This window comes from Capsicum annuum, chromosome 2 (genome assembly GCF_002878395.1).
Source record: "Capsicum annuum cultivar UCD-10X-F1 chromosome 2, UCD10Xv1.1, whole genome shotgun sequence".
NCBI lineage: Eukaryota > Viridiplantae > Streptophyta > Magnoliopsida > Solanales > Solanaceae > Capsicum > Capsicum annuum.
The window spans coordinates 32,870,479-32,942,567 of record NC_061112.1 but is presented as its reverse complement, the minus strand read 5'-3'; positions in this window follow the sequence as shown (position 1 = coordinate 32,942,567).

The following is a 72,089-nucleotide window of genomic DNA, read 5'->3' as shown; positions in this document are numbered from 1 at the left end:
TTGATCCAATATGTCAACCAAGACCTTTTCATAAGACTGAGAATCTGAGATATCCAATCCTTCCAAAGGAACCACCGAAGAAATGTCACTAAAACACTTTCTCAACATAGAGATATGAAATACCAGATAAATGGGGATCAAATTAGAAGGCAACTCCAATTCATAAGCTACATTACCAACCCTCTGCAAAACTATGTAAGTACCAATATACTGGGGACTGAGCTTCCCCTTTTCACCGAACTGCTTCACTCCTTTCATGGGAGATACTTTTAGGAATACCTTATCCCCAACCTCAAACTCCAAGTCTATATACCTTATTTCCACATAGGACTTTTGGCAACTTTGGGCAGCCTTAAGCCTCTCCTTTATTACCTTAACCTTTTTTGTAGCCGGATAAATCAAATCTGGACCGACCATATCTTCCTTACCAAGTTCAAACCACCCAATAGGAGATCTACATCTTCTACCATACAATTCCTCAAAAAGGACCGTCCCAATTATAGAATGATAGCTATTGTTATAAGCAAACTCTACCAAAGATAGATGCTCAACTCAATTTCCCCAATAATTTATCACACACTCACGAAGCACATCCTTCAATGTTTGAATAGTCCTCTCTGCTTGCCCATCCATCTGAAGATGAAAAGCAGTACTCAAGATGACCTTGGTCCCCAACCCTTTCTTAAAATACTGCCAAAAAAGAGATTAAAATTGTGTACCAAGATCAGAGATAGTTAAAATAGGTAACCCATTCAGCTTTACAATATCATGAAAATACAATTGCGCATAGTCCTCAGCCAAAAAGTTAGTCCGCACTAGCAACAGGTGAGTGAGCAGACTTTGTCATCATATCCATGATGACCCAAATTGAGTCAAATTAGTTTTGAGACTAAGGAATACTGGTAAGAAAATCCATTATGATTACTTCCTATTTCTATTTAGGCAACTCAATTTCCAGATATAACCTCCCAGGCCTCATGTGCTCAATTTTGACTTATTGGAACACCATGCATTTGGCCACAAAATTAGCCACATCGCTTTTCATACCATTCAAATAATACATCTCCTTGAGATCATAATACATTTTTATCGAATCAATATAAAAAATATAGCGTTATTCATGTACCCCAGTAAAAACCCTTTGTTACAAACCATCGACGTCAGGAACACATAACCGCCTTTGGTACCTCAAGGTACCATCATTGCTGATCTCAAACACCATTTCCCTTTTCCCACCAATATCACCCTTGATTTTTATCAAGATAGGATCTAGAATTTACTTCTCCTTGATCTCCGCACCAAGAGACAACCTAACCTCTTTCTATACCATCACTCCACAAATATTAGGATCCAAGAGAGAAACTCCAAAATTATCCAAGTAGTAAATATCCTTTATCAATTCCTCTTTATCCTTATTGACATGAATTAAGCTCCCCATGGACAACCTTCTAAGAGCATCAGCAACTACGTTAACTTTACCTACGTGGTAGTGAATATTTGTATCAACGACATGAACTAAGATCCCTATGGACAAACTTCTAAGAGCATCAACAACTACATTAACTTTACCTGTGTGGTAGTGAATATTTGTATCATCGTCTTTGAGAAGCTCCAATCATCTACTCTACCTGAGATTTAGCTCTTTCTGAGTGAGCATATGCTGTAAAATCTTATGATTAGAAAACATGTCCACATTCACTCTATACTAATAATGCCACCAAAATTTTAAAGCAAAAACAACTGCTAATAGCTCTAAATCACGAGTAGGATAATTCTTCTCATGCACCTTTAACTTCCTAGAAGCATAGGCTTACACCTTCCCATGCTGCATCAAAATACAACCAAGTTCTACTCGAGACACATCATAATAAACCACACACCCCTCATCGCATCCATGCAATGTCAAAACCAGAGTCAAAGTTAGCTTAACTTCTTGAAACTCCTCTCTCAAGCATCCGACCAAGAAAACTTTGCTTTCTTTTGATTCATCTTAGTCAATAGGCAGCTATCAGCGAGAAGTCTTTCATGACCCGCCTATAATACCTGACATACCCCAAACTTTGTGCCATGTCGTATGGCAAACTTAAGCACATATGTATTAGAGGTCTCCCTATAACCCAACCTAAGCACCTCATCATATAATTAGAGTCGAAGGAACTCCTAAGAAAAAGTTATGATCGCAGAATAATATCATAAGTAAATATTCGATGCATAATAATAATAACTATGCCCAAGTTCATGGTTGTTCACAATACCTCTATACAATACCGAAGTCAATAAATGTATATGTACGAACAGGTCCCCAGATATAGCAAAACAAGGTCTTAAATATACTAAGTCTAAAGATAAGGACTAAGAGATAAAGTCCTTTCGAATGTAAGAAAGTTCACCATGCAAGTCAATGCATGAACTACTTGACCATCTAATCACTATGCAGGAAAATAAGAATATGCTCCAATGCCTACGTCACGTGGGGATGTAGAGTCCGGACACGGTTAGCGGTAAGAACGCTAGCATGTAACTAAAGGATAAGTTATAAGGTACATCATAAATCAATAACATTTCAATATAGCATATTTTATCAAATTTATACCCTTATCCATCCACATGCATAAACCATATACCAATCAAGATATCATGACTCATCAATATTCTTAAGCCTTCGTTCATTAGACATAAAGTGAAGGACTACCACTTTCCACCCTTATCGATCCACCATGCTTAGTACACCAAGGATATTAGCGACATTCACATTATTATTTAACCGGGGACTTCATCCATGTACACACATTCATTATGCTAAGGACTTTATCCATACACACCATCATTCAAATAAGGGACTTTACCCCTACACACAACTTCATCCAAACAAGAGACTTTATCCACAAACATTCATCTCCAATAGGGACTCCCACTTCATGCCCGATTATTGGACAAAGGACTCCAGCAGCATGCCATATGTGGACTTTTCCACAAGATTTTTCATAAGAAGAGGTACTTTAACCTCAAGAGCTCTTCTTAAGCAACAAACTTAACCTTGCATTCACATTAGGAGAGGGACTTTAACTCCAAGCCATATCATGGGATAAGGGACTTTAACCTAAAACCATTACATAAGCCAAGGGACTTTGTCCTCAAGACATCACAACCATCATTAGTTGAAATTTGGGGCTTTACCCTCTAGTTTATACATCAGCACACATTCAATACAATATTTAGGGACTTTATCCATTTAGCCAATTTAACACTATACTAGACCTCAGTGTCATCATGGGAGACTTCATTGCTTAACCATCTCAATAGTCCAAAGAATTCATTCAATTTATCACACCATTATTTTTATGGTAATCAAGACCCTCACAAGACATTCACATTTTAATAGCTTTCTTATACCACACCTTAGTTCAATACACTATTCAAGATCATCTTCTTATTAAGGGACTTTAACTCCTTATTGGTCCTTTGGCACCATATGGTTATCATGACACCTTACATGACTCACCATACTCATATTATAACATTCATCAAACATTCATACTCATTGGGCCATTTCCCTTGTTCAACATTTCATCAACAACTTACTAGACAATTCACTTAGATTATTTCATAAACACCTTTTTGGCATACTTATAACAAGGTCATTTTTATGGTAAATATCATAAAGACTAGGGTTACTCAAAACCCTTATGTTAAACAACATACAACAAGCATACACATAAGAAATCTACCATTAATAATATGTATCAATAGAAGTATAAACAAGAATCATCATTATTCATTGTTAGGTAGTAAAACCCTTTTTATTTATTTTAAAACCACTATGTACACATACTAATTCAAGTATGAAATATATGAGGTTAGATTTATTTAAAAAAGGGAAGAGATACATTCCTTAAACAACTTTAATCACCCACAAACATGACTCTTCCTTTACCACAAGATGAATACCTTAAAACTCTAGCCTCCAATCTTGCTTCCAAGAGCCTTTAGAGTGTTTAGGATATTTAAGTCTTGTAAAATGATGACTTAGGAGGCTACTATGACTTATCCCTTCACCAGAGATGACATGACCAAGAAAAGTTGCGCCTTTAAACCAAAACTCACACTTGTAGAACTTGGCATACAAACAATGATCCTTCAAAGTTTGTAACATAGCACGGAGGTGATCTACATGATCCACCTCACTCTTAGAGTGCACTAAGATATCATCAATGAATACAATGATAGATATGTCCAAGAACGGATGAAAGACCCTATTCATCAAATCCATGAATGTCGTCAGGGCATTGGTCAACTTAAAGGACATGACAAGAAACTCATAGTGACCATACCGGTTGTAAAAGGTGGTCTTAGGGATATCCACATCACTAATTTTTAAGTTGATGATAACCTGATCTAAGATCAATCTTCGAAAAAAACTTGCACCCTAAAGTTTATCAAATAAATCATCAATTCTAGGTAGAGGATATTTGTTCTTTGCGGTCACTTTGTTCAACTGACAAAAATCAATGCACATACGAAGGGAACCATCTTTCTTGCGCACAAATAACACGGGTGAACCCCAAAGAGACACACTAGGATGAATAAATACTTTATCTAAGATGTCCTTCAATTCCTCCTTAAGTTCTTTCAACTCTGCTAGAGCAATTCTATAAGGAGGAATAGAGATCGGACGAGTGTCTGGAATAATATCAATCCTAAAATAAATTTTCCTATCGGGAGGTACACCTGGGATATCCTCAGGTAATGCCATAGGAAACTCATTTACCACGGGAACAAACTCTAGAAAAGTCTCTTCCGAGTTAGAATCTTTAACTCAGACCAAGTGATACAAAAACCCTTTTGAAATCAATTTTTGAGCCTTGACATAAGAAATAAACCTTCCCTTAGTCACTAAAGGATCACCTTCCCATACAATGACCGCCTCATTAGGGAATTTAAGTATGACCCTAAAGTTTCAAAAATATAAGGATGCAAAGCAAGAGTGCAACCAATCTATTCCCAAAATGACGTCAAAATCGACCATGTCTAACTCTACAAGGTCAACAAAAGTATCTCTTTACCAATAGATATCACACACTCTCTATTGACCATTTTAATAATCATAGGGTCTCTAGTTAGGGTAGAAATAGAAAAAGGAATGGATAGACTCATGAGAACACAATCAAGGTACACAACCATGTACGAGGCCACATAAGAAAGAGTAGACTTAAGATTAAGTAAATAATACAAATCATGGGAGAAAAATCTCAACGTACCTGTGACAATATCGGGAGACGCCAGAAAATCCTAGCTAGTAGTAAGTTCATACAAGCGGTTCTAGACGACACCGGTGCTAGAAGCAGAAGAAAAAGCAGACATTGGACCCTTTTTGCGGGAGTGGATGGAGTAGCAATAAAGGCCCTATTGGCATTAGAAGTGTCCAGAATAAGACACTCATGCTGCATATGCCCAATTTAACCATAATGAAAAGATCTTTCTCTCCCTTTCTCACACTCACCATGGTGAATCTAACTAAAGAATCAACAAAAAAGGTGAGGTAGAGTCAGCTGAGTACCACTAGTCTAAAATTATGCACTTTGGGCCCAGGACCCGCCGCTAAACTACGATCGACGACCACCCAATAACTTCGACTAAGGAAAGTAAACACTAGCTGAGGAGAATGAACTCGAACTCCCCCCTTTTTTATGGCCCCTAGCCACTATTTCCACTATTACCCACGGAAGGCTTAAATATCCTTCCTTGCTTCTCACTAAGCTCAGCTTGCTTCTTTTTATCATCTTTCACTTGTTCCATATAGATAATCAATCTAGAGATATCCATGTTGAAAATTAAAAATGCCACCTTATTTTTAAGAAATAACACACTAGACAATCTCGAGACAAACATTCCCGTTCAAGCCCTCATTCTAGAAACCATCTCAGGAGCATACCTTGACAATTGATGGAATTTCAAGGCATAATCTTAGACGGATATCTTCCTTTGCTTTAAGTTCATGAACTCTTCCGCCTTAGTTACCCTCAACTTTTGAGGAAAGAAGCGGTCAAGGAAAGCCTTAGAGAAGTCCACCCAAGAAGCCAAACTAGAATCAATACCCCAAGACAACTCCCACCCTTTTACTGCTGGTAAGCTACATATTTTAATTGATAGAAAGCAAGCTCAACATCCTTAATTCAGAAGTATGAATGATTTGGAAGATTTTATCCATTTCATTAACGAAGCCTTGATAATATTTCTAAACCTTCATACCCAAGAAGATAGGAGGTCTCAAACTCATAAATTGGCTAATTCTTGTGGTCGCAAAATATTTGTAGCTTGGGCACTACGCTTCACTTGATAGGCTACAAATTGAGTCAGGAGGTTACATGAGTGACGAAACTGTGCATTAGTAGCATCCTTTTGAGGAGACCGAGGAGGAATGCCACTCTCATTAGTAGGGTTGGTGGGGGAACTCCACTAGGACGGTCAGATACCGCAGCCTTAGCTCATGTCTGAACTCCAGAAGTTGGATGTCCTTTGTCCATAGGACCCTCAGTGGTGTCGGCGTGAGTCTCAGATCTCTTGTGAGGCATGATCGTAAAGATAGCAAATGGAATCAGAGGAAATCCAAGACCTTAGGCTTAATAGTTTGAGATTGAATCATAAGAAAGGGAAACATTCCTAAAATGTCTCCTAGCCTTTCTTTTATAAGAGTGGCACACTTAACACATATTAAAAAGAAGGTCTACTTCACACGACATTGTGAACACCCAACTAACCATGGACCTAAGCTCTGATACCAACTTGGCATGCCCCAAACTTTGGGCCAAGTCATATGGGTACCTCAAGCACACATGTACCTGAGGTCTCCTAGTAACCCAACCTAAACACCTCATTATATCATAGGAGTCGAAGGAACTCCATTAAACAAGTTAAAATTGCGGAATAATATCATAGGTCAACAATAGATACATAATAATAATAACTATGCCCAAGTTTACAGTTGTTCACAATACCTCTATATAATACCAAAGTCAATAAATGTATATTCTTGCACAAGCCACCGACTATAGAAAAACCAACATTTAAAGTGACTAAGTGTAAAGATAAAGACTAACAGATGAAGGCTATATGTATGTAAGGAAACTCAGGCCTTCAAGTCAATGCACGAACCGCTTGATCATCTAATCACTGTGTAGGAAATAAGAAGATGCTCCGGCACATACGTCATATAGGGATGTAGCATCCAAAGATAGTTACCGATTGGAAATCTAGCATGTAACTCAAGGATAAGGGATATGGTGCATCATCAATAAAAAAATTAATTTAGCACATTTTATAACATTCATACACTTATTCATCCACACGCATAAACCATATACCAATCAAGATATAAATGTTCATCAACATTCTCAAGCATTCATTACTTAGAAGTAAAGTAGAGGACTACCACCTTCCATGCTTATTTATTCACCATGCTTGGTACACCATGAAATTTATCCACATTCAATTTCTCATTAGACCGGGGACTTTATCCATATACACACATTCATTATGCTAAGGACTTTAGCCATATACTTCATCATTAAAATAAGGGACTTTACCCACACACACCCTTTCAACCAAACAAGAGACTTTATCCATAAAATTCATATCGAAAAGGTACTCCAACATCATAGCCATTCAGTGGACAAGGGACTCTAGAAAAATGCCATATGTGTACTTTACCATGAGCCGCTTCATGAGGAGAGGTAATTTTACCTCAAGTTCTCTTCTTAAGCAATGGACTTAACCTTGCATTCAAATTGGACTAGAAACTTTAACTCCAAGACATATCATGAGGCAAAGGACTTTAACCTCAAGCCATCGCATAATCCAAGGGACTTTGACTTCAAGCCATCACAACCATCATTAGTTGACATTTAGGAATTTACCCTCTTGTCAATACATCAACACAAATTAAATACAATATTTAGGGTCTTTATCCATTTACCCAATTCAACACTATACTAGACCTTATGGTCATCATGGGAGACTTCATTGCTTAACTATCTCAATAGTCCAAAGTATTCATTCAATTCATCGCACCATTATTTTTATAGTCCTAAAGACCCTTACAAGACATTCACATTTTAATAGCATTCTTATACCACACCTTAGTTTAATGCACTATTCAAGATCATCTCCATATTAAGGGACTTCAACTCCCTATTGGTCCTTTTCCACCACATAATTATCATCACACCTTACATGACTCACCATACTCATATTATAATATTTATCAAATATTCATACTCATTGGGCATCGCCCTAGTTCAACATATCATCAACAACTGACTAAGCAATTAACTTAGATGATTTCACAAACACCTTTTGTGCATACTTATAACAAGGTCATTTTCATGGTAGATATCATAAAGACTAGGGTTATTCAAGACCCTCATGTTAAACAACACACAACAAGCATACAGATAAGCAATCTACCACCAATTACATGTATCAACACAAGTATAAACAAGAATCATCATTATTCATTGTTTCGTAATAAAACCCTTTTCATTTATTTCACAACCACCATGAACACATACTAATTCCAGTATGAAATACATGAGGTTAGAGTTATTTAAATATAGGATGAGATACGTACCTAAAACAACTTTAATCACCAATAAAAATGACTCTTCCTTTACCACAAAATGAATACCTTAATACCCTAGCCTCCAATCTTGTATCCAAGATCCTTTAGAGTGTTTAGGATGTTTAAGTCTTGTAAAATGAAGACTTAGGAGGCTACTATGAATTATATAGTAAGAAGTTTTAGGGTTTTATGCTTTGGAAATGACCAAAAGATCCTTGGATGATAGATGGAAAATCCATACTTGCAAAGGTACGACTCCCCTTTTTTGGATCACTTGGCAATCATAACCTAAGGTATGAGTGGTACCCTAAATTGTACCCTAGGTTCCTCCTAGGTCAACCATACTTTTTTGGGTACGAAACGGAACCATATAGTCATAACCAAAGGGTATGTCTCAACCCCTAACTCATAATCTTCATCCGTTACCAAAATAGTCCACTCTAAGATAGGTTTTCACTCCATATGGTTGAGTAGTATACTACTCGTAAGCATGGTTACAACCAAGGGATAGCATTCTTGTATGGAGGACAGCATATTACCCTAACATACTGTCTACAACTAAAGGGAAAGGAGAGAGGGGTGCGGCTTGTGACCTATGGTATGACTTAAGCACTCTAATCGTATCCACTTTAGAGACACAGAAAGGTTGTTGTTTTCCAAATGGTCCAATGTATCGGTGTTTCAATTCTCTTCCACTTTGATAGGTAAGTATAGTGACAAGTTAACACCTCAACATAAACCAAGTAAACCTTTACAAAATTTATAAATAACACACTTCAAGGATGCTACATAACAAAAATGTTTCTCAAGGCCACATTCTCGGGTGTTTCATTCTCCCCGACATAGGATCATTCATCCACGAATAAAGGGTAAGGAAATCATAAACACAAGTTGTCACATCAACATGCATCATACCAACCATTACATAAGTTAGAACAAGAACATAACAAGGATACAAAAAAATACATATCCTGACCATCATCAATCAACCATTTCATTTCATTGGTCTTTGGATTTCAACCATTACTTATCCAATACTTTCTCATTCCACAACTTAGGGACTTTGACCCATCAGTTAATCAAAGATATAGAACAACTCAAAGCATTAGGGACTTTCCCCCCTATTCTATTAAGGACATGGATCAATTCAAAACATTAGACACTTAAGCATATCACAACAACGTACAAATCATTTCATAGCATTAGTGACTTGAATCCCTTGTCTAGCAAGACACAATTCAACTCACATATTGGGAACTCTATTACATTGTCTAGAAAGAAATACATCAAATTAAGGAGATTAACACATACCTCAATCACAAGCTTTCAAGATGGGAAATAAATATGGGTACTTTGACTTCATATCTTCTTCCGCCTCCCAAGTAGCTTCCTCAGACTTTTGGTTCCTCCATAGAACCTTCACTAAAACCACTTCTTTTGTTCACAATTGGTGAAATTGCTGGTACAAGATCCTCACATGGACCACCTCATAGTAAAAAGAGTGTACGATACCAACATCTTCTAAGGGATCAACAAATAAAGGATCACCCACATATTTCCGCAACATAGACACATGGAAAATAAGGTGAACGAAGTTAATACTAGAAGGCAACTCCAATTCATATGCAACATTGCCAACCCTTTTCATAATAAAGTAGGGACCAACATAGCGGAGATGAAGCTTCCCCTTTTAATCGAACAACATCATTCTCTTCATGGGATATTTTTTCAAGAATATCCAATCGCTGACACTAAAATCTAAATCCCTATGCCTTACATCCACATAGGACTTCTGGCGTTATTGAGAGGTTTTCAACCTATCACGAATCACCTTCACCTTATCCAAGGCTTGGTGAACTAAATCGGGCCTAAGCAACTTACCTTCACAAATTTTGTACCACCCAATAAGAGATAAACACCTCTTACCATATAATGCTTTGAAAGGCTCCATGACAAAAATAGAGTGGCAACTATTATTATAGGCAAATTCAATCAAAGGATAGTGGTCATACCAACTACCACCATAATTAATTACACAAGCCCGCAACATATCCTCTAATGTTTGGATAGTTCTCTCTACTTGACCATCCATTTACGAGTGGAAAGTTGTACTAAGGCTCACTCTAGTACCATAACACTTTTGGAATGACTTCCTAAAGTGGGACAAAAATAGAGGACGACAATTCAAGATAATAGACATCGGAGCACCATGCAATTTCACGATCTCCATAAGAAACAACTTAGCATAATCTTCTGATGAGTAATTTTTCTTCACGGGTAAGAAATGAGAGGACTTGGTCATTCTATCAATAATAACCCAAATGGAATTACATTAGTTCAAAAATCTAGGAAGGACGGTTAACAAAATCCATATTAATCAACTCCTACTTCCACTTTAGCAACAAAATCTCTTGGAATAAGCCACCAGGCCTTAAGTGCTCAACCTTTACTTGTTGGCACATCATACACTTAGCCATATGATAGCACCATCATGCTTCATATTATTCCACCAATAGGACTCTCTAAGGTCATGATACATCTTGGTGTAACCAGGATGAATAGTATAACGAGGTGCATGAGCCATTGCCATGATTCTTTACCTTAATCCATCGATATCAGGAATACATAGCCTACCTTGGTACCTAAAGATACCATTACCACCTATCACAAAGTCCACGACCTTATCTTGACCTACATTACTCATGATCTTCATAAATTCAGGGACTAAGTCATGCTTTTTCTTTTTCTTAACATCAAGAGATGATTGAGATATCAGATGCACAAACACACCACCATCCTTAGATTCTATAAGTCAAACTCTAGGATTTGGAAAACAATAAATATCTCTTACCAATTCTCGCTTATCCTCATTAACATGGGCCAAAATCTCCATAGACAATCTACTAAGAGCATTGGCAACTACATTCGCCTTACTGGAATGGTAATAAAAACTCATATCATAGTCTTTCAATAGCTCAAGCCACCTTGTTTGCCAAAGATTCAACATTTCAGGTAAACACATATTGAAGGCTCGTAATGATCGAAAAATATTTCAACATGAACATCATAAAGATAATGCAACCAAATTTTTATACCAAAGACCACGATTAAACACTTTAAGTCATAGATGGGGTAGTTCTTTTCATGAATTTTTAATTGCCTAGAAGCATAGGACACCACCCTACTATGTTGCATCAACACACAACTAAGACCAACGAAAGAAGCATCACAATATACCACAAAAACCATCACTACTGTCGGGCAAGGTCAACACCGAAACTGAAGTCAATTTAACTTTCAACATATATAAACTACCCTCAAAAGCATCGGACCTATAAACTTGACCTTCTTTTGGGTCAAGTTGGTCCACAGGCAGCTATAGTTGAAAAACTCTCCAAAAACCTCCTATAATAACCAGCTAGACCCATGAAGCTATGAATATAATTTGGGATCAGGTCTAGGCCACTTCTTAACCACCATAATCTTTTGGGAATCCACCATTATTCCTTTAGCGGAGATGACATGACTAAGAAAAGCTACACCTTTTAACCAAAACTCAAACTTGTAGAACTTGGCATACAAACAATGATCCTTCAAAGTTTGTAACATAGTACGGAGGTGATCTACATGATCCACCTCAATCTTAGAGTACACTAAGATATCATCAATAAAGACAATGATAAATATGTCCAAGAATGAACGGAAGACCCTATTCATCAAATCCATGAATGCCGTTGGGCATTGGTCTACCCAAAGGACTTGACAAGAAACTCATACTAACCTTATCGGGTTCCTAAAAGAGGTCTTAGGGATATCCACATCCCTAATTTTAAGTTGATGATAACCCAATCTAAGATCAATCTTAGAGAAACACGTGCACACTAAAGTTAATCAAACAAATCATCAATTATAGGAAGAGGATATTAGTTTTTTATGGTCACTTTGTTCAACTAACGATAATCAATACTCATAAGAAGGGAACCATCCTTCATGTGGACAAACAACACAGGTGAACCCCAAGGAAACACACTAGGATAGATAAAACCTTTATCTAAGAGGTCTTTCAATTGCTCCTTACTTTCTTTCAACTCTGCTGGAGCAATTCTATAAGGAGGAATAAAGATCGGACGAGTGTCCGGAGTAAGATCAATCCCAAAATAAATTTCCCTATCGGGAGGTACACTGGGGAGATCCTCAGGTAATACCTTGGGAAACTCATTTACCATGGGAACAAACTTTAGAGAAGACTCTTCTAAGTTAGAATCTTTAACTTGAGCCAAGTGATACAAAAGCCCTTTTGAAATCAAATCTGGGCCTTGACATAAGAAATAAACCTTTCCATAGGCACTAAAGGACCACCTTCCCATACAATGGCCGCCTTATTAGGGAATTTAAAAATGACCCTACAGTTCCTATAATCTAAGAAAGCATAGCAAAAGCGCAACCAATCCATTCCCAAGATGACATAAAATCGACGATGTCTAACTCTATTAGGTTAACAAGAATATCTCTATCACCAATAGATATCAAACCACCCCTATGGACCCTTCTAATAATCATAGGGTCTCTAATTGGGGCAAAAACAGAAAAAAGAACTGATAGACTCATGGGACCATAATCAAGGTGCATAGATACATACAGGGTCACATAAGAAAGAGTAAACCCTGGATTAAGCAAACAATACATATCACGGAAGAAAATTCTCAATGTACCCATGACAACATCAGGAGATGCCTAAAATCCTGGCAAGTAGTAAGTGCATAAAAGCAGTTTTGGTCGACACCGGTGCTAGAAGCAGAAGCAAAAGTAGACATAGCACCCTTTTGCGAGTGAGTGGATAGAGTAGCAAGAGAGGCCCTGTTGGCCTAAGAAGTTGCCATAATAAGATATTCACACTGCATATGCCTAAGGTGACCATAATAAAAACATCTTTCTCTCTCTTTCTCACACCCACCATGATGACACTAACCAAAGAATTTGAAAGGAGGGTGGGTTGGAGACGGTTGAGCACCACTAGTCTTAAATTATACACCTTGGTCCCAAGACCCACTGCTAACCTACGAATGACGACCACCCAAGAACTTTGTATAAGGAGAGAAAACACTAGCTGAGGAGAATGAACTCGAACTCCCCCACTTTTTTTGTATCCCTTGCCACTATTTCCACCACTACCCATGGAAGGCTTAAACATCCTTCCTTGCTTCTCACTAAGCTCAGCTTGCTTTTTTTTTTTTATCATGTTTCACTTGTTCCATATACAAAATCAATCTATAGATATCTATGTTCAAAATCAATAACTCCACCTTGCTTTTAAGAAATAACTCACTGGACAATCTCAAGATAAACTTTTCCATTCTAGCCCTCATGCTAGAAACCATCTCGGGAGCATACTTTAACAATTGATGGAATTTCAAGGCATACTTTTGAACAGACATCCTCCCTTGCTTTAAGTTCATGAACTCTTCCACCTTAGTTATGCTCTACTCTTGAGGAGAGAAGCGGTCAAGGAAAGCCTCAGAGAAGTCTACCCAAGATACCAAACTAGCATCAATACCCCTAGACAACTCCCACCCTTATTACCGATAGTATGTTACATATTTCCATTAGTAGGAATAAAGCATGCATTATTAGGAAGATTTTCTCCATTTCATTAACAAAGCCTTAATGATCTTTCTCAACCTTTGTACCCGATAAGATAGCAGGGCTCTACCTCATAAATTGGATAATTCTTGTGGCCTCAGAAGAAATGGTAGCCGGGGCACCACACTCCGTTTGAGAGGCTACCAATTGAGTCAAAAGGTTACATGAGTGATGAAAATCTGCATTAGTAGCATCCCTTTGAGGAGATCAAGGTGGAATGCCACTCTCATGAGCAGGGTTGGTGGGGGGAACCTCACAAGGATGGTTAATGCCGCATCCCTAGCTTGAGTCTGAACTCTAGAATTTGGATATGCTTCATCCATAGAACCCTCAGTAGTGTCTACCTAATTCTCATATCACCTTTGAGGCATAATATAAAAGATAGAAAATGGAATCAGTGGAAATCCAAGACATTAGGCTTAATATCTTGAGATTGAATTACAAGAAAGGGAAACATTCCTAAAATGTCTCATAGCCTTTCATTTGTAAGAGTGGCACGCTTAACACCTATAAAGAAGCTCTACTTCACATGGTATTTTGAACACCCAACTGACCATGAACCTAAGCTTTGATACAAACTTGACATGCCTCGAACTTTAGGCCAAGTCATATGGGCACCTCAAGCACACATATATAGGAGGTCGCCTTATAACCTAACCTAAACACCTTACCTTATCCTATGAGTCAAAGGAACTCCATAACCAAATTATAATCGCGGAAAAATATCATAAGTCGATAATAGATACATATTAATAACTATGCCCAAGTTCACAGTTGTTCACAATACCTCTATATATTACTAAAGTGAATAAATGTATATGCCGACATAAGCCCCCGACTATAGCAAAACCATGTCTTAAAGTTACTAAGTCTAAAGATAAGGACTAAGAGATAAAGGCCTTATGGATATAAGGACGCTCACCCCTTCAAGTCAATGCACGAACCGCTTGATCATCTAATCACTGCACACAAAAAAATGAAGATACTCCGGCACCTACGTCATGTGGGGAAATTACGTTATAAGATGGTTAACGATTAGAGTGCTAGCATGTAATTCAAGGATAAGTGATAGGGTGCATCATCAATCAAAAAAATTTAATATAGCACATTTTATTACATTCATACACTTATCCATCTACATGCATAAACGATATACCAATCAAGATATAAACGCGTATCAACATTTTCAAGTATTCATTACATAGAAGTAAAGTGGGGGAATACCACCTTCTATGCTTATTGATTCACCAGTTTAGTACTCCATGGACATTATCCTTATTCACATTATCATTAGACTGGGAACTTCATCCATGTACACACAATCATTATTCTAAGGACTTTAGCCATACACTCCATCATTAAAATAAGGGACTTTACCCACACACACACCTTCATCCAAAAAAGAGACTTTATCCACAAACATTCATTTTAGAAAGGGACTGTAACTTCATAGCCGGTTGTTGGATAAGGGACTCTAGCCACATACCATATGTGGACTTTACAACAAGACGCTTCATGAGGAGAGGTACTTTGACCTCAAGAGATCTTCTTAAGAAATGGACTAAACCTTGCATTCACATTTGGCTAGGTACTTTAACTCCAAGCCATACCATGGGGCAAGGGACTTTGAACTAAAGCTATTGTATAAACCAAGGGACTTTGACCTTAAGCCATCACAACCATCATTAGTTTACATTTGGGACTTTACCCTCTTGTCAATACATCAACACTCATTCAATACAATATTTAGGGACTTTGTCCATTTTGCCAATTCAGCACAATACTTAGAACTCATGGTCATATGGGAGACTTTATTGCTTAACCATCTCAATATTCAAAATAATTTATTCAATTCATCACACCAGCATTTTTTTGGTTCTCAAGACCCTCATAAGACATTCATATTTTAATATCATTCTTATACCATACCTTAGTTCAATACACTATTCAAGATTATCTTAATATTAATGGACTTCAACTCCCTATTGGTCCCTTGGCACCATATGGTTATCATCACACCTAGCATGACTCACCATACTAATATCATAATATTAATTAAACGTTCATACTCATTGGGCTATTGCCCTCATTCAAAATATCATCAACAACTCACTAGACAATTTACTTAGATTATTTCACAAACGCCTTTTGTACATACTTATAACAAGGTCATTTTTATGGTAGGTATCATAAAGATTACTCTAGACCCTCATGTTAACAACATACAAGAAGTATACACATAAGCAATCTATAATTAATAACATGTATCAACACAAGTATAATTATTCATTGTTAGGTAGTAAAACCATTTTCATTTGTTTCAAAACCACCATGTACACATACTAATTTAAGTGTGAAATATATGGGTTTAGAGTTATTTAAAGATAGGAAGAGATACATACCTTAAACAAGTTGAATCACCAACAAACTTGACTTTTCCTTCTTACCACATGATGAATACCTTCAAACCCTAGCCTCTAATCTTGCTTCCCAAAGACTTTAGAGTGTTTAAGATGTTTAAGTCTTGTAAAATGAAGATTTAGGAGGCTACTATGCCTTATATAGTGAGAGGGTTTAGGTTTTCAGCCATGGGAAATGACAAATAGGTCCTTGGTTAAAAGATGAAAAATCCACAATTGTGGGGGTACGAGTCCCCCTTACGGATCACTTGGCAATCGTGATCTAGGGTACAAGTGGTACCCTAAGTCGTACCCTAGGCTCCTCCTAAGTAAACCACACTGTTGTAGGTACATAAGGTCACTTTTTAGTCGTAACCAAATGGTAAGACTCAACCCATAACTCATAATATCCATACGTGACATAAATAGTCCACTCTAGGTTAGGTTTTTAGTCCATACAACTAAGTAGTATATGACTCGTAAGCTTGGTTACAACTAAGGGATGGCCCTATCGTATGGAGGAAGTATATTACCCTGACATACTATCTAGGATTTGAAATGGAAGGGGTAGAGGGTTACGAGTCATAACCTAGGGTACAACTCAAGCACCCCCAATCATATCCACTCTAGGACACAAAAAGGTTGTTGTTTTCCAAATGGTCCAAGCCCTAGGTTTTTCTATTCTCTTCCACATTAAGAGGTAAGTATAGATACTAGTTAACATCTCAACATACACCAAGAAAACCTTTACACAAGTTAGAAACAATACACTACAAGGATGCAACATGTAACACCTATCATGATCACTACCAATACACCAATAATTTTGCAAGGCCATATTTTGGGTGTTTTAATACCCAACAAAACTCAAGAAGCTCCAAATATCAGTTGGAGTCGTGGGCCTAGGATACCTTTTAACCACAACCACCTTTTTCAAATCCACATGACACCTTCACTAGGAATAATATGACCAAGAAAAGCCACAACATTCAATCAAAACTCACAGTTGGAAAGTTTAGCATACAACTGCTGCTCTTTTAAGGTCTGCAACATCACACAGAGGTGTTTAGAAAGATCCATGTCGCTTTTAGAATACGCCAAGATGTCATAAATAAACACAAAAAGATTTGGAAACTATCAAAAAACCCTATTCATCAAATCCATAAATGTTGTTTGGGCATTAGTAAAACAGAATGATATAACCAGTAACACTAAGTGCCCATACCGAGTAAGAAAAGTTATCTTAGGGATATCCACCTCCCTAATATTAAGCTGATGATATCCAAACTAAAGATCTATCTTAGAAAAGAATTTTGCATCTTGCAACTGATCAAATAAATCATCTATCCTCGAAAGAGGATACTTGTTCTTAACCGTTACCTTATTCAATTGCTGATAGCCAATGCATATCCAAAATGAGCCATCCATCTCTCACACAAATAACACCGGTGCACCTTTTGAAGATACACTAGGATGGATGAAACCCTTATCTAAAAGATCCTTTAGTTGTTCCTTGAGTTCCTGTAACTCAGTCAAAGCCACTCTGTAAGGAGGAATAGATATTGGGCGAGTGTTCGCAATCAAATCAATACCAAACTCAATCTCCCCATCTAGAGGGACACTAGGAATATCATCTAGAAAGACCTTGGGAAACTCATTTACCACCAAAACTGAATGAAAATAAGGACCTTTCAAGTTAAAATCTTTAACCTAAATAAAATGATAGAGACAACCTTTAGAGATTAACCTCCAAGCTTTAAGATAAGAAATAAATCTCCCCTAGGATCTAGGGAACCACTCTCTCACTTAATAACGATTTCACCAGGGAACCTAAAGACAGCCATAAGGCTCCAATAATCTACAAACTCATAATAAAAGTGTAACCTATTTATCCTCAGAATAACATCAAAAGCCACCATATCAAGTTTAAACAAATCCACCAAAGTCTATCTACTACCAATAGCCTCCACACCCCCTATAGACTCTCTTAAAAACCACAGTGTCTCCTATAAGGGTAGAAATTAAAAAAAGGATAAAAAATAACCTTGGAGACAAAACCAAACTACACATCCATAAATAGGGTCACATAAGAAAGAGTTGACACCGAAACAAGCAAACAATACACATCATGAGAAAAGAGTTGTAACATACCAGTAAAAACATCAGGTGATGCATTAAAATAGATTCTTGTAGAGTAGCAAAAATGTATAACCTATTCCACATTAGTCACCTCATCCTTAGGAGGACTAGTAGAAACCGGTGTAACTCTAGAAATATCAAGGATGGGACCCCTAGACTGAGTATGGATCCCCTGAGTAGTACACGTCCCTTCAATATTGTCCACAATTAGGGTAGAGGAGTTTCCCTATATCTTAGATAATCGAGGAGTGATCTGAAAGGCAAACAAACAAGGATTAGAGAAGATTCTAGGAAATAGACACAATGCCTGAAAATAAAATACAAAGAAAGTGAAACATTCCTAAATACCTTGCAGCATGTCCCTTATGAGTGTGGAGAGTTACCCTTAAAAGAGACTTTACTCGACATGGCTTGTGGACTCCCAATTGAATATGAACCTAAAGCTCTGATACCAACTTGACACGACTAGACCTGGGGCCTTATCGTAATGGGCATCCTATGTCCAACCAGGATCGGAGACCACCCCCATTACCCAACCCAACCAACATATCCATATCTTGAGTTGGATGAATCCTAATCGTATAACAAAAAAATTTGTAAGCATAACCTAAGACTCTAGGATAGGTCTATTACTATGACCAACCCAAACAATTCCAACTATTCTTTATCCAACTAATAACCATTACTGAACCAAACCTTAAAATAAATGAATTCCAATATAAACATATAATCCAAAATAAAAGAGGATGAACAATCATAAATTCATCCAATGGTATTAGCACCAATATAAATGCCAATACTAAGGTTGACAATAATACCAATCCCGCCCATTCCAATACATAGTAGTCACACAAGCCTCTAACTAAAATAAAAATATTATCCGGTTAGAACATGCCCCAATCATAGCCAAAACCAATATCCACAAAATAAATAAAGTATGTAAAGACATCCATGATATGAAATAAAGCCTTTCAGAGTATGGAAGCTCACCACTTCAATCCAATAACTGATCCCAAATCTGATCTATAAGCAGAAAGAGTAGAATGGTTTGCTCTTGCATCCTGCTGGGATACAACCACCCAATGATAGGTTAGAAAGTAACCACTAGTATGAACTCAGGATAAGGTAAAAATAATACTATCCAGTAAAACAAAGTAAATCAACCATATGCACACAATTATACATATATATAACCATGTCGGGAAAGAGAGCTAGGTTTAGCATGCATTTAAAACCATTAACCTAGGTATGTTTATCTTAATCATCTGTTAACCACACATGGGTTATATAGGTCCATTGGAACATCCTGAACGAGCCCTGATTGTGTAGCCGCATGAACTGGAGGTAGCATAAGTTTAAAGGATCCCCAGTACCCTTCGTTCTCCATGATACATATGTACAGTGTACCTACAAGAAGTCCTATGTACCTTATAGTACCATATAAGGTCACTATGAACACGCCTCATGCCGGCAAACATGAATTTCCTGTGTTCGTCCATTGGACTCGCACCTTTATGATTAGCTATCACACCCTACCACTATTACCTAATTAAAACCATTACCAACCGATAAAATCATTATTCCATTATTATTAGCCAAGGATAGGAGTAGTGGTATCGTCATACCGACTAGAGCTTACAAGTAATGTCCTTAGCAAACCTTTTTATGTAAAGGAATTCCCATGTACCCATAAATTACATTATCAGGTTAACTTGGAGGATTCCCATGTGATATCCTAAAGACTATCAAAACAAAAGAGGACACTAAGATAACAGAAAATCAACAACCACACAAAAGGAAAAACAACACACTTAGAAGAAAAGAGATGAAGAAGAGATGCATAAAGTAAAGATAGTAGAGAGACCCTCACTTCCACATATGATTAGCACTAAAATGTGTATCAAACCTTCAAACACACCTCACCAATGTAAGATAAAACCTCACTCTTAGGTGAACCAAAGGAAGTCACACTTCCTCAATTCCACCTTTTTTACCAAATGTTCAATAGAAGTAAAAAAACTTCCAATTGTATTTAAGACTCTAACTTTTGGTTTCTATGCTAATCCTTCCACATATGATTAGCACTATATATTTCATGATGTACTTCTTCATCTCTATGATCAAGTTTCAAAATAAGTTGTTGTAACTCATCATAATAGGCTATGACACTCTTTTTTCCTTACCCTAAGTTGTAAAGTTTGGCAAGAAACTCATGTCTATAGTGTTCTAAAAAATACCTCTCTCTCATAAGTCTCTTTAACTCCTCCTATAGGGGTGGTTGGCAACCAATCAACATATTGCCAAATCTCTTAGTGTAATCCCACCAAGTGTTGGCATATCCTTCAAAGTGAGCAATAACGTATCAAACTTCTTCTCAATTAATTCATTCACTTAGAAAAACTTTTCACAAGAAGATTCCCAAGCTAAGTACACCTCGGGGTCACTTTTACCCTTGAAGATTGGAATGCCATCTTTTATTGAGTTTGTACAAATATCTCGAGTCCTTTGATTATCAATATGGTCATGTCTGCATTTTTCCCTCAAAATCTAGCATAATGCCCTCTTTGATAATGTCTGGCCCTTATTTCATCATCTAACCAATATTCATCATGGTGAACATCATTACCTTCTTTCTCGCCTCTATAATAATCTTCAATTTTGATGGGTGGGTTTCTAATTTAGGGTCTTTGGGAAGGTGGGTTTGATCTTTGATTATTTGGTACTTGAACATGTGGCATTAGATGTGGTGGAGGGTAAAGTCTTTGGTCCAAGAGGTTTGGCATTTTGTAAGTAGCATTTTGTGGAGGTTTTTGATTATGTAGAAAAGTTGGTCTTGGGTCAAAGGGACTTGGTACTTGTAGGTTTGGATTTGGTGGTGGAGTTTGAGTTTTAAGTCCCTCTTGTTGGACTTGGTTCATTTGGGGATGTAGTGGCCTTTGTAGGTTTTGGTTAGGAGAGGTTTTGGCATTGTTTAAGGGCTGGTTTTGTGGAACTCTTGGAGGGTATAGCCTTTGGTGGAGAGTTTCGGGTGTCATGGTCTGTAATACCTTGAAAAATCAAATCACTATTAGCGCCATATTTCAAGATTATTCATCATACATAATGGTTATTTGGTAGTTTCATGATAAAGTTTGATGTCAATTAAGGTCTCAAATACATTCTAGCTATTAGGCGAATCAAAACATTCCTTACCGATTGAATTCTTGGGAAGGATATTGGTATAGTCGACTTTAAAAGAGAATATCTCTTGTGATACTATGAAATTTTGAGATCATGACCCACCAATAGATATATATTTGAATTAGCTTACAAACGATACCATTTTTTCCCAAATCCGATATCAGAGCAAAAAGTTATACCCATTTTACTCCAACATGTTATCTTGGCAACTAAGTGACGACATGAGATGATTGCTTATCATATATATAATGACTTATCTACTAATATCATCATGACTTATCTGCTAATATCGTCAGTTTTAGGCATAAAGTCATAAATTCCAGCATCAAGTGATGACATCAGCTAATGGCTTATCACATATATGACGACATCATCCCAATTTCGTCAGTCATAGAATTCAACATTTTCCAAATGGTTTGGGAGGGTATTTTGATATTTTTCATTCACTCCAAAGCTTAATAAAAACTAAATTAAGCCTCTATTTCACCAAAATAAATTCTTTTCTCTCAAATTCTCTTAAGAACAAGAAGAGGGGTTTCTAATTCAAGATTTAAATCTCAAGGATTCTTCTATCAATCTTCTCAAATTAAGTATCAAGGTATATCATGTGTTGATTCATGGGTCTCTTTCACCCATGAAGCTCAAGAATCATTTTTCGAAATACAAGAGTTATGTATTGATGAATATTCATGATTTAACTTGAATTGAAATTCATGTTCATGTTGTTATGGGGTTTTGATTCATGTTTTAAATTACATATTCCAATGATTGACCCTAGTATATAAAGATTTGCATAATAATAATGATAAAACTCATTCAATTTACAAGTTGATTGATGTATTCATGATTATTAGATGTGTTGGTGATGGTATAACCAAAGAATGCTCCCCATGTGTTTAACTAAATGCCTACGTGAAGGAAAAGTTCCATACTAGTATAATAATATGAAATCTCCATTCATGTACAAGTTTATGCACGTCAAGTGTTTGATGAAATGTATTAGTCAATGAATTATGGATATATGTGTAGCCATTGTGGTGGTTGAGAACTTGTACTTCATGAAATCTCCAACTTATTGTATTATGGATTGTGATGTTGGTCATGTATTCAAGAAAGTCATGCTTTGTTAGTTTCTTCCCATCGAGTCCTAGGGGTACTTGTACCCAAAAAATATAGATGTGTGCCTAGAGTTACAATCATGTTTTCACAATATCCTTAGTCAAAAAATAATCGATAGAACTTAGTCAGTCATGTGACTTAAGAAAGCTCAGTAATATAGTAATCTCAGTACTATTCTATCAGTCAACGGAAACACAGTTAATTCAGTCTAGTCCAGTTCAGTAATCCATTAATAGTGTCTATTCAGATGGGAGTAGGAAGTAGCATCGAGTGAACCCAAGGATAGAAACACACACTGTAAGATGAGGGTGTGATTCTTAGAAGTTATCCTTGCATTTTAGAAATATGTAGCCATCATAGGTTGAAACATTAACATTGTCAAATAAGGGTTGTTAAGGTGGATAAACACTGTCAAATGAGGGTCCTACCATTCCTTTTTTAGGACACTGTCAGATGAGGGTCACCCACAGCTTGTCCTTACTAGTGGTGCGGTATTGACACCCTTCTAATTAGGGTTTCATAATGGACCCCAACACTACTATATTGCGTTATATGGCACATGTAGGTTTGAAGACTACTTCCCATAATTTCAGTTATGGATCAGGACTGTCAGATACAATCATTCAGTCTTAGTAATAGAACTCAAATAGTTCTAAAGAATTCAGGACTTTCAGATGCAGTCACCTCAAAAAAGAATAAAACTCAGCTAGTTCCATCAGAATCTAGACTTTCAGATATAGTCGCTCAGTATTGGTTATTTTAATTATATGGTTATCAGTATCTTATGTTATCAGTACTAAGATTCAGTAATCATGTTATCACGAACTTAGTTAATGTTATTATGTATTCACGCATGTATTCTTACGTTTATGTTGTTCAGTCAGTTAGTATATTTCATGAATGTGAACCCTTTGCATTCAACCTACCTCATATGCATACCAGTACGTTCAAAAGCATGAGCTCCAGACCATCGTAGCATTCCAGTACTCAGCAGTCAGAGTCATCAGTGAGTCCTCATCCTTTGAGGATATGAGCATTATCTTATCATTTCAGTAATTAGTTTATTTCAGTAGTTAGAGTTAGTTGGGGACATGTCCCATCACCTTCTTATTCAGATAGTTAGAGGCTTTTCAGACTATCATGTCCAGTCAGTTTATTAGTGTGTTTTAGGTATTTCATACCCCACTCAGATGTTATATTTTATTAGATATTGTGTCTTAGTTTTTAACCTTACAACCTCATAGCCTTTAATTCTGTATTTACACAGATATTATGCAGTGTTCAGGTACAAATATCAATCATGGATTAGCTTGTGGTCCTTCGGGGTCATGAGCACTGTGTAGTATTCCGGGTACCAGATTTGGGGCATTACAAACTTGGTATCAGAGCTTAAGGTTCAATAGTGTCCTAGGAAGTCTAAAAGCCGTATCTAGTAGAGTATTGTGCATGGGTGTGTTACGCGCCACATTTATGTGCAGGAGGCTATAAGATATTATTAGAATAATTTTCCTTCTTTCAGTTTTTATGTCATACCAGTTAGCATAATCTCAAACTAATCTCTCGGTCTAATCAATTTCTTTCTTTCTTCCATAGAACATAACTCCTAAAAAAGAAATAAGAATCATCCAGTCCCTCAGCCCGAAGATCCTTTGGGTGAACATGTTTCTCATGCAGAGTTTAGAGATGCATTCTCAACTCTTTCTCATTCAGTTGTGCATTCTCAACTCTTTCTCATTCAGTTGCTACTCAAAATAAATGACCAGCTGTCATTCCAGCCAACCCAGTGGCCAATTAAGCTGCAGCCAGGATTTCAGACTTCACCCAAATGAATCCTCCATTATTTCTCAGGTGTAAGTTTGAAGAGGACCCTTAGGAATTCATTGATTGGGTTCAGAAGGTTACAAACATCATGGGGGTTACTTCTAGGGAGAGTGCTGAGCTAGCTGCATATCAGTTGCAGGATGTTGCCCACACTTAGTACAAGTAGTAGAAGTCAGAAAGGTCAGTTGATGCAGGACCTATAGAGTGGGAGGAGTTTGTCACCTCATTCTTAGAGAGGTTCTTTCCCCTAGAGCTGAGAGAAGATATGGTGTAAAAATTCATCAACCTCAGGCAGGGAAACATGATGGTGAAAGAGTATTCTCTTAAGTTTACTCAAGTAGCCAGATATGCCCCTCATGTGTTTGCAGACAGCAGGGCCAAGATAAGTAAGTTTGTTTTAGGGGTGAATGATAGTGAGGTCAACGAGTGTAGGTCTATGATGTTGAATAGTGACATGAATTTAGCCAGGCTTATGACTCATTCCCAGCAGATATAGGAGAAAAATATGAAGATGAGGGAGAAGCAAAATAAGAAAGCTAGGACAGGTGGTTTTAACTTTGCTCAGCCCAGATTAGAAGGAAGAAACCATTCTCAGTTTCATTCTAAGTTATCAGTTCTAGCTCTCTTTTTGGCTAGTGCACCAGCTCTAAGTTTAGGGATGGTAATAGAGATAAGGTGCCAGGCTCTAAGTCTAAGGGTAGTGTCAGTAATGTCCGAACTAATCGCCTTTGTTAGACTTGTGGTAAGAACCATAAGGGTGTTTGCAGAGCTGGCAATGATGTCGATTTCAAATGTGGCAAGCCAGGCCACAGAGTCAGAGATTGTTCCCAGTTAGGTAATTAGGGTCAGTAGAATTGTTCCTTAGCTTTGTCAGGTCACCCAAATCATTAGTGTAACACTTCCAGTGATACTAGTGGGCAACGCCTAAATAGACTTTATGCTCTTAAGTCTCGATAGGATCGAGAAAATTCTCTTGATATGGTTACGATTTGCTAGATATAGGTGCTTCCTTGTCTTTTGTTACTCCTTATATACCAGGCAAAATTCAAAATCAGTCCTAAAATTCAAGCAGATCCTTTTTCAGTCTCTACCCTAGTGGGTAATACCATTATAGCTCGATGGGTATAGAGGAACTGTCCAGTTATGATATTTTAGAAAATCACTTTAGCAGACTTAGTTGAAATAGAGATGAGTGATTTTGATGTCATTCTCGACATGGATTGGATTTGCTCCTGTTATGCCACAGTCGACTATAGAAATAGAATAGTCCAGTTCTAGTTTCCAAATGAACCCGTCCTAAAGTGGAGGGGTAGTAGTTTAACGTTCAGAGGTCAGCTTATTTCCTACCTTTGGGAAAGGAAAATAATGTCTAAAGGATCTGTCTATCATCTTGTTTGAGTTAAGGACACTAGTTCCAAAACTCCTAATCTTGATTAAGTCCCAGTCATGAATGAATATTCAGATGTCTTTCCGGAAGATCTTCCCAGAATTCCTCCCCAAAGGGAAATAGACTTCTGCATTGATCTTCTTCCAGATACTCAGCCTATATCTATTCTGCTGTACAGAATGACACCAGCAAAACTCAAAGAATTGAAAGAGGAGTTGAAGGATCTATTAGATAATGGGTTCATCAGGCCTAGCATATCCCCGTGGGGTGCACCAGTCTTGTGCAATAAAGATGGTTCTCTCAGAATGTGCATTGATTACCGTCAGCTCAATAAAGTCATGGTCATGAACAAGTATCCACTTCCCCATATTGATGACTTATTTGACCAACTTTAGGGTGCCAGCTATTTCTCTAAGATAGACCTCAGATCAGGCTATCATCAACTCAGAGTCAGGGAATGTGATGTTCCGAAAATTACTTTCCAAACTTAATATGGTCACTTCGAATTCCTAGTCATGTCCTTTGGTCTTACTAATGCACTAACAACTTTCATGAACTTGATTAACTGGGTGTTTAAGCAGTACTTAGAAATGTTCGTCATAGTTTTCATAGATGATATTTTGGTCTATTCCTGCAGTGAGCGTGATCATACAAACCATCTCAGAATTGTACTTCAGATGCTCAAAGATCATTAGTTGTTAACCAAATTTAGTAAGTGGGAGTTTTGGATAAGGTCAGTAGAATTTCTTAGTCATATCATTTTTGGTGATGGCATTAGGGTTAATCCTCAAAAGATCGAAGCAGTATGAAACTGGCCTCGCCCTATATATCCATTGTATATTAGGAGTTTCTTGGGTTTGGGTCGCTATTACAGAAGGTTTTTTAAGGGATTTTCTTCTATCGCATCCCCTTTGTCTAGATTGACTCAGAAGAAGGTCAAGTTTCAGTGGTCAGATCCTTGGGAGAGGGGTTTTAGGAGCTAAAGACTCGACTCACCTCAGCTCCAGTCCAGCTGTTACAGATAGTTCAGATGGGTTCATAATATATTGTGATACATCCAGAGTAGGTTTGGGTTATGTCCTCATGCAACATGGTAAGGTCATAGCCTACGCCTCTAGATAGCTTAAACCCCCTGAGAAGAATTATACAACTCATGATGGTGAGTTAGAATTTGTAGTATTTTCCTTAAAGATTTGGAGGCATTATTTGTATGGTGTTTATGTAGATGTGTTCACAGACCATAAGACCATTCAGTATGTATTCTCTCAGAAAGATCTTAACCTCCACCAGAAAAGGTGGTTATATCTCTTGAAATATTATGTCATGAGTGTCCTTAATCATCCGAGAAAGGACAACATAGTGGACGACGCTCTGAGTAGACTGTCTATGGGTAGTGTTGCTCATATTGAGGATAGTAAGAAAAAGTTAGCTCAGGAAGTCCATCAATTTGCCAGACTAGGTATTCACTAAGTTGATACAGAGGAGGGTGATGTATGGGTTCAGAGTAGTTTAGAATCATCTCTAGTTTCCGAGATGAAACAAAAAGCAAGATAGAGATCCCAATCTAGTCATGTTAAAAGAGTCAGTCAAGGATCAGAAGGTTGAGGTTTTCTCTCGGGGGGGGGGGGGGGAGATTGTGTTTTGTGTTGTCAGGGTCGCCTGCGTGTTCCTTGTGTAGATGACTTGAGTCAGAAAATTCTTGCTAAAGCGCATAGTGCATGCTACTCTATTCATCCAGGGGCCACAAAGATGTACCGTGACTTATGGAAGATCTATTGGTTAAGTGGGATAAAAAGAGATGTTGCAGAGTTTGTTGCTAAGTGCTCTACATGTCAGCAGGTTAAGATAGAGCATCAAAAGCCTAGTGGTCCCATGTAAGAGTTAATTATTCCTACCTTGAAATGGGAAGAAATGCTCATAGACTTTGTGATGGGTTTCCCGCGAACTCGCCGTCAGCATGATTCAGTTTGGGTCATTATAGACAGGATGACCATATTATCTCATTTCATTCTAGTTCATACCTCTTATTCTGCTGAGGACTATGCCAAATTCTACATCAGGGAGTTGGTTAGATTACACGGTATTCCACTGTCCATTATTTCAGATAGAGGTACCCAATTTACCTCTCACTTATGGAAAGCATTCCAAAAGGGTCTTGGTACCTAAATTCATCTCAGTATATCCTTTCATCTCCAGACAAATGGTCAATCAGAAAGGATCATTCAGACCTTGAAGGATATGCAAAGGGATTGTGCAATTGATTTCTAGGGAATTTGGGATGACCACTTGCCTTTGATTGAGTTTGCATACAACAACTCCTATCATTCCAGTATTCAGATGGCTCTATTCGAAGCTCTCTATGGTAGGAGATGTAGATTTCCAGTTGGTTGGTTCAAAGTTAGTGAGGGCTCAGTCAGAGGTCTTGACTTGGTATTTGATGCCTCAGAAAAAGTTCAGTTGATCAGAGAGATACTTTGGGCTGCTCAGAGCTGACAAAAGTCTTATGCAGATGTATACAGAAAGGATCTCGAGTTCAAAATTGGTGACTTTGTCTATCTAAAGATCTCTCCCATGAAGGGAGTAAAGATATTCAGCAAGAAGGGAAAGCTTAGTCCCAGATATGTCGGTCCCTTGAAAATTCTTAGTCGCATCGGAAAAGTATCTTATGAGCTAGCATTGCCTTCAAATCTATCCTCAATTTATCTAGTCTTCCATGTCTCTTTGCTTTAGAAGTTCATAGGTTACCCAACAGATGTTGTCCCTATTCAGAGCATAGATATTCAGAATAGTCTCTTTTATGAAGAAATTCCATTGGAAATCCATGACTACCAGATTCATAGACTAAGGAACAAAGAAGTTCCTCTAGTCAAAGTTCTTTGGCGAAATCAGTCCGTTGAGGGAGCTACTTGGGAAGAAGAAGTATATATGCGAACCAAGTACCCTCACCTCTTCTCCACAAACTTAGACTCAGCTCAAGGTAATAATTTCCTTACGCTTATTCAGTTTTATTTTCAGATTTTCATCATAATCTTGGTACTAAGTACCATTACATATTCAGTCATGCATTAATGTGTCAGCTTAGTCATGTATTCATGCATCAGATATGCATATTCAATATGATAAAACTAGATTATCAGTCATGCCAGTCAAGAAATCGTGCTTGAGTTATACATGTCCAGTATGTACTTTCTGTTATTATTTCTCTCAGTCTAATCAATCTCATTGGAGGACGAATGTTCCTAGGGGGGAGATATTATAATACCCCAAAAAATTCAAATCAATATTAGCGACATATTTTAAGCTTATGCATAGTAAATCATAGTTCTTTGATGTCAATTAAGGCCTCAAATACGTCCTAGCTATTAGGCGAATCAAAACATTCCTTACCGATTGAATTCTTGTGAAGGATATTCATATAGTCAAATTCAAAAAGATCATATCTCTCATTATACTATTAATTTTTTATCTCATGACCAACCAACAGATAGATAATTGAATTAGCTTTCTAACGATACAGATTTTGCCCAAATTCAATATCGGAGCAAAATATTATACCCTTTTTACTCCGGCATGTTAGCCTAGCAACTAATTAATGACATGAGCTGATGGCTTATCACATATCAGACGACTTATTAGCTAATCTCATGAGCCTTAGGCAGAAAGTCATAGATTCCAGGATCAAGTGAAAATATGAGCTGACGGCTTATCACATATCTGACGACATCAGCCCAATGTCGTCAATTGTAGAATTCAGCATTTTCCAAACACTTTTGGAGGGGAATTTTGATATTTTTTCTTCACCCCAAAGCTCCATAAACACTGAATTAAGCCTCCATTTCACTATACTACATTATTTTCTCTCAAATTCTCTCAAGAACAAGAAGAGGGGTTTCCAATTCAAGATCCAAATCTCAAGGATTCTTCCATAAATCTTTCCAAATCAAGTATCAAGGTATGTCATGTATTGATTCATGGGTCTCTTTCACCCATGAAGCTCAAGAATCTCTTTTTGAAATCTAAGATTTGTGTAATAATGAATGTTCATGATTTAAATTAAATTGAAGTTCATTTTCATGTTGTTGTGGGGTTTTGATTCATGTTTGAAATTACATATTCCAATGATTGACCCTAGTATATGAATATTTGCATAATAATCATGATATACCCCCGTCAATTTACAAGTTGATTGATGTATCCATGATTATTAGATGTGTTGATGATGGTATAACCAAAGTATGCTGCCCATGTGTTTGAATAAATGCCTATGTGAAGGAAAGGTGTCATACTAGTATAATAATATGAAATCACAATTCATGTACAAGTTTATGCACGTCAAGTATTTAATGATTGTCTTAGTCAACGAAGTATGGACATATGTGTAGCAATTGTTGTTCTTTAGACTTTATACTTCATGAAATATTCAACTTTTTTTATTATGGATTGTGATATTGGTCGTGTATTTAAGAAGGTCATGCTTTGTCAGTTTTTTCCCATTGAGTCTAGGGGGTACTTGTACCCAAAAAATATAGTTGTATTCCTAGAGTTACTATAATGTTTTCACGATATCCTTAGTCAAGCCATGATCCATAGAACTCAGTCAGTCATGTTACTCAGGAAAGCTCCATAATACAGTAATCTCAGTACTATTCCGTCAATCAACGGAAACTCAGTTAATTCAGTCTAGTTCAGTTTAGTAATCCATGTTCAGTGTCTATTTAGATGGGAGTAGGAATTAGCACCGAGTGAACCCAAGAATGGAAAGATACATTGTTAGATGAATGTCTAATTCTTAGAAGTCATCTTTGCATTCCAGAACAATGTAGCCAACATAGGTTGAGACATCAACACTGTCAGATGAGGGTTGTTGAGGTGGATAAACACTATAAAATGAGGGTCCCACCATTCTTTTTTGGGGACACTGTCAGATGAGGGTCACTCACAGCTTGTCCTTACAAGTGGCGCGGTATTGACACCTTTCTAATGGGGGTTACAGATTGTACCCCAATACAGCTATATTGTGTTATATGGGGATTGTCGGTTAGATGACTACTTCCCATAGTTTCAGTTATAGATCAGGACTGTCCGATACAGTCATTCAATCTCAGTACTAGAACTCAAATAGTTCTACAGAATTCAGGACTTTTAAATGCATTCACCTCAGAACAGAACAGAACTTAGCTAGTTCCATCATAAACTAGACTGTTAGATACAATCGTTCAGTATTAGCTATTTCAGTTATACGGTTATAAGTATCTCATGTTATCAGTACTAAGATTTACTAATCATGCTATGATGAGCACAGTTACAGTTATTATGTATTCACTTATATATTCTCACGTTTATGTTATTCAGTTAATTAGTATAGTTCATACATGTGAACCCTTTGTATTTAGCCTACCTCACATGCATACCAGTACATTCAATCGTACTGATGCATTTATGCTTTGTTGTTTTATACCATAGGTTTAGAAGAACGAGCTCTAGAGCATCAGTAGCATTCCATTACTCAGCAGTCAGAGTCAGCAGTGAGTCCTCATCCTTCGAGGACATGAGCATTATCTTATCATTTTAGTACTTAGTTTATTTCAGTAATTAGAGTTAGTTGGGGACATGTCCCATCAACTTTTTATTCAGACTGTTAGAGGCTTTTCAGACTATCATGTTCAGTCAGTTTATTAGTTTGTTTTGGGTATTTCATACCCCACTCAGATGTTGTATTTTATTAGATATTGTGTCTCAGTTTTGAACTTTACGACATTATAGCCTTTATTTTAGAATTTACATAGTATATTATATAGTATTTAGGTACAGATATCAGTCATGGGTTATCTTGTGTTCCTTTAGGGTCATGAGAACCGTGTGGCGTTTCGGGTACCAAATTTGAGGTGTTACATGGTTATGGAGGATTTGTTGACTTGAAGATGTATGGTAGGGAGTAGGAGTAGAAGGTCATGAATTCCTTCTACTTTCAAATAAATCAAGTCTCCCACTAATAGTGGTCACCTCACCCTTCAAGGAACCAAGCTCACCCTTCTAAGAACTAATCACACCTTGCACATTGTCCAAACCATCCTTCAATTCACGAGATAGTGAATCAAACCGAGCCATCAAGGCTCCGAAAACATCATTACCCAAGGGTTGGGATGTGGTACCCTCGGATTCCATCTCAATTGTACCTAACAAAAACAAAAAAAAATAGCAAAGAGGAAAACATACCGAATGAACAAACATGTTAGTTCAAAATCCTCACCACAGTCACACTCGGATCTCACCTCACACTTAATCTCACAAGTGTTGAAAACTTTGAAATATTGGGAAGTGATGTGAGTGGTGAATATGCCTTGGTCCGGAATCAATTTTTGTTTGATAAGACTTAAATAAAATGATGCATCGATTTGAACCAACAAACTACTACGAATTAAAACTGAGAAAAGGCACACAAAAACCGAAGACATGAAATAAATGAACTCTAGACTAATTACCAACCTAGTAGGTACTATCTAGTTTGTTAATTAGTGATTGAATTTAACATACAAGAAACTATAATAAAAAATTAGAAACTAAGAAATCTACTTAGGAACTCAATTTGGGCCGAATTACACTTGATGACATGGCAATCTTTGATTGGACGTGGTTTTCAAAATTTTCAATCCCAAATTTTCTTCAAGTGTCGGCCTACACCTAAGGAAAGAAGAGAAAAACGCTTTGGGAGTGAAAAAAACAAGTTTGGAGCTTTTTATAAGCTCCAATTTGAATTCAAAAGATTGGTCCCCCCTTTGTACTTGGATTGTACTTGATTTGTGCTTGGTTGTCTCCTTTGTTTTCTTCCTTCTTTTGGATGACAATGAATATGCCAAGGAATATTATTCCACAAACAACAAGTACACTCTCTTTCCTCTCCTTTTTTGGATCTAACACCTTCCTTGAACATTCTTCTTCAACAAGATTGGATGAACATAGAAGAACTAGATGAATATTCAAGGGTTAACCAACATTTGACCTTCACTCAAATGAACCCTAACCTTTAATGTTTTTTTATAGATCTAGGTTACTTGGGCCAAGATGAACTCAAATATCACAAAATAAGAAATAACCAATGTCCAACACTACAACACCACACGGATCTATGACCTTTAAAGCTTCAAGATGCCATATCCATGGTGCATCTAGCTCAAAATCGCCCAAATATTGTTCCAAGAGTAGATCTAGACTCTTTAGGTGCTAGAGAGCAAGGATATAGCACTTGAAACCAATAAAACACTATAAAATTCAGTAGATCTAACTTTTAAAACACGGATCTTCTATAAACAACAAGGTGACGCCCTTTTTTTTAAGTGTTTCAAATTTTTTGACTCTTTTTTATGAGATTTTCTTAATACGGACACTAAAATCAAGGATTAGAGTTATGAAAAAACCCTAAGCAAGGGTCTTGATACCAAATGATAGCCTAAAGACTATAAAAATCGAAAATGGACACTAAGATAAAAAAAAAATCAGCAACCAAACAAAAGGGAAAACAACACACTTAGAAGAAAAGAGATGAAGAGATTCATAAAGTAAATTTAGTAGAGAGACCCTCACTTTCACCAATGATTAGCACTAGAAGGTGTATCAAACCTTCAAACAAACCTCACCAATGTAAGATCAAACCTTAATATAAGGTTAACCAAAGGAATTCACACTCTCTCATTTCCACCTTTCTTGCCAAATGTTCAATACAAGTGAAATACCTTCCAATTGCATTTAACACTCCAAATTTTGGATTCTATGCTTAAACTAGAAGACTAAGTTACAAGCAAAAGATTATTCTTTCAATATTCAACCAAGCTAATGAGGATAGAAGCTAAAATGTCTATTTATATTATTACATAACAAAGGACTAGAATGCCCTTAATGAGATCTTAAAGGAGGCGCCTCTTGAATGTTAAATTGGAGTGTGCAAACTCCATCTTGCCCTTCAATCGAAGAACTTCTTGATTTCATAATTTCTCCTTTTTTTCTTCTCTTAAACAAGGCTTCAAAATGCTCCAGCCACTAGCCAATTCCAAAACTTTGTCCTTCAAGAAGTCCTTGCAATCCATAAGCACTTTAGGCTTGTATCAACGTATACCCAACAAGTGTTCCATTATTAAGTTTTCTTTGGGGAATCCCATGTACCACACAAGTGTTCATTATCATGGATACATGGAGGATTCCATTGTACCCCACAAGTAAGTTTAATTAACCATAACCATGACCGCCAAACCATTCCAAACCATTTATACCTTTTTGGGTTCTATTACCAAACCATATCATGCAATAGTTCTATTTAAAGTCCCATAATATAGTAAAAGCATTATCATAAGCACTTTATCAAACATGTTGGGGGCATACTAATTCCAAAACAAAATCCAATTACCAATAAAGCATTCCCATTCAACCAATTATCCAAACCACCACTAAGCATGTGAAAATATAATTAAAATAAGGGAAAACCATAACCAAGAATTTAATACCAAAACCCTAACATATATTTGAAAGCCCCAAATCTATACAATGATCATGCCATGAAATCATTGTATAAAACATGCCTTTAGTTGGAACTAAGAATTATGGACGAGAACATTCCTTAGATTACGAAGATGATCAAGAGAAATCACCCATATAACCTCCAAATTTATCCTCTAGATGAAACCCTATCGCTTCTTTACCCAAGAACCTTAGAGAGCATTAGAGAGAGTTTCTAGGTGTTTATAATTAGAATAATAGGGTAAATAATGTCTCAATAGAGTTATGAGTTGTGGGCCCTTAAGTCGTTAAGTTGGGAAATGTTCGAATTACCCCTACTTAAACTGCATAAAAATCCCCACAGTACGACCATCCCATATAGGTCAAATCCACCAATACGAGTGGTACCCACTACTCATACCTTAGGCCTCTCCCTTAGACCCAACACCATCCATAATATCACTTACCCAATGTAATTTGTACACAACCATATTATCAGTACCCTTAAACCATATTCCTAGAAAAAACCCAAACAATATTACTCGTATCCAACTATTCAACTTGTATCCTCTAAGTTATACACATTTCAAAAATCAATCCAACCCTCTAACAAATATTGGTTACCATACGACAAGGAGCATACCAACCATACCTCATAATACGACTAGTACCTATAAGTCATATGTTTTCCTGAAATAAGAAATCCCAGACATTTTCAAAGGGTCCAATCCCAGGGTGTTTCAATCCCGTGCTATTTGCCTCTAAGAAATTAAAATAAAAGCCAAACTACTTATGTTTACTGCCTTCTAGCTCAAGGCACCTCCTACCATAATTTCTTTTTCCGAATGGCATAGATTATAGATGTCATAATCCTTAATAAAATCCATCCATATAAGCTACCTAGAATAAAGCTCTTTTTAGGTTATAAGATACTGAAGACTACAATGATTAATGTAAATATCATAATTCACGCCATAAAGATAATGCCTCTAAAATCTTAGGCATGAAAACAACCACCGACAATGATAAGTGGGGTAGTGTCAATCGTTCACCTTCAGCTGCCTCAAAGTGTAAGTAAAAACTCAGCCCAACTTCATCATAATACAACCCATACCAATACCATAAGCATCATAATATATGATGAATCCCTCGCCCACAATACGAAGAGCTAAAATAAAAGTTGAAGAGAGAAAATCCTTGAGCCTAAGAAAGATTGTATCACACACCTAGAACCATTAGAAAGAAACCTCCTTTTTTAGTTAATTTGGTCATTAACGCTGCAATAGTAGCAAAACCCTCAATGAAATGCCTATAGTAAAAATCTAACTAATGAATCTAAAAACCTTAGATATAGATGTAAGCCTAGCCCAATCATGAATAGCCTCAATATTTGATAGGTCTACCACAATCTCATTCGTAGACACCACATGTCTAAGCAATGTCACCGACTTATGCCAGAACCCAAACATTGAGAATTTGGCTAAAGGTCTATGATCACTCAGCATCTATAGTACAATCATTAAATGTTGTATATTCTCCTCTCTACTCCTCGATTATACAAGAATATCATTGATTAAGAAAAATACAAAGGAATAAAAATATGGCACGAATAAGTGGTTCACTAAATCCATGAATGCAGTTAGGGTTGGTACACCCAAAAGTCATCATCAGTAACTTATAATGGCCATAACAAGTCCTAAAGGTTGTCATTATGATATCCCCATCCTGAATCCTCAACTGATGGTAACTCGACCTTAAGTTAATCTTTGAGAATACTGTTTCTCCCTAAAGATGGTTAGATAAATTATCAATATGAGGCATATGATATTATTCACCATTACCTTATAGTTGCATGTAGTAAATAAAAATTCAAATAACTATCCTTTTTATCTACAATAAAGTGAAGAGCACCCTAAGATGAGATATTAAACCTAATAAAATCCTTACTTAGAAGCTTATGTAGTTGAGAATTCAATTCCATAAGCTCGGTAGGAACCATATGGTAAGGTTTCAGAGAAATAGGGTCGGTGTGCATATGAAGATCAATAATAAACTTAGTATCAACCTTTGGAGGAAGACTATATTGAATACCAAGGAAAACATCAGGAAACTGATGAACTATAAAAATAGTGTCAAGTGATAAACTCTTCATACTAACATCATGAATACAAGCAAGGTAAGTCTCACAACCCCTCGATATAAGTCTCTTAGCCTAAATATAACAAATAATCCCCATCGTCTTGCAACTAAAAGATCCCTTCTATACCAATGGTGTATATCGAGCATGGATAAAGTATTAATCTTGGAAAAATAATCCAAGATTGCATAATATGGGATAACTAGTCCTTGCATAGAATCATATTAAAATCCATAATATCTAATCTAATAAGATCAGAATATTTATTAAAATCTCAAAAAATCATCACATATGATCTATAAAGTTGATTCACTACTAAAAAATCACTCACGAGTAAAGAAACACAAAATAGTATTGATAAAGAATCTAAAAATAACTCTCGCTGTGGGGCATAATAAAAAGACTGTAAAGCCCCAAATCTGGTACCCAGAATGTTACGCTGTGCTCATGACCCCAAAGGACCACAAGCTAACCCATGAATGATATCTGTAACTGAGTACTAAATAATATACTATAAATATACAAAATATAAACTGTAAGGCTATAAGGTTCAAAACTGAACTAATACTGAATATAGAACAATATCTAAAAAGGAGTATAAAAATACCCAAAAAAATAGAAATAAACTATCTGAAAATATTTTGTAGTCTGAAAGCCTCTAAACTATCTGAAAACTCTGAAGTTGATGGGACATGTTCCTAACTAACTCTGACTACTAAAATAACAAAGTGCTAAAATAATAAAATAACAAAAATATCATCCTCAAGGGATGAGAACTCATTGTTGACTAATTGCTGATATCTGGAATCTACTGATGCACTGGAGCTTGTGTCTCTGAACCTATGGTATAAGACACCATAGCGCAAATGCATCAGTACTTTGAATATACTGGTATGCATGTGAGGTAGGTTAAATACAAAAGGTTTCATATGCATGGAAAACACTAACTAACTGAATAATATGAACGTGAGAATACATGCATAAATAAGAGACTGTAACTGAATTCGTGATAACACTGAATCGTAAATTCTAATAGCATGGATTTACTAATACTAAATACTAATACTGGGATACTGAATACCTGAGTCTATAGAGTACTGAGGAACTGATGTCATATTATTACTAAAGGAAAGACTATTTCTGACAGTTTTGATTATGAAAAACTGGTCTGATTGACTGTATCTGAAAGTCCTAAAACTAAATACTGATAACATAGGATACTGATAGTTGTATAACTGAAATAATTTATACTAAGCGACTATATCTGATAGTCTAGGTTTTGATAGAATTAGCTGAGTTTTGTATTGTTCTAAGTTTACTGCATCTGACAATCCTGAATTCTGAAGAACAATCTGAGTTCTATTACTGAGACTGAATAACACAATCTGACAATCCTAATTCTATAACTAAAAATATAGGACATAGTTATCTAACCGACATTCCCCTAATACGCCATTATAGATGAGTTGGGGTTCAATCTGTAAACCCAATTGGAAGGGTGTCAATACCACACCACTAGTAAGAACAAGAGAATTGTGAGACCCTCATCTTATAGTATTTATTCACCTCATCAACCCTTAAGTGACATTATTGATGTCTCAACCTATACTGGCTACATAGTTTTAGAACATAAGGATGACTTCTAAGAATGACACCCTAATCTAATAGTGTGTGTTCCCATCCTTGGGTTCACTTGGTTCTAATTCCTACTCCCATCTAAATAGACACTAATCATGGATTATTGAACAAAACTGCACTGAATTGACTGAGTATCATTGATTGAAGGAATAGTATCGAGATATGATGACTGACTAAGATCACTAAGATTTCTGATAATTACTAAGATAACTGAATAAGACTAGACTAATACTGAGTTTACTGAGTTTTTCAGAGTCACATGACTGAGTGAATTCTACTGATCATGGCATGACTGAGAGTATCGTCAAAACATAACACTTGCTCTAGGCACACAGCTAAATTATCAGGTACAAGTACACGCAGGACTTAGTAGCATGAAACTGACAAGACTTGACACTTTTTGAACTATGACCAATATCAACAATTCATAATACAATAAGTTAGGGATTTCATGAAGAACATGGTTATTATATTGTTGAACATGGATGGAATTGCATATAGACATATCATACTTTCATCAACCTAATATGATGGATATTCCCTCAACCATTCATAATGCACACAATATCATAGAAGTCATTCTTAGTCATATGGTCAAGCATGCATTTATCACTTGGGTCATAATTAAGCTATAGAGCATAGTTTCTACTCTCTTAAGTATTTTATCAAACACCTAGGATGCATGACATAGAGAATAGGAATGACCATCAAATCTACACAACAAAACTCCATATAGCAACTCAATTTCACATATTTCAGGCCACATACTAGCATAGGTTCATGAACAACACATAAGGATTTCAACTTGGCAACCTACAACCATAATCACATGAACATAATCAACCCACAACAAAATATTCACAATACAAGATTTAAAACTTGATTCTTGGGCTTCATGGATGAAAGGAACCCATGAATTAACACTATGCATACCTTAGTTCTGGATTCTATGAAGATTGATGGAGAGATTCTTGAATATGAATCCTCAATTAAAAACCCTAGCCTATTGTGAGATAAACCCTATATTTTGGACAATTTTTAACCCTTGGACGCGTATTTCATTTCTTAGAAAATTTTCTAATTTTGATAGGCTACCACGACGCGGCGCTATTGCGATGTGTCACTAGAAATTGCCAACTGGGAATTGGGCTAAAGGTGCAATATGGTGAAATTGTGTTGCAATACTGGATGGGACCTAGAATTTCACCGCAATACAGTGGTATCGCGCTGAGACACTAGAAAAAGGATGATTTTAAATTTGAGCCCTGGCGCGATGTGCCTTAATTGTGGAGGCTTAATGGATTTTGACGATTGCCATTTTGATCTGCTCCGTGATACGCTGATGGCTCAGGTGGCACACTGTCTTACTAAAGTAGCTCTAAATATTCTCCCGGGTGTCAGATTTGGACAAATTTTGTATCGATGGAAAGCTTATTCAATTTTCCACATGATAAAAAGTAAAAATATTGAGAATACCACATGTATAAAAGTTGACTCATCTTTGAAACAAGTCATTTGGGATGATTTTAAGCTAGGTAGAAGTATGGGGTATTATAATATCTCCCCCTTAAGAACATTCGTCCACGAATAAAACTGATTTAGATGGGAGAAATGATAAGTTGAAGTATATACTGAACATGAATGGCTGAAACATGACTACCTGACTAACATTACTGAGATTTATACTGAGCATGCATATTTGATGCATGATTTTGAGATTGAGCTGATGCATGAATGTATGACTGAGAGTACTGATAATCTTATAATGCGTATTTAATGCATGAATATATGACTGAACTGACTTATGAACATGCAACTCAACATGTAAGGGTAAAGATACCAGGTTTGAAATGAAAATTGAGCATGGAACCGAATACCACATTTGTAACTGAAATCTGAACATAAAACTAGATAAGCTTAAGAAAAGTTATTACCTTGGGCTAAGCCTGAACTTAATTATTAAATATGCATGAGCGGAAACAAGAGAACATAATTGGGTTTGGAATGTGATATATGTTCTGAATATCATGATCTAAACTAAATACCTTGAATACATGGCATACGACTGAGATTGGATCTAAAGGGTCAACCTATAGGTACTCACTACTCCAAACTGGATTCTTTATGAGAAGAGAGAATGAGATGTTCTTTTCATAAATATGTGGGGGTTCATAATGTATCTCCCTCTTTGTACACTATGTCCCTCGAAGAATACTGACTTGACTGAGTCACTGAGAAAACTGAAGTGATGTATAAGGCATCTATGAGATGAGTCTTAACTAAATATCTGGTATCTAAAACTAAAGCATGATACATGTATCAAGTTGAACACACAACTACCTAGTTGGTCCATCTTAGAATGATCTCATTCATGAGATTCCAAATAGTGTGATTAGATGGAAGGATGGGGAAACCACACCATCTGAACTTGTCTGTTCAGACTGCTAAACTGAAGTACTAGCTTTGCGGACTAACTCATCTGAAAAAACTTATACTCGATCGGAGCATTTCTATGTCACTCTTTCTATAGAGTTCTAATGACTGTAGAGAGAAAGAAAATCTTAGCCTGGTCTGAGTAGGACATATGAATAGGAGATCGCTACATGGATGGATTCTTATATTAGGAGGCAAGGCCTATAAAACATCATCTAAGATAAAGTGACGAAACCTTATGCACTGCAACTGAGATTGCTGAAAAGGTTTAAATGGTGTTCAGCATGAATGCATAAATATACTAACTGATCGAATTAATTGAATGACTTATAGCTAAATACTGGGTCTACAAGATGTAACTATACTTTTTCTTGAATAACTGGACTACAACTGTAGAGCGTTATGCATATGAGATAAAGATTTACTGAGTGACATAAGATACTGAGCATGAACTGAGGGTAATTGTATTATTTGAGAATGAAATACTAGAAGTACAACATGATTCTAGAATGGTCTTGTAAACTGAGGTACTGGAAGGTTGACAGCTAAGTGACTGATAACTATATGTTATGGTCGATTAAACTCGAAACTGAACTGAGTTACCGACCTGATTACTGAGCTAGGACTGGGACTGAGATTATAGATAAGACGGTAATTGAGACGGTAACTATAACTAAGACTATAGCTGAGACTGAATACTGGTTTCCAATAACTAAGGTTTATACTGATACTGAATTACTAAATTTTATGACTGAACACTGATTACAAAGTTTTGAACACTGAAACTGTAACTAATACGGTAACTAAGTTATTGGATAGCCACACTGTGATGACTGACATAAGTTGAGGATCTAAATATATACTCTTACTCACACTTTCTACTTTCCCAACTTCTAATTACAATCTCTTGCTAGCCCTTTACTGGCACACAATATGAAATTTAAGCCTATCTTTAGCATTACACCCTCGTATAAAATAATCATGCAACAAGCTTCGCTTAATCATGAAATATTTACTCTCTCTCATCTAAATGACTGATCATCACCATACTATTTTCATTGGGAGAGCTTACTGATGGATTAAATCAGGAGGACCTGAAACATGAATAGACACTAACTAAACTTGACACTTGACTGAAGAATAAAGAATAGAATATAAACATCATGGATTTACCAAGAGGCCTGAACTGAGGATATATATGACATAGTCTGAGCTTAGCCAATCACTAGGAGTAGAACAAAAGTCATGTGGGCTGAACATACCATAAAACATGGCATGAGTACATGAGTCGTGAGTTGCAAGACCCGAGTTTGGAGTTTTCTGTATTCGTGGGACATGATTTACATTACTGAGGGGAGTAGAACTGAACTCCTTATGTTGGGAACTGGAATTGTACATGATTCTATGGAAAGTGTATGAATATAATCTATGTTCATGGAACTTAGATGTGAATCATGCATACGCCTCATGCATACTAAAGTATAAAACACTGTACTGAGATAAGGATGGGTCGGGGAATTATCTTCCCCTTACTGCTCTTTTATACGTACTGGCACTACTACTAGATGTGAGAGCCTACTCGGTCACTTAATCTATCATCTCCACCTTACCTTTATGCCATCATCATAAGTCTGTGAGGACTTTACTAAACTCTGAACTAAACTGTAATCATCATCACCAGTTAATACTCTGTTCGACATATGCTTACCTTACTAAACACATTATCCACTTCTGTTTCTTCATATAATGCTAATATTGCATCGCCTAATTCACATCCACACCTTCATACTTAATTTTAGATCAATAATCTTAATTTTTTTCTTTCACTATTCAAGCCTACTGGTCTACCTTGGTACAACTATCCCCATGAGTACATTATCTACTCAATTTGGATAACGTTAGCCCAAATCTACTACTGCTAAACTCCTGGGTTCAGGCCTTTAACTCTAGGTCATATACTATGATAGGATTTTAAGAAGGGATCTGCTGACATATGCGTTCTCATGATCATGAATAAGAGTTGTACAACTTTGAAACATAACAGAACTGATGGGATACTTTTGAGCTTATAGGCAATCCCATATTAACTATCTGCAGGGACTGTCTTAGAAAGCCCTATCTGTAGAACTTTGAGCTTTGCTATTTCTGTTACCTTAAAAGGAAGGAGAAGTTGACATAAGTAAAGCATGAGGAGAATCTAAATAATTTTCTTAGAAAACCTTTCTATAGCATGACCCGAGATATGAAATAAGGGAAAAAACATCTCATATCCTCCTACATATAAGTGTGGTTCACAACACACTCATGTACAAGACTCTACTAGATGTGGCTTTTCAGATTTCCTAGGACACTGTTGAAACCTGACTTTGATACCAAGTTTGTAACACCCCAAATATGGTACCCAAAATATTACACGGTGCTCATGACCCTAAAGGACCACAAGCTAACCCATGACTGATATCTATAACTGAGCACTGAATAATATACTATAAATATATAAAATATAAGTTGTAAGGCCATAAGGTTCAAAACTGAACTAATACTGAATATAAATAATATCTGAAATGGGGTATAAAAATACCCAAAAAAAACTAAAATAAACTGTCTAAAAATATATTATAGTCTGAAAGCCTCTAAACTGTCTACAAACTGTGGAGTTAATGGGACATGTCCCCAAAAAACTCTAACTAATAAAATAACTAAGTACTAAAATAATAAAATAACAAATCATATCATCCTCAAAGGATGAGGACTCACTGATGACTGACTACTGATATCTGGCATCTACTGATGCTTTGGAGCTTATGTCTCTGAACCTATGGTATAAGACACCATACTACAAATGAGTCAATACTTTTAATGTACTGGTATTTATGTGAGGTAGGTTGAATTAAAAAGGTTTCATATGGATGGACAGTACTAACTGACTGAATAACATGAACATGAGAATATATGCATAAGTAAGAGACTATAATTGAATTCATGATAACACTAACTCGTGAATTCTGATAACATGGATTTACTGATATCTGAATGATAATACTGGGATACTAAATACCTGAGTCTATACAGTACTGAGGAACTAATTTTCTATTATTAATAAAGGAAAGACTATTTCTGATAGTTCTGATTATAAAGAACTAGTTTGATTGACTGTGTCTGACTGTCCTGAAACAGAATACTGATAACATAAGATACTGATAATTGTATAACTGAAATAACTGATATTGAGCAATTGTATCTGACAGTATAGGTTCTGATGAAACTTTTTGATTTTCATACTGTTCAGAGTTAACTGTATCTGACAATCCTGAAATTGAAGAACTATCTGAGTTCTATTATAGAGATAGAATAACTGTATCTGATAGTCCTAATTCTATCATTGAAACATTGGGAAGTAGTTATCTAACCGACATGCCTATAATATTCTATTATGGCTATGTTGGGGTCTAATTTTTAACCTAAATTAAAAGGGTGTCAATACCGCACCACTGGTAAGGATAAGATGTTGGTGACCCTCATTTGATAATATCCCCTAAAAGAGAATGGTACGACCCTCATCTAATAGTGCTTATAAACCCTCATCTGAGATTGTTTATTTCTCAACCTATACTGGCTACATAGTTCTGGAATGCAAGGATGACTTCTAAGAATCAAACCCTCATCTAATGGTGTGTGTTCCCATCCTTGGGTTCACTTGGTGCTAATTCCTACTCCCATATGAATTAACACTAATAATGTATTATTGAACTGAACTGGACTAAATTAACTGAGTTCTGTTGACTGACAAAATAGTACTAAGACATCATAACTGACTGAGATCACTGAGATTTCTGAGAATTAGTAAGATTACTGAATGAGACTGGACTGATACTAAGATTACTAAATTTTCCTGAGTCACATGACTAACTGAATTCTACTAATTATGGCTTGACCTAGAGTATCATGAAAATATGACACTTTCTCTAGACACACAACAAAATGGTCGGGTATAAGTACCCCCAGGACTCGATAGCATGAAACTGACAAGACTTGACACTTCTTGAACACATGACTAATATCAATAATTCATATTACAATAATTTAGGGATTTCATGAAGAACATGGTTATCATAATGTTGTATGTCGATGGAATTGATTATAGACGTGTCATACTTTAACCAACATAATTTCATGTACATTCCCTCAACCATTCATAATGCACATAATATCATGGAAGTTATTATTGGTCATAGGGTCAAGCATTCATTTATCACTTGGGTCACAATTAAGCAATAGAGTATAGTTTCTACTCTCTTAAGCATTTTATCAAACACCTAGGATGCATGACTTAGGGCATAGGCATGACAATCAAATTAACACAACAAAACTCCATATAGCAACTTAATTTCAAATGTTACGGACCTATAGTAGCATAGGTTCATGAATAACATATAAGGATTACAACTTGAGAATCATACAACCATAGACACATGAACATAATCAACCCACAACAAAATATTCACAATACAAGATTTAAAACTTGATTCTTAGGCTTTATGGATGAAAGAAATCCATGAATGAATACTGTGTATACCTTAGTTCTTGATTTTATAAAGATTGTCGGCGAGATTCTTGAATTTGAATATTGAATATGAATTACCAATTGAAAACCCTAGCTTTTACTTGAGAGAAACTAGAGAGAAACCCTATATTTTGGATAAAATATTATTGAATCACGTGTTATTAGGTTTATATAGGGTTGAGAAATTAACCCTTTTTAATATTTGGATGAATATTTATTTCAGAGAAAATTTCCCGATTTAGCAGGCTGGTGCGACGCAGTGTTATTGTGCTGTGTCACTGAAAATTGGCAACTGGGAACTGGGATAGTGGCGTGAAGTAGTGAAATTGCATTACAATACTAGATGGCACCTAGAATTTCACTGTGATGCAGTGGTATTACGTTGAGACACTGGGAAAATAATGATTTTAAATTTTATTACTGGTGCGATATGCCATAATTGTGGAGGATTACTAGATTTTGACGATTACCATTTTGATCTGCTCTGCGATGCACTGATGTCTTAGGTTGCACACTGTCTTACTAAAATGGCTCTAACTCTTTTCCTGGGTGTCAGATTTGGGCGAATTTGGTATGATGGAAAGCTTATTCAATTTTCCGCATGATAAAAAGTGAAAATCATAAAAATACCACATATATAAAAGTGGATTCATCTTAGAAATAAGTCTTTAACATTTATGGGATGATTTAAAGCTAGGTAGAAGTACGGGGTATTACAAAGACACATAAGAATAATAGATCTTAGATTAAATAAAGCACAAGTTGGCTGAGGGAACACTGACATTGTAGCTATACTAATAGTAAATGAAGACCTTGCCTTTGGTTTACCAAGTACACTATATAAATAACCTATCTTGCCACATAGCTATGATCCTACCTTATTACTTCTCCTATATACCTAAGGACCTCCATGAGCTCCTTAGGGACAACCCCAAGGACTATGCATACCATTACTAGATGAGGGAAGCACTACCTTGATAGGCTAAACACATGGTGTTGCAGACATAACTTCTCCATAATGGGGACACTCTTTAGGAAATGGTTGATGGCCATATAATCATAACACATCCTTGGTGTTGTACTATAACAAGATGATCAAGATAACCTAAATAATTACCTTGTCTTAAAAAACCAGAAGATAAACATTGTAAAGGTTGGACACTACTCTGGCAAGGATGATCACTATGACTAAATTGACCTCTATCAGTAGTCCAAAGGGTGACATAAAGGACTTAGTAGACTAACACTGATGCAAATATGGCTGATATAAAGGGTACCGACACGTATCGTGTGTTGGACTATGAGAAATCCTAGATTTTTAAGCTCACTGCCTTTCTTACAAAGTTCCTTATGAGTTGCACAATCCTCATATGAGTTTTTTAGACCCAAATTATAACAAAACTAGTATCTGTCCTTAGTTTTGTACTCATGCTGATGACTAGTACCCTATGAGTCATCAAGACTCAAAAATATTCATAGTGTTCCAAATCATACGAAAATAAGTGTACTATCCTAAGTTCCTATTGTGACTACGTATAGCATGTTACAAGTTAAGGTGCAACTCAAACCCCAACAAGTGTGGGTGGATATGGACACTACTTGAATAAACAAGTCGTGGGGTGACCCTATGAGTCGTGAGGTCACCCCTGGTGACTAGGCATTATTTTTTAGATTTTTAAGATAAGGGCACATTGGATATTTCTTTTTTTACCCACATAATTCCGAAGACCATAAAACACCCTTGGGATGTAATTTTCAATACTTAAGCAGTGAAAGAACTCTCTCAAACTCTCTAGACTATCCAAGGTCAAGATACTTAGGGTTTCTAAGAAATAGATAATCTAAGGGCTCAAAGGTTGATTTCTCCTTATAAATCTTTGTTTTTCAGTCATGTCTCTTTCCTAAACCTTATTTTGTTATCAGCATGTGGTTTAATTATGACCCGTGTGGTTTAATTATTTGTTTTTGGATATTGGTTGAGGGTTTTTGTATGATTATTGTCTATGTGATTTAAATGGTGTTTTTGAAACTAATTTTTCTATATGGGTTTTTGAATTGAATAGGGAATATAGTTTTCTCGATATTTAATGAGAAATGATATATAATTAGTGATAACCTCAACTTAATTAGTAAAATAGGAATTGAATATTGGAATATGCATATAGAAAAGTATTTTGAAACCTTGAAAGGTAAAAAAGAGTCATGAAACATGAAGTAGTTTGGAAATGGATCTTGGTGGTCATGAATTTATTTTCATTGTAAACTTTGGATTCTTATTGGTTGAGGGGTTAGAGTCCTATTTGGATACATGCCTTAGTTTCTACTTTGGATTCGCATTGGCTATGTGTTTAGTTTCCTTTGTGGAGCTTTGCTGTTATGATGGCTAATTAGGTTAGAAACCTATTGGAAATTTATTATTTTAGCAACGTGACATGCGTTTGCAAGCTATAGTCGGTATGACAATACCCCTTGCTAATGCCTTAATGAATGACTACTTATTTGATGATTGTGAATGCAAAAAAAGTGTTTAACTTGGTGAAAAGCCCTAAATTTTGGTCCTTAAAAATTGTTTATGATTTGAACTCACTACACTATTGAAAACTCATCATACGAGTCATATAGTATGGTTACAGGTCTAGGGATCCAAGTTGTAACAAAACTAGTGTAATTGGCTGGGTTTTGCACTTAGTATGAGTAACTCACTACAAGTTATAAGATTATTTTATGAGTGGTAGGGTTGAGTCATATGTTGTCTAGTGTCTAATCCTTTTCGGTTCTATCATGGATATGACTAGACCATATGAGTCATATGGTCAGGACACAAGTAGGATTATGGAGTCGTAAGATAAATAGTGTATGGGTATCCAACTCACTGTCTAGGATATGACTAATGGCTATGAGTCATGTGATGTGGTGATAAGTTGACTTTGAGGAATTTATTCTATAATTTATAAGATCAAAACAACCTCTTTACAGTCACAATAATCCTCTCAAGTAAAATTTGCTCGAGTTCCTCCAAAGTGGCCATCTTAAGGCTTAATAGTCAATTTCTCACCATGAATCTTCATAATTCATGCATATGACTCTTACCTCATTGTTAGTTTACTAAAATCATATGTTTAAAGCATTATTCATGAATAATTAATGGTAGTATTTAATCCAAGGTTGATGGGTTTGAATGCAACACATTGAATATTATTTTCCCTTATTTAAATTGTAATTATGTATATTTTAATTATGGTTTTACACATGTGGGTGTGTGGGACTGGTGATTTAATTGAGGGGTTATGTTTAAACCCTATATTTTATTATTTAGCCTTTGATAATGGCATTCCCTTAAAGTATTTGTTAAATTGTTAGTGAGGATATTATTATCCCAAGTTGAATTATGTTTTTAAACTAAGGCTTTGGTATATCCATGATAATGATTGATGAAAGAAATTATAAAGGACTTGATGACCATATATTGATTAAAATTATAACCTTGGGGTTTGATTATCTAAATGGATTTGAGTCCCAAATGTTTCATTAACTTGATGTCTTTGTTTGGACAAAGTGTTTTGAGTCCCAAATGATAAAATTATTGTTATGGTATAACATACGCTTCCCAGTGAGGTTGGTATGACAATACCAATAGGGTACCTATATCTATTATAAGTTTAATAAATTTTGATGCATGTTGAATGTTTTAAATTAGGATTAAGAGCAGAATGTATAGCTAGGCCATGAAAGTGGGGGTCCCTAAGGACTAACACTTAATGTCACAGTAGCCGGTGCAGGTATCTAAATGACCAGGAGGTTTGAGTCCCTCGTACTAGTTATATGAATGAGAGGTTTGAGCCTACCCATATTGTATACATTGGTCCTTAATTCACCTTGGTTATGCTAGGAGGTTCGAGTCCTTCATATATGCATACACAGATATGGATATTCTCTGGTTCGTGTGGCTAAGCTTAATGGGGACCTTCCAGCTCAAGGAGAGCTAGATCGATATATCCTGTGGGTGCCTTATTTTATGATGGCTATGTTACATAAACCAGGTTAAGGTCTTTGAAATTCACTTTAAGCTTTTCTCTCTGCCCGAGCATGTGGTCTTATATATGTATAAATACTTCATATGATATTATACATTGAATATTGTATTGATTTTGAACTTTTATCATTGCATTATTTTTATCCTCTATCCCTAAGTTACATGGTATTGCTCCAATCTCTAACCATCTTTAGATGTTGTATCCTCACGTGATGTAGGAATTGATCATACTTCTATATCTCCTGCTCAGTGTCTTAGATTTAGAATCAGCTAGTGAGTTAGATCAAAATGGTGAGCTTCAATCCTTCGGAAGAGCCCAGTTCATATTATGGGTTCTTTTTCTATTTTAACTATCTTTTGGATATTGGTTTTCACTATTTTTAGGGCATGTTTCAATATTTTATTGAACTTTAGATTTTGAGCGACTTTGTTGGATTACTGTAGACTTGGGTTGTTTTTTTATTTTTTTACGATGGACGATTGTCTTATTATCAGTGGTTGGTATATATTTATCATGAATTGTTATTAGTCTATTTTATGTTATCTTATGATACATTTGGAATTCATCTAATACTTGAGGACGTTGTGTTGGTTTGGTTAGGTAAAGGGGATGATCTCTGGTCCACATGGGACTTGAGATACCCATTATATCTAGGTCCTAGTTTGGGTCATTAAAAAAGTGGTATCAGAGTCTAGGTTGATGGTCAATTGGATATCCATAAAGTCGTGTCAAGTATAGTCTCTTTTATTGGTGTGTAGTATGCCACACTTATAAGGGAGAGAATATGAGACATTTAGGAATGTTTCTCTTTCTTATTGTATAAATTTCAGGGAGTAGAGTCTAACATCTTAGATCTCTCTATTTTTTGTTTGTTCATATTTCAGATCATGCCTCCAAGAAGATCTGATGTCCTTGGAACTTCTACTATCCCATATGAGGATAATGTGGATTGACCTCGTTAAACTTCTGGGTCCAAAACTGGTCAAGGGTCATTGTATCTGATCGTCCTCGTAGAGTACCACCTGTCCCAACTGATCCTTCTTCTGGCGGAGACAGTCATACTTAATTACCTTAAGGGAAGGTTACAAATGTTGAGTTTCAATGCTCTATTAACCTATTGACCTAGCTAGTGACATCTCAGTCATAATAGTCAGTTTCTGCTGGTACTTATGGGTTTATTTGAGGCGACTAGAGTTGGCCAATTTATGAGGTTACATCCATCGATGTTTACTGGTACTAAGGTTGGGGAGGATCCTTAAAGTTTTATTGATGAGATGGATAAGATCTTTTGAGTTATGATTTATTCAGAGGTTGAAGGTGTAGAGTGTTTTTCCTATCAATTGAAGGATTTAAAGTACTATTGGTACGAAGAGTAAGAAAAGTCGAGAGGAAAAGATCTCGGTTCTGCCTTGTGGGATAATTTCTCAAGTGTATTTCTAGATTGCTTCTTTCTTTAGGAATTGATAAAGGTGGAGGCAGAATAATTTGGTAACTTAAAAGAAGAAAGAATAATAGCCAAGGAGTATACCTTGAAATTTCATTAGTTGTCTAGGTATGCTCCTGAGTTGTTATCTAGCATGAGGACTATAATGCATAAGTTTACTTCTGGATTGTCTGATGAGTTGATTCTAGAGATTAAGGTTGCCTTATTAAACAAAGACATAGATATCTCCTTATTGGTTGTATATATACAACAAGTTAAGGAAGAAAATGAGAAGTAAGTTGAGATCAGTAAGAGGCAGAGTAAGAATTTCCAGTTTCTAAAATTAGGGTGAAGGCCAATAACAGAGTGGAATGTAGTCAAAGAAGAAGAGTTGGGGAAGTCCTAACATTTACTTGATGAGTAAGGCTCTTTACCCAAAGCCATTTGGTGACCAATGATTTCAGGATGGTTATGCTTCTAAGGCATATAATACATAATCTCAAGCCAGTAGGGCCCAATCAGTACCACTTACTCTTTCTAAAAATTTTGTTGTCAACACTAACGTGGTTAGAGTGGGAATAAGAGGAACCTATTATTAATGTGTGGTCCAATCAAACATATATTGCAGGATTGTCCCTCAATATTTGCTTCTAGTGAAAACAAAGTTCTTGTTGCCTCTTTATCAGCTCTTGCATAAAAGGTTGCCACTTTTGGCTCCGACACTAGTCGAAATTACCTTGATGCTCTCACTACTTATCAAGATTCTGAGGTATCTCCAAATGTTTTTACTGGTGTGTTGGAACTCTTATTTCGTGATGTGTACTATTTACTTGATCTGAGGTTCACTCTCTCTTATGTGACCCCATTTATGGTTGTACATTTTTATTTTGGTCCTTAGTGTATATCTGAGCCTTTTCTTATTTCTACCTTATTAGGTGACTATGTGATAGCTATAAGGGTCTATAGGGGTTATTTGGTATCTATTGGTACTAGAGAAAAATTGGTGGACTTGATAGAGTTAGACATGGTTTAATGTGATGTTATTTTAGAGATGTACTGGATGTACTCGTGCTATGCTTCTCTAGACTATCGAACCTGTTATGCCATGTTTAAGTTCCCTAATGTGCTAATTATTTAATAGGAGGGAAGTTCCTTATATCTTAAGGAGAGGTTCATATCATAGACTAAAGATCAAAAATTAATTTCCAAGTGTTGTCTCTATCACTTAGTCTGGGTTAAGGATTCTAACTCGGAGGGCCCTTCCTTACATTTAGTCCCAATGGTAAATAAGTTTCCTGAAGTCTTCCCTAATGATTTTCCTGGTGTCCCTCTTGATAGGTAAATAGATTTTGGTACTAATCTTGTTCCAAATACTCATCCTATCTCTATTCCCCATATAGAATGGCTGCAGCTGAGTTGAAGAAACTTAAGGAGGAGTTAGAGAATCTCTTTGATAAAGGCTTTATCCATCCTAGTGTTTCCCCGTAGGGTGCACTTATCCTATTCGTGCGTAAGAAAGATGATTTCCTTAAAATGTGTTTTGATTTTCAACAACATAACAGGGTGAGAATAAATAATAAGTACCCACTTTTGAGAATCAATGATCTATTTGTTTAGCTTTAGGGTGCCAAATTATTCTCTAAGATCAATCTTCACTTTGCATATCATCTGTTAAAGATTAATGAGGTTGATATACCTAAGATAATTTTCTCTACCCGGCATAGGTATTTTGAGTTCTTGGTGATGTCGTTTGGCTTTACTAATGCCCCTGTAACATTCATAGACTTGATGAATAGGGTTTTCCATAAATTTTTGGATTTATTAATCATCATATTCATAGATGATATTATAGTGTACTCAAAGATTGAGGGGGATCACGCTAATTACCTTCACATTGTGTTGCAACCCATAAAAGATCAGCAGTTGTAAGCTAAATTTTTGAAATGTAAATTGTGGTTGAATATTTTCAGATTTCTAGGTCAGGTCTTATCTAGTAAAGGATCATGGTGGATCTATAGAAAATTGCTCTGGTTAAAATGTGGCCTAGACCCATGAATCTATCTAATATTCAGAGATTCATAGGTTTAGTTGGTTAATATAAAATGTTTGTGTAAAGTTTCTCTTCTATTATTTCCCCATTGACCATGTTGACTTAAAATAAGGTGAAGTTCTTATGGTGTGATGCTTGTGAGGGCAGTTTTGAGAAGTTGAAGGATAAATTGACTTCATCCCAGTCTTGACTCTGCCTGATCGCACTAAGGGTTTTCTCAGCTATTGTAATACATTCCGAGTTGTTTTGGGTTGTGTTTTGATACAGCATAGATAGGTGGTTGCTTATGCCTATATACAGTTAAAGATTTATGAGAAGAACTATATGACTTATGACTTGGAGTTGTTAGCCGTGGTGTTTGCATTAAAAATATAGCATTATAATCTGTATAGGGTCCATATTTATATATTTTCTAATCGTAAGATCTTGCAATACATAATCACCAAAAAAGAGCTTAATCTCAAGAAAATTAGGTGGCTTGAGCTGCTCAAGGATTACGACATGATCCTTTACTACCATCCAGGTAAAGCTAATGTTGTTGTTGATGCTCTTAGTAGTTTATCCATAGAGATTCTAGCTCATGTTGATAAGGATAAGTAGGAATTGGTGAAGGATATTCACCATTTGTATCACCTTGGAGTTTTTCTCTTAGACTCTAAGGATGGCATTATGTTTGTGCAACATGTGGCATAATCATCTCTTGGTTCTGAAATAAAGGAGAAGTAGGTATTAGACCCTCTCATTATGTAGATCAATGATGATGTGGGTAAGCAGAAGGTGATGTCCTTTGAGATTGGCAGTGATTATGTTTTAAAGTACCAAGAGAGGTTGTGTGTTCCCAATATTGATGTATTACGAGGAAAGATTTGGGGTGAGGCCTATGAATTATGGTATACGATTCATCCCTATGCAACAAAGATGTATTATGTTCTCAAGGATATGTATTGGTGGAATAATATGAAGCAGGATATAGCCAACGTTATGGCTAAGTGTATGGAGTGTCAGCAAGATAAGATGGAGTACGTAAGGCCTTATGGAATAAATCAAAAAATTGAACTGCCAGTGTGGAAACAGGAGATAATGAATATGGATTTTGTTATCAGCCTTCCACGGTAGCGGAATTGGTTTGAATCCATTTGGGTCTTCATTGATAGGATAACTAAGTCAGCTCACTTCTTCCCAGTGAGGAAAAATTATTATGCTGAGGACTATGAAAAGTTGTTCCTTTAATAGGTCATAAAGTTTCATAGTGAGCCTATATCAATTATTTTTAATTGAGGTACTTAGTTCTCATTGTATTTTTTGTGCTCTTTTCAGCATGGTTTGGGGACTAAAGGGAGCCTTAGCACCGTCTTTCACCCATAATTGGATAGGCAAGTAGAAAGAACCATTTAGACTTTGGAAAATATGTTGCAAGCTTATGTAACTGATTTTGTAGTAGTTGGTACAACCAATATAAATAGTTACCATTCCACCATTAGTATGGCTTTATTCAAGGCATTGTATGGTAGGAGGTGTAGATCTTCTATTAGGTGGTTCGACGTTGGTGGGGCAGAGATGTTTGTCCTAGCTTTAGTTCACCAAGATATTGAAAAGGTAAAGGTAATTCAGGGTTGTCTTAAGACTACCCAAAGTCTCCAAAAGACCTATGTAGATGTAAGACAAAAAGAGATAGAGTTTGAGGTTAGAAATTTGGTGTACTTCAAGATGTCTCCCATGAAGGGAGTAATACAGTTAGGAAAGAAGGAAAAGCTTAGTCCACAATATGTTGGCCCATAATTGGATTTGAGATATTTTGGAAATATTGCTTATTATTTTGATTTTCCCTCCAACATGAGTTCCATTCATTCGGTATTCCATATGTCACTATTGCAAAAATATATGGGTGATCCTTTATTGGTTATTCCTTTGGAAAAAATTGGTGTTTTATATTCTTTGTCCTATAAAGAGCTCCAAGTAAGAATTTTGGATCGACAAGTTTGTTGGATGCAAATGAAGAATGTGGTTTTAGTAAAGGTTATATGTCAAAACCAAAAATTTGAGGGAGCTACTTGGGAAGATGATGAGGACATGAAGTTGAATTATCTGTTCCTATTTCCTATTTCAAAAATCCGTGCTTGATATAGGCGTGTATTCTTAATATCTTAGTTTTCTGACATTGTTAAAGGAAAGATTAATTTCCATGGCATCTTTTTTTATAAGTTAGTTAAAGATAAGAGTAGTGATGTTTGGGGTTTAATAGTACTAGTTGATTCGTTGTTCCATTATTCAAGGACGAATGAACCTATAGGGGGTGAATGAATTACTATGAATCATAAGACCATGTTACGAGTGATAGGATTGAGTCATAATTTATCCAGTGTCTAATCCTTTATGGTTCGATCTTGGATATGACTAGACCATATGATTTGTATGGTCAGGACAAGAGTGGGATCATAGATTCGTAAGATGGACAGTAGATAGATGTCCAACTCACTGTCTAGGATACAATTCATGGATACAAGTTGTATGATGTGATAACGAGTCGATGGGTTGATTCGTAACAAAAGATGGCCTTTTAGAGTTTTTAGTTGGGGGTACTTTGGACATTAACCACTTGAAACCCTTAAGGCCCCATGTCCCTAAACATTTTGACGCATTTATTCAATAGTTTATAAGATCAAAATATTCTCTTTACTCTTTTAAAAATTCTCTCAAACAAAATTTGCTAGGGTTCCTCTAAAGTGGCCACCTAAGGGCTCAAGAGTCAATTTATCACTGTGAATCTTCCTAATTCAGGCATATGACTCTTCCTATTTGTTATTTTACTAAAAGCATTATTCATGAATCATTAATGGTAGTTTTGAAACCAAGGTTGAGGGGTTTCAAATCATATCATTGAATATTGTTTCTATGGTTTAAATTATGATAATGCATTTTTTAATTATGGTTTTGCACAAGTGCGTGCATGGGTTCTTGAGATTTAATTGAGGGGTCATGATTGAACCCCAAATTTAATAATTTTGTCTTTGATATTGCATGCCCTCAACCTGTTTGTGAAGTTGTTAGTGAGAATTATATTAAGCCAAGTTTAATTGTGTTTTTCACTAAGGCTTTGGCACAACCAAGATAATAATTATGAAGGACGTTGTAAAGGCCATTATGTCCATGGATAGATTTAAATTTTAACCTTGGGGTTTGATAGGCTAAATAGGTTCGAGTCCCAAATGTTGCATTAACTTGATTTATTTTTTAGAATAAGAGGTACAAGTCCCAAATGATAAAATTATTGTTATGGCATAATATGCAGTTCCAAGAAGGGTTTTATATGACAATATAAATGGGGTGCCTATATATATAACGGGTTTAATAAATGTTGATGCATGTTGAATGTTTTAAATAAGTCTTAAGAGAAGGATTTGTAATCGGGTTGTGAAAATAGGGGTCCCAAAGGACTAAAATTGGAAACCGTGCTAGCTGGTGTGAATGTCTGAATGACTAGGAGGTTTAAGTCCCCTGTATTGGTTATATGAAGGGTAGGTTTGAGTCCCCACCATATTTTATATCTTGGTTCTTATGTCACAATGATTATGCTAGGAGGTTCGAATCCCTCATATAGGTCTATTTGAATATGGATATTCTCTGGTTCCTATGTCTACAGGTATCGGGGACCTTCCAACTAGGGGATAGCTGGGCCCATGTAGCCCATGTTTGCTTTATTTTTAGATGGTTATACTACACAACCCAGGTTAAGGTTTTGGATGTTCATGCTAAGCTTTGCTCCCTACCCCATCATATGGTATTATATATGTATACGTACTTTTTATGATATTATGCATTGAATTTTGTATGGATATTGAATTTTTATCATGGAAATATTGTTTTTCTCAATCCCTGAGTTACACGCTAGCGCTCCAACAACTAATCGTCTTCATTGGAATAGTTCTGGCAAATTCTGGGCTAGACATTGCTCTACATGATACAGTCAAGTCTTTGTTCTTTTATTCTGAAATATGGGTGCTAACCAGATTCCATGAAGCAGAAACCAACCATACTTCTAAAGCTCTTGTGCGGTGACTTGAATTCAGGATCATCTAGCATATCAGATCAAAGTGGTGAGCTTCCATACTTTGAAAGACCCAAGTTCATATTGTGGTTTTTTTTTTTTGACTATCTTTTGGATGTTGGTTTTGGCAATTGTTGGGGGAATTCTCAATATTTTATTTACCTTCCAATTTGTAGAGGCTTTGTTGTATTATTGTGGACTGTTGTCTGATTACCAGGTTTTGGTATAGATTTATCATGAATTGCTATTAGTCTTATTTTATTTTATCTTGTTATATGTACAAAATTCATCTGATATTTGGGGAGTTTGTGTTGGTTTGATTGGGTGAAGGGGTGATCTCCAGCTCACAAAGGACTTGAGATACCCATCATCGCCTGGACATGTTTCAGGTCATGAAATTAGGATTTAATGATGGTTGTGTAGATTTACCATGAAAGTGAAGGTCCTGAGGTATCAATACTAGAAACAGTACTTGCCGATATGGGGGTCTAAATGACTGGGAGGTTTGAGTCCCTCATGTAATATAATTGAGTGTTTAAGTCACTCTTGATATATGCCAAGCGGTTTGAGTCCCTCATAGTGCATATGCAAAGGTGATTATTCTTGGGTTTGTACAGCCACACGCATTGGGGCCCTTTCATCTAGGGGGGATGGACCCATATAGTCCATGGATGCCTTATTATTACAGTTATGCTACACAATTTAAGTTAATGGTTTTAAAGAGTATTCTAATCCTTGCTCCTTATCCTAACATGATATTTATATGTATGATAATATATGCATGGTTTTGTATTGGATTTGACTTGGCACTATTTTATTCCCTTATTCCTTAGTTACATGCTAGGGCTCAACCCACTAACTCTTTAGATGTTGTATCCCTATGCAATGTAGGGTACGAAGGCAAGTCTACTTTTTTCTATAGTTTTAGGTGCATAGTCTTGGATCATCGATCGATTGTAGTATAGTGGTGAACTTTTCTTCTCAAGAAGAGTTGATCATTCAACTAGTGTATTTACCTTAAGTAGAATAAAAGACATTATCATTGTCATTGTCATTGTCATAGTAGGGGTCATGTCCCGACTTGATTAGTTATCAATTTTGTTTGGAGGCTTTTGCAGAAATACTGTGGTTGTGTATTGAATGTTGATATTTTATAGAATTTGAGTTCTTATTTACTCTATCTTTTTATAAGTTTGGAATTCATTCACTGCTAGGTTTTCTATGGTGTTTTGGCTAGGCACAAGGGGTAGTCTCCAGACCACGGTGGACTTGAGATACCCATCATAGCGAGACCCTAGATTGGGTTATAAAAATGTTAGTATCAGAGCCTAGGTTTTGTGTCATTTGGTGTCCATAAAGTCGTGTCAAGTAGAGTCTCTTTTATTATATGTGGCGCACCACACTTATAAGGGAGAAACTACGAGGCAGTTAGGAATGTTTCCTTTTCTTGTGATCTATTTTCGGGGCTATAGAGACTATATTCTTGAATCTACTTTAACATCCAATTGTGGGCATTTTATATCATGCCACCCTAAAGATTTGATGCTTATGGAAACTCCTCTATCCTACTCTAGGATAATGTCGATGGTACCCATCCTACTTATAGAGTTCAAACCCAGTCTAATTTCCTTTCTTTTGACGGCACTCATGGGGTTCCCTCAAATTCCACTAGTCCTCCTTAGGCTCCTCAAGGTTATGTGACTAATCTTGAGTTTTGTCAGTCGATCTATTTGCTTACTCAAATGGTGGCCTCTCAGTCTCGTCAGTTTGAGCATGAGAATGTTGTTGCTCCTTCTTCTGAGGTAACTAGAGTTGGCCAGTTTATGAGGATCAAACCTCTTATTTACACAAGTTCTAATGTTAAGGAATATCCTTAAGGGTTCATTGATAATATGGAAAAGATATTCAGAGTAATGAATGCATCTCCCTCTAAAGGTGTTGAGTTTGTCGTATATCAGTTAAAGAATGTGGCATATCCGTGGTATGAGTTATGGGATCAATTGATAGGTGATGATGCTGATTTAGCCTTGTGGGATGACCTTTTTAATGCCTTTCTTGACTGTTTCTTTCCTTAGGAGTTGAGGAAAGTGAGGCTGAAGTGTTCATAAATTTGAGATAAGGCATGATGACTGTAGAGGAATATGCCTTGAGGTGTTATGAATTGTCCTATTATGCTCCGAAATTGGTTTCTTCTATGAGGGCTAGGATAAGGAAATTTCCTTCAAGGATGGCCTATGATTTGGTATTGGAATGCAAGGCCGCCTTATTGAACAAGGACATAGATATTTCTAGATTGGTGACGTACATGCAACAAGTGGAAGATGAGAAGAAAAAGAAAGAAAAAAATGGACAGAAAAAGAGTAAGAAGTTTTAGTACTCTAAATAGGGTGGAGGTTAGAATAATAGTGGTGGAAATGGTTTATGAAGATGAGTTGGGGCAATTTTGTCTCCTATTCTACAGTTATTGGACCATACCCTTAGTCCTTCGGTGATTGTTGTTCCGAGAATAGTGATGGCCCCAAAGCATAGGGTGCCCAATATCAGGTTAGTAGAGATCAGACAGCCCCATCATATTCCCCTTATTACTTTTGTGGGAAGGTGCATCATGGAGTTTGTGAGAAAGGGAGGAATAAGTGCTTCAAGTGTGGTTTGATTGGTCACATATCCAGGATTGCCACTGGATCTAATAAGGTTCCAGTTGCTACTTTATTAACCACTGCACCAAAGGGTGTCCGTTTTAGTTTTGGCATTTGTCTGAATAGCCTTTATGCTCTTTCAACCCATTAGGATTCTAAGACGCCTTCTGATATTATTACCTATATATTCAAACTTTTCTCTTGTTATATGTATTGTCTGCTTGTTCAAGGTTTTACACTATCTTATGTGACCTCATATGTGTCTATTTAATTTTGTTTTCTTCCTGACTGTATTCTTGATCGTTTCTCTATGTCTACCTCAATGGGTGACTCGGTGGTGACTAAAAGGGTTTATAGAGGTTGTGTAGTGTTTATTTGTGGTAGGAAGACCTTGGTAGATTTAAAAGAGTTGAATATGTTAGATTTTAATGTTATCCTAGTGATAGATTTTTTGCATTGGTGCTATGCCTCTCTTAATTGTTACACTCGTAAGGTCATTTTAAAATTCCCAAATGAGTTGGTTATAGAATGGGAAGAGAGTTTCCTATTGCCTAAATGAATGTGTATACCTTATCTTCGGGCCCGAAAATTAATTTCCAACGGGTGTCTACACAATTTAGTGCATGTTAAAGATTAAAGTTCTGAGTGTCCTTCATTACCATCTTTATCGTGATTTTTGAGTTTCTCGAAGTGTTTCCTGCTTACCTTTTTTGTGTCCCTCCCAAAAGGGAAATACATTTTGGGATTGATCTTCTCCCAAATACCCACCCTATCTCTATCCCTCCTTATAAAATTGCTCTGGTTGAGTTAAAGGAACTCAAGGAGCAGTTGAAGGATCTTTTTGATAAGGTTTTTATTACACCTAATGTGTCTCTATAGGGTGCACTTGTGCTATTTGTAAATAAGAAAGATGGATCCCTCCGAATGTGCATAGATTACCAACAGTTGAATAAGGTGACAATGAGAAAAAAGTACCATCTTCCAAGGATTGATGACCTATTTGACCAGCTCAGGGAGCTAAGTACTTTTCCAAAATTGATCTTCGGTCTTGTTATCAATAGTTTAAGATTAAGGATGTAGGTATCCGTAAGACTACTTTTGGAACCCAGAATGGACATTTTGAGTTTTGGGTGATGAACTATGGTTTGACTAATGCCCTGGTGGAATTTATGGATCATATAAATTAGGTTTTATGTTGATTTTTGGATTTTTTGGTGATTGTGTTTATTGATGATATTTTGGTGTATTACCAGAGTGAGAGGAATCATGCCAACTACCTCCGTATGGTGATACAGACTCTTAAGGATTAGCAGTTGCATGCTAAATTCTCCATGTGCGATTTTGGCTAAATGCAGTTACTTTTTGGGTCATGTTGTTTTTAGTGAGAGGATTATGATTTATCCACAGAAAGGTGAGGTGGTTAATAAGTAGACTAGAACTATCAATTCAACCAACATTTGGAGCTTCTTGGATTTAGCTGGGTACTATAGGACGTTTGTGGAAAGCTTTTCTTCTATTGATGCCCCATTGACTAAATTGACTCATAAAAAGGTAAATTTTCTACGGTCTGATGCTTGTGAGGGTAGTTTTGAGAATTTAAAGGACATGTTAACTTTGGCTTTGGTTTTGACTCTACCCAATGGTACATATGGTTTTATTGTGTATTGTGATGCACCCCATGTAGGACTGGGTTGTGTGTTGATGCATCATGGTAAGGTAGTTGCATATACTTCTAGGCAATTAAAAGTTAATGAAAACAATTATCCCACTCATGATTGGGAATTCCTAGATGTGGTTTTTGCTTTAAAGATTTGGCGTCACTATTTATATGAGGTTCATGTTGACATCATCTTAAACCATAAGAGCTTGCAATATGTATTCACCTAGAAGGAGTTGAATCTCAGGAAGATGAGGTGGCTTGAGTTGCTCAAGGACTATGATATGAGTATCCATTATCATCTAGGTAAAGCTAACGTGGTTTTTGATACTCTTAATAGGTTTTCCATGGGGAGATTATCTTATGTGGAAGAGGATAAGCGAGGTTTGGTAAAGGATATTCACTATTTGGTTATTATCGGAGTTGACTCTTGGACTCTAAGGATAGTGATGTGATTGTGCATGGGTGGTAACGTCATCTTTTTTTGCTGAGGTTAAAGAGAAACATGTTTTGGATCCTATTTGGATTCAAATCAAGGACTATGTGGTTCACTAAAAGGTGATGGCTTGTATAATTGGTGGTGATGGTATGTTTTTGTACCAAGGTAGATTATCTATTCCCGACATTGATGGGCTGCAGGAGAGGATCTTGGCTGAAGCTCATAGTCAAGGTTCATTGTTCATCTTAGTTCGATGAAGATGTACCATGAATTGAAGGAAATTTGTTATTGGAATAATATGAAGCAGGATATAGCCAATTTTGTGGATAAGTGCTTATTGTGTCGCAGGTAAAGGTGTAACAATTAAGGCCCAACGGTTTGTCTCAAGCTATTGGGTTGCCCGTGTGGAAATTGGAAGTGATTAACATGGATTTCGTTACCGTTCTTCCTCAGTCTCTCTACTAGTTTGATTCGATTTGGGTCATCATGGATAGGATGACTAAAGCAGCTCATTTCTTACCATTGAAGACTAATTATTCGGCAGAGGATTATCCTAAACTTTTCATTCAAGAGATAGTAAAGTTGCATGGTGCTTCTGTTTCTATCATATCTGATTGGGGTACTCAGTTTTCATCGTACTTTTGGCGTATTTTATAGAGAGGTTTGGTGTATCAACCTAATTTGCTGAACCAGAATGCTATATTATACTCATGACCCCGAAGGACCACAAGCTAACCCATGACTTATATTTGTACTTGTATACTGCATAAGATAACTTAATAATGCGGAAACACGCACTGAAAGGCAAAAGGGTTCAATACTGAACATAACTGAATGATATAATATTTGTGTGGGGTAATAAAAGACCCAAAACAAAACTAAAAATACTGAAGTCTGAACATGATAGTCTGTATCTAGTCTGCATCTAGTCTGAAAGCCTCTACTGTCTGAAGAATCTGTACAAGGAGTTGATGGGACATGTCCCCAACTAACTCCAACTAATAGGCTAATCAATGAAATACTAGAAAATCATTATGTCCTCGAAGGATGAGGAGTCACTTCTACTCTAATTGCTGAAACTGGAATCTATTGCTGATCTGGAAGTCGTGTCTCTGAACCTATGGTGTAACGTAAAAGAAAGCACCTTAGCGCGAATGCGTCAGTACATATATACCGAGTATACATGTGAGGTAGGTTATATGCAATGGTTCATATGCATGAATAATGTTAACTGACTGTCTAACATGAACGTGAGAATACATGCATAAATAGGTAACTGTAACTGATAACGTCATTTCATAATTGCTTTGTCTGTATACTGATAACATGACATGATAGTAACTGATATGACTGATAACATGAAGGACTATATCTGAATAATACTGATAAGATGGGTGACTGTATCTGAGTATAACTGATAATGTGGGTGACTATAGCTGACAGTCCTGAATCTAATAGAACTATGTGGAGATATCATGTTGCCACCTTGTCTACGACTTGAAAATTTTATGCGACGCGCCAATATCGCCAAAGAAACACGGGAATTTGACAATTGCCATTTGTGCTATCTCCGCGACGCGCTGAAGGCTCAGGTCAAACACTGTCTCACTAAAAAGGCTCTAACTCTTCACCCGAGTGTCGGATATGGGCAAATTATATATCAATGGAAAGCTTATTCAGTTTCCCACGTGATAGGAAGTGAAAATTATAGAAATACCACGTGTATAATAATGAATTCTTATTTCAAAGAAAGTTCTAACATCTGGGAGATGATTTTCAAGCTAAGAAAAAGCACGGGTATTACAATATCAACCCTTAAGAACATTCATCCTCGAATGAGACTGACTGAGAGGGGAAATAATGAGCTTAACATGAAAAACTGGAACATGATCTGATAACGGACGTGACTGACAAGCTGAACATAACATATTGAACATGCATATCTGATGCATGCGTAACTGATTCATAAATGCATAACTGAAAGTTCTGAAGAACTAAGTTTTCTCACAATAAGAATGAATGTATGATACATAACTATATAACTTATCTGATACATGAATGCATGACTGAGTATGCGGTGGAACTTAATACCAAGTTTATTATGGAAATATGAATATGAGACTGAATACTAAGTTAGTGATGTACATTAATCATAAAATTGAGTAAGATTAAGGAGAACTATTACCTTGATCATGATCTGAGCTGGCGGGGAAAAGGTGAGGGTACTTGGTATGCATATCTTCTTCTTATTCCCAAGTAGCTCCCTCGACAAACTGATTTTGCCAAAGAACTTTAACCAAAGGGACTTGTTTGTTCCTTAACCTACGAATCTGATAGTCTAGGATTTCAACTAGAATCTCTTCATAAGGGAGGCTATTCTAAACATCAATGCTCTAAATAGGGACTTTGACTTATGCGTCACCTATACACTTCTTGAGAAAAGAGACATGAAAGACTGGTTAAACTGAGGCTAAATTTGAAGGCAATTCGAGCTCATAAGCTACCTTGCCGAATCAAATGAGAATCTTGAAGGGACCAATATATCGGGGACTGAGCTTTACCTTCTTGATGAATCGCTTTACTCTCTTCATGGGAGAGATATTAAGGTAGATATAGTCACTAATCTCGAACTTGAGATCCTTTCTGTGAATATCTGCGTAAGACTTATGTTGTCTCTGAGCAGGCCGGAGTCTTTCTCTAATTAACTAAACTTTCTCTAAGGCGTCAAATACTATATCAGGACCTATGACTGAGGCCTGACTAACTTCGAACCAACCGATTGGAGATCTATATCTCCTACCATAGAGAGCTTTGAATGGATCCATCTGAATATTGGAATAATAGTTGTTGTTGTACACAAACTCAATCAAAGGCAAGTGGTCATCCCGACTTCCCTTGAAATCAATTACATACGCCCTTAGAATTTTTTTCTAATTTCTAAATGGTCCTTTCTGCTTGACTATCTGTCTGAGGATGAAAGGTTGTGCTGAGATTGGAATGATTTCCAAAATTGAGAGCTGAATTGGGTACCTCTGTCTGAGATAATAGATAACGGAACACCGTACAATTTGACCAGCTCCTTAATATAGAGCTTGGTATAATCCTTAGCTGAATAAGAGTTATGAACTGGAAGGAAAATAGCTAATTTGGTCATTTTGTCTACAATGACCTAGACTGAATTATGCTGATAACGACTTTGAGGCAATCCCATCACGAAGTCCATGTTCACAACTTCCTACTTTCAAGTAGGAATACTAAACTCTTGCATAGGACCACTAGGCTTCTGATGCTCTATCTTAACTTGTTGACATATAGAGAACTTATTCATAAACTCTGCAACATCTCTTTTCATCCCACTCCACCAATAGATTTCCCACAAATTGTTGTACATCTTAGTGGCCCCTTGATGAATAGAGTAGCATGCACCATGCGCTTCTGCAAGAATTTTTTTCCTTATGTCATCTATGTCTGGAACACAAAGATGACCCTTAAAATAAATAAAACCATCTCCTCCTTATGAGAAAACCTCTATTTTCTGATTCTGAACTGACTCTTTTAGCTCGGCAAGGCTAGGATCCTTATCTTTCTTTTCTTTCACCTCGGAAACTAGAGATGATTCTAAACTACTCTGAACACGTACATTGCTCTCTAAAGAATCGACTAAATGAATGCCTAGTCTAGCAAGCTGGTGGACTTCCTGTAAAAACTTTTTCTTACTATCATAAACATGAGAAATACTACCCATGGATAGTCTACTGAGAGCATCGGCCTTTACGTTGGACTTGCCCGGATGATAGAGGACACTTATGTCATAATCTTTCAAGAGCTCTAACCACCTTCTCTAATGAAGATTGAGATCTTTTTGAGGAAAGACATACTGAAGGCTCTTATGATCTATGAAGACTTCTACATAAACACCGTGTAAATAATGCCTCAAAATCTTTAAGGCAAAGACTACAGCTGCTAACTCAAGATCATAAGTAGGATAATTCCTCTCATGGGTTTTAAGATGTCGGGAGATATAGGCTAGGACCTTACCATGCTGCATTAGGACACAATCCAAACATACTCTGGATGCATCACAATATACTACAAAACTTTCTGAACCATCTAGAAGATCTAGAACTGGAGCTGAGGTGAGTTGAGTCTTCAATTCCTAAAAACTATTCTCGTATGAATCTGACCACTGAAATTTAACCTTCTTATGAGTCACTCTAGATATACGAGATGAAATAAAAGAAAATCCCTTAACAGACCATCTCTAATAGCCAGCCAAACTCAAGAAACTCTTGATATATGATGCAGAAATAGGGCGAGGCAAGTTTCTTACTGCTTTGGTCTTTTGAGAATCTACTCTAATTTCATCAACGAAAATAATATGGACAAGGAATGCTACTGATCTTAGCAAAAATTTGCACTTACTGAATCTGGCAAATAACTGATGATCACTGAGAGTCTGAAATGTTATTCTGAGATGGTCTGCATGATCGCGCTCAGTGCGGGAATAGACCTGAATATCATCTATGAAGACTATGATGAACATGTCTAAGTACTGCTTGAACACACGGTTCATCAAGTCCATGAAAGCGGCTGGGGCATTGGTAAGACCAAATGACATGACTAAAAATTTGAAGTGACCATACCGCGTATGGAAAGCTGTCTTTGGGATGTCATATTCTCTAAATCTGAGCTGATAATAGCTGGATCTGAGGTCTATTTTAGAGAAATAAATGGCACCGTAAAGTTGGTCAAACAAGTCATCAACTATGGGAAGAGAATATTTGTTCTTGACTGTAATCTTATTAAGTTGACGGTAATCTATACACATTCTGAGTGAACCATCTTTCTTGTGCACTTATAAGACTGGTGCGCCCCACGGGGAAATGCTGGGTCTGATGAATCCCTTATCTAAGATATACTTCAACTATTATTTTAGTTCCTTGAGTTCTGCTGGTGCCAATCTGCATGGCAGAATAGAGATAGGCTGAGTGTCTAAAAATAAATCAATACCAAAGTCTATTTCCCTTTCGTGAGGAATTCCTAGAAGATATTTGGGAAAGACATTTGAATATTCATTCACTACTGGGACTAATTTGAGATAGGGAGCCTCAAAATTGGAATCTCTAACATGAACTAGATGATAAACACATCCCTTAGATATAAATTTCCATGCCTAAAGGTAGGAAATAAGCTGACCACTGAAAGCGGATATGCTACCCTTTCACTTTAGGGCGGGTTCATTTGGGAACTGAAACTAAACTATTCTGTTTCTACAATCGACTGTGGCATAGCAGGAATGAAGCCAATCCATGCGAGAATGACATCAAAATTAGTTATCTCTATTTTGACTAAATCTGCTGACGTAAATTTCTATAATATCATTACCAGGCAGTTCCTGTATACCCGTCGAGCTATGATAGTTTTACCTACTGGGGTAGAGATTGAAAAGGGCTTTACTAGAATTGTAGGACTGATTGCAAAATCAACTGCTATATAAGGAGTAACAAAAGACAAAGAAGCTCTTAGATCTAGTAAAACATAAATATGCACATAAAAGATCTGTAACGTACCAGTAACTACATCAGGAGAACTTTTCTGATATTGTCGAGTCTGAAGAGCATAGAGATAATTTGGTCATTTCCCGCTAGTAGCACTAGAAGTGGAACCCTACTAATTTGGGCAATCAGACTGAGCTGAGAAGCGATTCTGTTGTCCCTGAGGACCTGGCTATAGACAGTCTCTAACTTTATGGCATGGCTTTCCACAACCAAAACAAATGCCACTACCTTCTCTACACATACCCTAATAGTACTTACCATAAGTCTGGCAAAGAGGATAGGTACGGGCACTACTAACACTTCCTTGGGTCTTAAAGCCTGGCGCACTATCTTTGTTACCCTCTCTGAACTTAGGAACTGGAGCACTAGCTGTAGAGGGAGCTGGAACTGATGACTTAGGACGAAACTGAGAACGGTTTCCTCTTTCTGATTTAGGCTGAGCGAATTTGAAACTACCTGTCTTCGCTCTCTTATTCTGCTTTTCCCTCTGCTTAATTTTCTACTTTTCTATATGTTGAGCATGGGTCATAAATCTAGCTAAGGTCATGTCAATGTTCAGCATGGCAGATCTGCACTCATTAACCATGTTTTCATTCACCCCTAAAGTAAACTTACTTAACTTGGATCTACTTTTGGCAAGCACATGAGGTGTATACCTTGCTAATTAAGTAAACTTAAAAGAATATTCTTTCACTTTCATATTGCCCTGCTTGAGGTTGATAAACTCTAGCACCTTATCTTCTCTGAGCTCTTGGGGAAAGAATCTGTCTAAGAATGTAGTGACAAACTCCTTCCACTCTATAGGACCTACATCATCTGATCTTTTAGACTTCTACTGTTTGAACCAAGCATAAGCAATATCCTGCAACTGGTATGCAACTAGCTCAACACTCTCAACATTAGTAAACCCCATGGTGTCTGTCACTTTATGAACTTGATCGAAGAATTCCTGAGGGTCATTATCTACCATAGACCCAAGGAAGGTTGGAGGATTCATTCGGGTGAAGTCACGAATCCTCGCTGCAGCTAGGTTAGCCACTGGTTGGCCAAAACAACTGTTGGCCTTTCACTATAAGAAGTGACTGATTAAGCAAGAGTGGTAAATGCGGTCCTAAACTACGCACGAGATACATGATCGCCCAAAGGTTCTTCGGGCTGAGGGGCTGATTGATTTCTTCTCTTAGGAGGCATGTTCTCAAATAAAAAAAAGAAGTGGATTAGATAGAGAGACCAACTTGTGATTAGGCTCACTGGCATGATATGAATACTGAAAGAAGGGAAACTGTTCTTAAACATCTTATATCCTCTTGCACATAAATGTGGCGTGCAACACACCCATGTACAAGACTCTACTAGATGCGGCTTTCAGACTTTCTAGGACTCTATTAAACCTTAGGTTCTGATACTAAGTTTTTAATAACCAGATTTGCTAAAAAGAAATGCTACACGGTGCTCATGACCTCAAAGGACCACAAGCTAACCCATGACTGATATTTGTACCTGTATACTACATAAGATAATAATGCAAAATTATGCACTGAAATGCCATAAGGTTCAATACTGAACATAACTAAATGATATAACATCTTTGTGGGGTAATAAAATACCCAAAACAAAACTGAAAATACTGAAATCTAAAAATGATAGTTTGTATCTAGTCTGCATCTAGTATGAAAGCCTCTACCATCTGAAGAATATAAATAAAAAATTAATGGGACATATCTCCAACTAACTCCAACTAATAAGCTAATCCATGAGATACTTGAAAATCATTATGTCCCTGAAGGATGAGGACTTACTTCAACTCTGACTATTGAAACTGGCATCTACTATTGATCTGGAACTCATGTCTCTGAACCTAAGGTGTAACATAAAAGAAAGCACTATAGTGAAAATGCGTCAGTACATATGTACCGAGTATACACGTGAGGTAGGCTATATGCAATGGTTCACAAGCATGAAAAATGCTAACTGACTATCTAACGTGAACATGAGAATACATGAATAAATACGTAACTATAACTGACAATGCGATTTCATGATTTCTGAGTCTGTATACTAATAATGTGACATGCTAGTAAGAGATATGACTAATAACATGAAGGACTATATTTGAATAATACTGATAACAAGGGTGACTGTATCTGAGTATAACTGATAATGTGGGTGACTGTAGCTGACAGTTCTGAATCTGATTAAACTATCTGAGTTTTATAATGTATCTGATAGTCCTAAAATTTAAAGAACTCTCTGAGTTCTATTGCTGAGATTGATTGACTGTATCTGATAGTCCTGATTCTGTAACATGAAAATAGGGGAATTAGTATCTAATCGATATACCCCAAAGGTGTTATGATAGATGAGTTGGGGTCCATTCTATGCCCTAATTGGAAGGGTGTCAATACCGCGCCACTGGTAAGGACAACATATGAGTAACCCTTATCTAACAAATAACTCTAGTGAGAACAGTGGGAACCCTCACATAAAAGGTTAATCCACCTCATCTACCCTCATATAGCAGGCTATGATGTTTCAACCTATACTGGCTACATAGTTCTAGAACGCAAGGATTGCTTCTAGTAATCACACCCTTGTATAACAGGTAAGTCCCTATCCTTGGGTTCACTTGCTGCTAATTTCTACTCCCATCTGAATGGACACTGAACATGATTTACTAAACTGAACTGAGTATGGACTGAGTTACTGAATTGTTATGGCTGATTGAATACTACTGATATCTAACAACTGACTATGTCATGAGATCATGGACATTTTTCCTGAGTCATAACACTATCTGAAGTCTAAGATTTCATAGTTTGACTGCGAGTATCGTGAAAACATGACATAGATCTAGGAAAACAACTAATATTTTGGGTACAAGTACCCCCAGGACTCGATGGAAGGAAACTGACATGACTTGATATTCTTGAATAGATGATAATCACCAAAATACGTTAACTGAAGCATTTCATCAAACGTATAATAGGTATAAGCTTGTACATACATGGGGACTTCATGATATCATGATAGTTAGACAATTTTCCTTCATCTAGGCATTTAATCAAGCATATTGTAGGCATAGGATATGTAAACCACATTATACAACAGTTAAACGTCATGCTTCAATTTCAATTCCATCATACAAGGTTTTAGTCTTGAGATTTTGTAAATCTTTATCTATACTAATCAACCTACATGGAATTTATCATCCAATCATGGAATAGAAATCAATTCCTCATATATCAACATGACAGAGAACATACAAAGCATGAATAAATAAAGAAAATCCATAACTTGTAGTTAAAAAGGGATTTTTGGACTTCATAGATGAAAGGATCCCATGATTGAACGCTATACATACCTTATATCATGATTTCGTGAAGATTGATGGTGAAACCTTCCTAAATTTGAATCCTCAATAGAAAACCTAGCTTGTTCTTGAGATAAACTTGAGAGAAACTAATATGTTTTGGGTGAAAAGTGGCTGAATCATGTGTTAAAGGGATTATATAGGGGTAGGAAGTTGACCCTTTTAACCCTGGACACGTCATTAAATTCTCAGTAAAATTTCCCGAGTTGGGCCCTTGGCGCAATGCGGTGTTATCCCACCGTGTCATTGAAAATTGACAATTGGGAAATTACATGGTGGTGCAATGCGGAGCTATCGCCTTGCCACCTTGTCTACGACTTGGAAGTTTGGCGTGATGTGCCAGTATCGCTGAGAAATATTGGAATTTGTCAATTTCCATTTGAGCTATCTCCGCGATGCGCTGAAGGCTCTAGTCAAACACTGTCTTACTAAAAAGACTATAACTCTTCGCCCGGGTGTTAGATTTGGGCGAATTATATATCAGTGAAAATATTATTCTATTTCCCACATGATAGGAAGTTAAAATTATGGAATTACCATGTGTCTAATAATGAATTCTTATTTTAAAGCAAGTTCTAACATCCTTGAGAGGATTTTGAAGCTAAGAAAAAGCACGGGTATTATATTTGGAAACTAAGGTGAACCTTAGCATCACTTTCTACCCTCATATGGATGGACATGCGGAGAGTGAAATACAAACTTTGGAGGATATTATAAGTTCTTATTTGATCAATTTTGGTGGTAGTTGGGTTGGCCATTTGCCTCTCATTGAGTTTGTATATAACAACAACTATCACTCTAGCATTGGGATTGTTGCGTTTAAGGCTTTTTATGGTAGGAGATTTTATTCTCCAATTAGGTGTTTTGAGATTAGTAAGAATAGGTTGTATGGTCCCAAGATTGTTAACCAATATATTGAAAAGGTAAAGGTGATTTGGGATTGGCTTAGGGCCACCCAAAGTCGCCAAAAATCCGATGCGAGCATAAGGAAAAAAGAGTTGGAGTTAGATGCAGATGATTTGGTGTTCTTAAAGGTGTCTCTTGTAAAAGAAATGATGCGGTTTTGAAGAAAAGGAAAGGACAATCCCTATTACATAGTTCCTTATCGTATTATGAGATGAATCGGCAAGATGGCTTGTTAGTTGCAATTGCCTTCAAGTTTTGGTTCTATCAATCTGGTACTATATGTCTCAATGTTAAAGAAGTATGTGGGTGATCCTTCTTTGTTGGTTCTATTGGAAAGCGTTGATGTTTTGTACTCCCTATTATATGGGGAGGTCTTAGTTGAAATTTCTAATGGACAGTTCCTTTGTTTG